General features: G+C 52.4%; 1 protein-coding gene across 1 annotated transcript; it reads left to right on the top strand.

Annotated features, from left to right (window-relative positions):
* The first annotated feature begins 13,852 nt into the window (after positions 1 to 13,852).
* Positions 13,853 to 66,810, top strand: RBM19 (RNA binding motif protein 19). The gene is made up of 25 exons (XM_038152633.1): positions 13,853 to 13,976; positions 14,634 to 14,816; positions 15,287 to 15,409; positions 15,601 to 15,639; positions 16,129 to 16,336; positions 17,290 to 17,543; positions 18,003 to 18,077; positions 18,320 to 18,398; positions 19,063 to 19,134; positions 20,137 to 20,337; positions 20,913 to 21,043; positions 21,410 to 21,531; positions 22,229 to 22,325; positions 22,762 to 22,872; positions 23,733 to 23,933; positions 24,413 to 24,530; positions 24,761 to 24,900; positions 25,897 to 25,957; positions 27,237 to 27,316; positions 27,724 to 27,779; positions 29,085 to 29,201; positions 47,741 to 47,846; positions 53,717 to 53,837; positions 59,161 to 59,274; positions 66,256 to 66,810. Exons 1-24 carry the CDS (start codon positions 13,941 to 13,943, stop codon positions 59,250 to 59,252), a joined length of 2,823 nt encoding a protein of 940 aa, XP_038008561.1. The 5' UTR covers positions 13,853 to 13,940; the 3' UTR covers positions 59,253 to 59,274; positions 66,256 to 66,810.
* The last annotated feature ends 2,424 nt before the right edge of the window (positions 66,811 to 69,234 follow it).

Here is a 69,234-nt window from a genome sequence, read left to right as displayed (position 1 = left end):
CGGTGGGAGGATGGAGCTAAGGCAGGAGCTTCCCGGTGTCCTGCAGGAGGCTAAAAGTTAGTTTTTTCCTCCTGGTGCCAATCAGGATCTGTGCCAGGGAGTGAAAATTTCAGCCATCCCGGCTGTAGGTGGGTTTTCCTAGGGTCCTGCCTGGCTGGGAACACGGGGGGCTCCGTTTGGCCCGTGCTGTTCCTACACACTGGATTCAAAGCTGGGGGAGGCTCTGGGAACTAATGAGAACTCGCTGCTGTGGGATGCCAGGGAAGCCAGCAATATCAGGCTCTGGAAACCCTCAGGAGGCAGAGAGCTGTCTGTCAGGGGATGTTAAACACCGGGGCTTGGAGGTAACTGGGGATGAGATGTCCCTGGATCAGCAGCAGCTGAGGCTGGAATAACTCTGTGCATGTGTTGCTTCTTTGCCCGAGTGCCTGATGCTGGCTGGTGTGAGGAGGATGCTGAGCTCTCTGGGTGTTCACCTCTTCCTGCCAGTTTTTGTGGGCTTTGTGTTTTTTGGGAATCTGTTTCACTTCCATATGCTGAGGTAAAACATTAGAGCTCTGAAAATTCCTCAAACTGCAGGCAGTTCCTTCCCTGTGCTCCAGCACGGGGAGGAGGGACAAACACCCTGCTTTCCTGCGAAATGGGGAGGTTTGGAAGTGTATGGCTCTTTGGAGTGCTTGTCCTGTGCAGGAAAAGGTTCATCCCTGGTTGGGACTGGGATTTTCTTATTCCCCTTGAGTGTGGTTTGGCTCCTGGCTCCCAGCACCCTCCTGCCACTGTCCTGGTCCCCCTGAGTGACAGGGACCTGCCTCCCCTGGGATGCTGAGGGAGCAGCCAGCAATTCCTGCTGTGCCCATCCCTCCAGATGCAGAGAATTCCAGCAGCAATCAAGGAATAAAAAGGCCTGGGGGGGTTTGGTACCTGGAGGTCACTGGGTTCTTGCTCATTGCCAGCAGGTCCCTCCCCTGCTCTGTGTGTGTGAGTTTGGTGGCACAAAGCCCCTGGTTTGAGTCATATTTTGGGGTGGGACCTTCTTGGTTCACCCAGCTCTGGGTGGGAGCAGGACTTGGAGTGCAGCTGGTGTTTTATGTTTGATGGGGGACTGCAGCTGTAGGTACTTCAGTGCTGAATTAATCAAGTAGATTTTGTAGCGCTGGAGGGAAGGGGATATGGAGTGAGTTGTGGTTCTCCTTGCCCTCGTGAACCCCTGCTGGGGGGCAGGTTGTCCCCACAGAGGCTTTTGAGAGCTCCTCTCTGGGCAGCTGAGTTGATGGGCAGTTAATGATTTGAGAAGGATGGAAAGGTTTAACTCTACCCTGCCTCAGCCACCATTTTTCTGGTTGGGTGGGCAGGAGGCTTAAAATGCCACTTTGGCTGGCAGAGAGATGGGGGCCAGAGGAAGGGCAAGGAAAAAAGCTTTTACTTCCAAAAATAACTCTGGAACAAAACTAAGAGGGTGGAGGGCAAGCAGGGAAACAGAGAAGTGTCTTCTCCAGAGACCAGCCCTGGAGTTCTCATCCTCTGAGTAGGAAAGCTTGGCTGTATTAAAGACAGTCCCCAGCTGCTGAGCTAAAACAGGCACATGTGAGAGCAGCAGGGGATGGTGGCACAGGGCACAGTGCTGCCCTTCCTCCACTGGATGTTCCAAGCTGAGCATCCTCCCAATAAACCCTTCTTTTCCAGCTGGTCAGGGCTGGGACACGCTGGGACATGGCCATGGCACTTGTCCTTGCCTTGCCTCTGGTGATGCTGCAGCTGCTTCCCACCCACAGCACTGATGTGACCTTGGCACAGGGCAGGAGAGGGCACTGAGGGGCTCTTGTGTCCCTTATCCATGGATGTGGTCACATCTTGTGGTCACATCCATGGATGTGGTGCCCTATCCATGGATGTGTTGCTCCGTGCCCACGGGTGTCTGTCCTGGAGATGAGGGATGGCACTCCCAAGGCTGGGAGGGCTGCGGTGTTCACCAGGCTCTGCCTGCAGGGAGGGGAGCTCAGCAGAGAGGGAGGAAGGGGCAGGCTCTGCTGGGCTCAGATCTGAGCAGAGCTGAGGACGCCTGAGGGCTGGGACACATCTCCAGCCCCTCACAGAGCAGATTTGATTTGGACAGGAGGAGATGCCTGTGGTGGCTGTGGGGAGCTCTGGCTGGAAGTGTTGCAGGTGGGACAGGAGGAACCTGCTGCTTTATTGGCTTTTTTGGTTTTTTGTCTCACCCCACTTGATCTAAACACCTCAGGAACCCAGGACTCCTTGAAGAACCTGTTCCCTCCAGCTTGGCACTGATCCTGCCAGACCCCTCCTGTCAGAGGGAGCAATCCCTGACCCATGAGAGCCAGGAGCTGGCAGCTTTTGAGCACCAGGTCACTAAGGAAAATGGAAAAAATTCCTGTGCCAAAATGGCAAAAAATCAGAGTAACACCCCAAAGAGGATCTCCTGGCCAAGAGCAGCATCCCTGCAGGGCACAGGGGCTGTTCCTGCTCCCTGGATCCTGCTCCATGAGTGTCCTTGCCTGTATGTCCCAGTGCCTGATGCTGCAAACGCCTCATCCCTGTGTGCCGAGCCCTCCCACCAAAACTGGGATTTCCAAAGGAAGATGCAGGGGCTATTTCTCAGAACAAGTGTTGGCTGGGTATTGAATTGTCACTGGTGGCCAGGAAATGCTGCTATTCCTTCCCTTCCCAGAGCTGGGAGATGATAAACACTGGGGTCTGCCTCCATTCAGCTGTGATCCATCAAGGAGGGGGGGCCTGGCCCCAGACAGGGGGTGAGGAGAGGTCAGTGATTGTGTAAACAGGCACTTTAGAGTTCACCCCGAGCTGGTATTACTGTAATTCATTAGAGGTGTCAGCCTGCTTTGTAGTTCCTTGCTTGGAGAGCTCCTTGCCTGGCAGCTTCCAGCATCCAGCCCTGCCAGCAGAAAAATAAACCTTTGCAGGAGGCAAAGTTGCAGTTGCAGCACCACCTTCAAGTTAAAAAAAAATAAAATAAATAAAACAAAACCCAAAAAAACTTTCAAAGTGAGGTTTGGTGGCTCTGCTGATTTCCTGGCCAGGCTTTGCTGCAGGCACAGAGGCTCCTCCTGCAGTGGGGAATCTGGGCTTGGAGAAGGCTCTTTGCTCCTGCCAAACACATGGAAGTGAGGTGCAACGTGGTGCCTGAGCACCACTGCTGGAAGGAAGGGATTTGTTTAGGGAAAACAGCATGAGGGCACACAGAACACACTGGGCTCTCCCACAGCCAGCATTTGCTTCCAGGAATTCCAAACCCTTTCTAGGCAGGAGCTCAGGAACCACAGGAGCTTCTCCCTGTGGGCTGATCCACCCGTGTGGAGCATCCTTGGAGCAAACCTCACCAAATCAACATCTCTGTTCTGCCCAGGGCAGGGTGGGGAGCCTCCTCTGCAGCCCTCAGATGGACACTGGGCTCGGCAGGGAGCTTGGTGCCACTGTCAGCATCTGGGGACGGAGCAGGGCTGTGCAGGGAGCCTGCCAAGCCTAGGAGGAGGAGGAGGGGGGCTGCTCTTCCCACTGCTGGAACAGCTTGTTCTGCTGCTGCAACGCTTCACCCAACACAAAAGGACACTCACATCCCCCCTGCCAGCAGTGAGGAAGCCCAGCACGGGATATAAACTGCCAGAGGTGTCCAGGGAGAGGCTCATGGGGAGGCTACAGACCCTGGGGAAGATGGAGCACTGTGGGGGAAGCCCCACCAGCTCAGGTGGGTGCTCTGGTATGGGGGCATGAAGACAAAGGGGAAGAGAGGGAGAAATGTGATGTTCCACTCTGCCCAGAGGGCAATAACAGCTCCCCTTCCAACCAAAATGTCTCTGCAGGTGTGCTTGGCACAGCAGAGGAGGGGACTCTGCAGATGCAGGCGATGGCTGGCTGCTCCTGCCTGGACCCTGGCAGGGTGTCCAGGGTGCAGCGCCCTCCCCAAGAGGAGGGCACCCACCCTCCTCCTCAGCTGGGTGCTGACAGGAGATGAGCTGAAGACTGGGAGTCCTCTGTGGGTCCTGCTGGGCTCTCCAGCTTGGAGGGTGTTGCTGTGTGGATCCTGGTCAAGTCCAAGGTCTCCTCCCAGTGCTGGTGCAGAGATCTGAGAGGAACAGGCAAAAAAAAATGCAGAGAATTCAGCTCTGTTTGCAAACATGGGGCCTGGCAAATCCCTCTGCAGAACTGGACTTCATCATCATGCTCCAGGTGACACAGCAGCCCTAGATTTGCACATTTTCAGGCACTAATGAAGGTTTCTCCTCTCCTGGGGCACCTGCTGCTAAGTTCTGTTTGCTCTCACCAAACCCATGCTAAGGGAGATGCAATGTGGTACCTGACCCTGCTGGTTGGGACAAAGAAAACAGAGCCCCCAAAACTGCTGAAGTTCCAGAATTGGCTGGGTTGAAGGCTGGATTTGATGATCTTGGAGGCCTTTTCCCATCTTAATGATTCCATAAGTCCAAACAATTTATTATTAAGCCAGGTGACAATTTCTATTTCTCCCTTATCTGCCTCCTAAATGCCACAATCTGCTCCAGTCTCATCTCTCCACTCACCAGACTCACTGGTGTGGTATCAGAGTGCTGCATTCCCAAATAAATCCAACCTCTCCCACCCCACTGCCAGGGACTGTGCGTGAAACATTCTGAGATGGACCCATTCCTGACTCCTTGGGACTGGAACCAGAAAAGTGGCAGCTCCCAGCTCTGTACTTGCTAATAAACCACCTGGCCTTGCTTGCTTTAATTGTGTGTGTGCTGCTCCCAGGGAAGGTCACTGAGGAGAGAGGGTGCCCTAGATTCCCCCACGTGGCATCTCCCAGGATCATTGTTCTGAGCAGAGATCCCAGCACCAGGGCCTTTGACTCCCAGCCAAGGCAGGCAGGTGCTTCCAATATTCCCCTGCTCAGCCTCTCCGCGAGGGAAAAGCATTTGTGAGATTCCTCTGGAGGAGGGGGGAGTTCAGCTGGGGTGCGTGACACGTCCTTGGTGGGGGCTGCCCTGTGGCCTTGTGTCACAGCTGTCCCTGTCACATCGGGCCCTCCCCGTGCTGCTGGCACTGAGTGTGGCCCTCCCAAGGTGTCAGTGGTGGCCTGTCACCCTGTGCTGCCTCAGAGCAGTACCCAGTGCTGTCCCCTCCCCTGCCACAGCTGTCTGTCCCTCCCTGCCGCCTCTCCAAAACTTCCCTCCATCCGTGCCTGGGGGTGGGATGGGATGGGATGGGATGGGATGGGATGGGATGGGATGGGATGGATCAGCTGCATCCTTGTGCTCAGGGTTGATTTCACAGATTGGGAAGCCCTTGGCCACTTCCAGAAGCCCCACAAAGTGAGGGTCCTTGGGTTGCCCTTAGTGCTGGAGCACAAATAGTCTGGATGTGGCAAGGGGAGGCTGTGGTGGCACCCTGGCTGTGTCACCAGGCTTTTCCCTGTGCCTCAGTTTCCTTCTCTGCACCTTGGTGCAGGATGTGGGGGCTGTAGTGGGGGCTGTGGATCTTGGTTTGTGGGGCATACTTTGGCAGGTGAACCCTTTGAGCTGGGGCTTGTATAACGTGACTGTGTCTGTGGGGACGTGGCAGTGCCGATCACACCATCCCTCCTGCCTCATTGACACTTTTCTGCTCCTCATTTTTCTGGCAAATCTTTCCAAGGAGTCTTCAGGTTCGCTTGAGAAGACCCGGAACGTCCTCAGCCCCATATTGTGTGGGTCTGGCACAGGGGCACCCTATTCATTCCCTGCCTGCTGCCTATCCTGGTCTGGAATGGGTGACCTGCAGCTGGGAGGGCTCAGCCTGGGGAGAAGGAGGCTCAGGAGGAGGTTCCTGCTCTCCACAACTCCTGGAGCAGAGGCTGGAGCCAGTTGGAGGTTGTCTTTTCTCCCAGGTAACAACTGACAGAGAGGAAACAGCCTTGAGTTGCACTGGAGGAGATTTAGTTTGGATATTAAGGAAAATTGCTTCCTGAGAAGAGTTGTCAAGCACTGGCTCAGGGCAGTGGTGGAGTCCCAAAGCTGGAGGATTTACAAGACGGGTGAATGTGGCACTGAAGGATATGGTTGGACCTGATAATGGTGCAGAGTTTTTCCAATCTAAATGACCCCATGAGCTCAGCCACCCCCTCTCGCCCTGGCAGCTTCTCCAGGTGCCCTCAGCTGGTGGTGGGGGCACCACTGCAGTCATGGGGGATCCCAACCCTGCACTGCTCCCTGCTTCCCTGTCGCAAGTCCCAGCTAGATGGTGACAGGGGGCATGACAGAGCCCCCCTTTTGAGCTGCGCTGAATCCCAGCTACCAGTGGGGGCACAGCGCGGAAACAAAAGGGCAGCAGCACGGGGCCTGGGGTGGAACTGGGGTGACTTTATTTGATGGTAAAACTCCCCCTTCCCGAGGTCCCAGGACCCCGAACGGAGGGCAGACACTAGCTTATAAAGGGGGGGAGGTCTCAGGGGAGGATACAATCTTTAACTACTCAGGAGAACTGGGGGTGGAATACAGGGAGTGGAATACAATATTTAAATGAATGAAAAATAATTTCAAGGGAGGAGAACAGCTTCAGTGAACTGATGGGTTTGAAAGAATACAAAACTGACAGGCAAGTTTCTAGGGGGAAGGCAGGTTTGGGGAGAGATTGACATTTAATGGAAGGAGGAGTAAAGAAGGTTCTGGGGAAAGGGTAGGGACAAAAGGGGCTAACAGCTGGAAAGGGGAGGGGGTTTGAAACTTGGCAGGGAATAGCTAGGTAACAAACAGAAAAACCAACACTTAACTAAACTAAATAACAATGAGGGAGCAAGTCTAGTTTTAGAAACATAAAATACAAAATGGGAAACCTGTGCCACTCTAAAGGCAGAGAAAGGACAGCATAAGGGAATTACAGAATTGCAAATCAAACAATAAGCATACTAATAAAACTAAAGAAAACACACTGCAACACTTCCCCTTTCCTCTGTGCCACCTCCATCAGCTCTTAAACCCCAAACTCTCCATCCACCCCAAAGGAAAGGCTCATCCCTGCCAGATTCCCAGCCTGGTGCACAAGCATTTTCATGTCTTTATTTTCCCAGGGTTTGCTGATAAATCCTGTCTCCGTGGCTCCGGCCGTGATGGACTCATTATCAGGCACCGCACTGCGAGGAAGCGACCTGTGACCCCGCCCGGGGACAGGGGTGACCCCGAGGGAGCCGCCCTTATCGTCCCTGTTTAAAAGCTTCCCTTTTTACCATGACAGAGGAGCCTCGGCTAAGCCTGAATAGCCATGGGGAGGAGGAAGGTGTGACCGGGCGGGACGAGGGGTGCAGGAAGCATCAGACATGGGGTGGCGTTATTCCTGCCAGGAATGGAGGGTGTTCCTGAGGTTGGGAAGGACCGAGTGTTGCAGTGGAGAAGGGCTGGGTGGAGCTGGGGGGGTTGAGTTTGACAAACGCCTTGCCCGAGTCCACCTGCTCCTCCAGACAGGCTTCCCACCGCTGTTATCAGAGGAAGATAAGAGCGGCTGCGGGGGAGGTGGCACGGGACATCCTTGGCACCGGGGCCCAGCCCGCACATGGGGGCTGTCCTGCAGCGCCACTCACACACCTGGCACGGAGCAGGGGCTGGGAGCTGTGTCCCCGCTGTCCCCGCAGCCCGGCTGTCTGTCAGGAGGGGCCGATTTGTCTGCTCTTTTCCTCCCAGCTATTTTTAGAGCAAATGACCTTTCCATCCATCTTTTTGGAGGTGATAAAAGTCTCAGGGCATCACTGCCCCTCTTTTCCTTCAGCTGCCTCTCCGGGGAGGAGCTGCAGGGTTTGGAGGGTGCCAGCTTGTGGGAGGAGGGATGATGGAGTGTTGTAGTTGAGATGGTCACAATACAAAGCAACACACTCCATTTTCAGAAGGCTTCAAACCTGTTTTTATTCTAGCATGCATGCTTTTTATACATTCTTACAAAACTCCTAAGTTTACACTTTACTCATTGGTCAGGAAAGACAAAGTCCTTATTGGAATAGACAGTTGCAGGTTTCTCTTATTTATCCTTCTTTTTTTTTTTTTTTTTTGGTTTCTATGTCAATGAACATGGTAGAAAATTCTTTCAGGGGTAAACATGGATCCTCTTCTCAAACTTCTCTCTGCTCACAGAAGTTGCTGTAAAACCTCTTCCACCATGGAGAGCCAAGGAAGAGCTGAATCCCATTTCTTGTTGCAGAGCCTGCTCAGGACAGAGCCCTGGGGCTGATGGAACAGCCCTGCTCCCCTCACCCTGCCTTCATCCCTCTGATGGGCTGGGGGCTCTGCCTGTGTGGGTCCCTGAGCGACCCCCCAGCTCTCCAGCAGGGATTAGCTGGGATGGGTTTTTGCCAAGTCCCGGCTGTCACTGTGTTCCCACCTTTGATCAGGAGTCGGCATTCCTGGAGTGCTCCATCTCCCACATGTTGTGCTGATCAAAGGCAGCTGTTGCCTGGACCCTCCCCTGAGCCCATTTGCACACACACACACCCAAAAATACAGAAATAAAGGAAACTCAAGGCGGTGGAAGGGGTGATGGATGAAGGAGAGACTGGGCAAGGGCAGCAGCAGGAAAATCCCTCTCCCTGGGCTGCTCATGGAGGGCCCATCCACACCCCTCAGCAAGGCTGGTGGGGAGTCTGTCGAGGTCTGAAGGGAACTGCTGCTTGGGGCAGCTTGGAAAATGAGCTGGTCCTTATCTGTCAGCTGGATAAAAACTATGCTGGGTGGGTGACAGCAGCAGCCTGGGCCAGCCTCAGCTGTGGCAGAGCACAGGCAGTATCTCCCCCAGCTTTAGGGGTCAGGAGAGAGCCTGGATTGACCTTTGCTGTAATCCCACCCCAATCCTGGCAGTTTGTGTGTGCTCAGTGCCAAATCCAGCCCATCCCCTCTGGAGAACCATGGAAGGCTCTGCTGGGAGACATGTGATGAGTAGAGTGATGCCAGGAGGGATTTGACCTCGTGGATCATCTCCTTCAGCTCTGCCAGCCACCACCATCCACTGCTGCAGAGGGAGAGGAGGAAGGCCTGAGACCTGCTCTGGTGGTGGCTCCTCTCCCAGGCAGGTGTGGTCCCATTAGCTGTTCTGGCAGATGAATTAATTATTGCTCATGGACAGGGTTTAACCTCTGCTCCCCAGCTGCTGTAATGCAAAGCACTTGGGTTATCTGGATTTTCAAGTCCTTTGTGAAGCCTCCTCCATGGCAAGTCGAGCTGGCATCAGCAGCTTGTTTGTGCTTGATGTGACGGGGAAAATCCCCCCTGCCCTTCCTCATCTTCATCCTCTCCCCCACCTGCTGATACTCAGCATTGCAGTTTGGCTGGAAGGCTTTGAAAAGACACAATGTCCACCAAAAAACTGCAGGTAAAAAGAGGGCAGAGAGCAGGAGCATGGACACACTTCCAGCCTGTCCCCTTAGCTGCAGGTTCAGGTGTGCTTGGAAGGTTCAGGTGTGCTTGGAAGCCAAATTGTGCTGCCCACACTGACACTGCAGCAGTCACACCCCCAGGCAAGGACAGGATCCTTGCAGCATCCTGTCCCTCTAGCAGAGGGTCCAGCAGGCCAGGCTGGGCAGAGTCCCAGGGATAAAGCCCTTCAGAAGGGCAACTTCTCCTCCTTCTCCTCCTCCTTCTCCTCCTCCTTCTCCTCCTACCTTGGCTCCATCCCATTGTGCAGCACACAGTAGGGACAAGTGTCCTGGGCACTGCCTTTCCAAACACCAGCTCTATCTTTAAAAGCAGCTTTTTATTTCCTTCAGGACTGTCAGGACAATCTGCTCATACAAGGAGGTTCTGGCCATCTCCCCTCCCAAAATTTAATGTCTCCAGCAGCAAAACCGAGGAGGTTCAGGCAGCATTTCCTAGGGTGCTGTTATTTAAATAATGTTACTCACTGAAGCAGGGCCAGCACACCAAAAGCAGGCTGCGAGTGTTGCTGGGTCCCATTCATCCCTGTCCTTGCTGCTGTCTGTGGGTGAATTTAGTCACTAGAAGGTCCTCAGCCAGGTGAAAGCCCTCTGCAGTAACCCCCCCGAGGCTGAATTCCGCTCATTTCCCACATCTAAAAGAAAAGAGAAGGACTCAAGGTCTGGGTGCCAAGGAAACCGAGCGCTTCCCATGCTTTCTGCCATGGAGGGGTGTGGGTACACTGAGAACCCCCCACAGCCCCCAGAGCTGCTCAGCAGCCTCCTGTGAGCACCAGAGAGGCTGCCTGGTGTGGGGGAGTCTCTCACAGCCAAGGTGACCCCGGCTCAGAGGGATTTTTACCTTCGCTGTTCACCTCCAGAAGTGTCCGGCAGTGTCCGAGGTGCTCCTGATCTGACAGGCATGAAGGGCACCCCGGGGCTGTGCTCGTCCTTCTCACAGGGCTGGCAGTGCCAGGGCCAGCCAGGGCAGGACTCCACAGCACACGGGCTGCTCTGGCTCAGGGTCACAGCTCTGCTGCCTGCACGGCATGAGTGGCACCTGGAGAAGTCAGGGGGAACCTCCAGTGCCCCTTTGGGCAAAGAGCAAAAGAAGCACCCCTCCAAACACCACAGCAGCCTTTGCATCTGACCTCTGCCTTCTCCCACCCAGGGGCTGACAGGCTCTGCAGCAGCTTCTTTATTTTCTTTCTCTCCTCCTCGGTAGCACTTTTTCCCCCAGAGCCCTCACACCCCAGAGCACAATGTCCCTTTGTCCCTCTGCCCACACCTGCCTCTCCCCACAGAGAGATGGCCCTGGCACCGTGGTGCCCTGCTTTGCAAAATTCAGTTCCTTGGCTGCAGGCAGCCCACAAGAGCCCCTACAGCCAGCTGACCCCTGCTCTCTGGAGGGGGAATCTGTCAAGGCCCTGTCCAACAGCTTCCCTGGCTGGAGCTCACCGAGGCACCCCTCCTGTCCTCCTCTGGGGCTGGTGGTGCCCCAGGTGCCCCTCTGTGCCCAGCGTGGATCTGCAGGGTGAGGGAGAAGGGACAGTTGTCACCTGGACCCTGCCACCAGCATGTGGGCACCCTAGCATGAAGTGGGGGGACAGCAGACAAACGTGGGGCTCTCTCTGGACAGCATATGGCTGGGGGGGATGTGTCACCTTTTCTGGGCCTGTCACCTGCCAGTCACCCTCTGCCTCTTGCTGCTCTCAGCCACTTCAGGGAACAAAGCCTGGGCTGAGCCCTTTTCCCTCCCTGCCCCACCCAGCTCCCACCTGCCACCTGCATCCACCCCAGCACTGCTGTGGGGACAAGTGACACACAGTGACGCTGGGACATAGTGTCTCTTGCTGCCACCATCAAAGACAATCATTTATATGGGGAAAAACATCCCAAATAATTGATTTTGACTCTTCCCCTGCCTCTGTTCTAGAGCATGTGCTGGGTGACCTGTCCCTAGTGAGCCATCCACACTGGCTCTACAGTGCCTGCTCTGTTCCCTGCCCATGCTCTGTGCCAGCAGCAGAAGGGTTAAGGATGATTTTCAGAGCAGCCATTCAAGCAGTGGGAACTTTCCAAAATGTCCTTTGAGCTTTCTCAGGACAGGGCCTCAGTTTCCCTCATTTCCAGGGCTGGGATCTCAGGATGGAACTGAGCCTGCCTTGGGGAAGGACCTTCCATGGTGCAGCACAACCACCTGCTGAAGGGGCAACTCTCTAATCTCTCTGATCCCCATAAAATCCCCAGTACTCCAGAAAAAGGATGTTCCCAGTCTTACATTTGCGAACTTAAAATCTTCACCCACCTTGGGGAGCAGAACCCACAAAGGAAACAAACATGAAGTCGGTGTGTGTAAATCTTGTGCTTCTTTATGGAAGCTTTGCATGTACAGGGGAGGGATAAAATCAGTCGTTTTTGATTAAATGAGACCAGGATTGGCCACATTCCTGCATGGCCACTGGAATCAAGAGTCAGTTGGGTACCTGGCCCGGTCTCAGTTAAGCACTGCTCCCCCAAACTCCCTGAGAGAAGAGAGAAATCTCTTTCTGATCCCAGGCATCCTTAGGGGGTCACACCTGGGCCAACTGAGCACTGGGGCCAGGCTCCCATGCAGGCAAAATCACCCCTGACTGCAGAAAAGGCAACCAAGAGGCTGCAGGTGCAGCTGTGGTGGGAGGTGGGGACCCGCCCAGAGCAGAGGGGTGGACACGGGCAGGATGCATCCCTGCCCAGCTGCTCAGGAGGCAGGAACAGGCAAGGGCAGCCCTGTCTGGGCAGCGTGGGCACTGCTGCCAGCTGCACGCAGCAGGTGAGGAGGACACGGGCAGGGAGACGGGGACAAGTGTCTCGGAGAGGACAGGAGTGACAAGGGCACGGTCTGGATGCGTTAGTGATGGCGCGAGGGTCCTGTCAGTGCCAGCCTTCATGGCAAGTGACAGCCCTGACAGCCTGGCCAAGGACGAGCAGGAGCAGAGGGCGAGGGGACAGGGAACTGGGTCCTTGTGCTGTGACACCGCACGGAGAGCCCCGTGAGGGGACAAAGGAGCAGCTTCCCTGGGAGCCCCCAGGCAGGGCTGTGGGGTGACAGGGGTTGTGCTGTGCACTCTGAGCAGGGCACTGACAGCATTCCCACTGCCTCCTGCTCCCCCTGCCCTGAGCCTGGCCTTTGGCTCTGCTCTGCCTGCTGGAAAATGCACTTCCCTTGCTGCTCACCCGAGGAGAGCTGGGGCTGCACCTCAGTCCTGCCAGGACACTGGGGTGTGGCTGGGCTGCGGTTCCCGACCCCAGAGCGTTCCTGCCCTGTCTCCCTGCTGCCCTCAGCCTTTGGGACGGGCTCAGCCAGCTGGAGCAGCCTCCAAGGGCCACCAGGAGAGGGTGTGAAGGGGGTGGAATTGCTCCAGTTATCCCTGGGGTAACTCCAGACCGTGGGGGTGGGTGAGGGCTGGTGCTGGAGCTCAGAGCTGTCCCGAGCATCTTCCTCTGGGAATAAGGGTGTGTAGTTGGATTTCCAGCTGGTGTAGGACAGGCAGAGCTGGGCTGAGGGCTCTGAGCAGGAGGAAATGTTTGGAGAACAACAGTTCTGCTTCCCCCTGATGTGCTCAGCCTCCAGCAATGGATCAGGGAAACATAAAATACCCTGAGTTGGAAGGGACCCACAAGGATTACGGAGGTCCTCTGGGGGGAAGAACCTTTTCCTTATACCCAACCTGATTTTCCCCTGGCACAACTGCAGCTGTTCCCTCGGGAACAGCTGAGATTGGAGCTGCCCCTCATGAGGAAGCTGTAGGTGCTCAGGTAGGAAAGGATCTGCAGTGTTTAGTAACCCCCCAGGGATTTTTTTATTCCGGGACTTTTGCTCTCTTTGATCCTTTTGAGCTCTCACAGCACAGCATCCTCTGGCTGTGTGGTTATTTAGCTGTTCCTTGGAGGGAATCCACTTTTATTCACAGAGTGGTTTGGATTTGAAGGGACCTTAAAGCTCATCTCACTCCATCCCCTGCCATGGCAGGGACACCTTCCGCTATCCCAGGTTGCTCCAAGCTCCGTCCAACCTGGCACCTTGAATACATCCAGAGATCCACAGTTTCCCTGGACTAGACCATCTGTCCCCCTTCCGCATGACTTTTAGGCGTGACATCTAGGCTCTCTGCGCCATCCCCCCGAGCAAACTCGACGTCTCCGGAGGGCCTTTGGCTCAGCGGCCGCCCGGAGCCGGGAGCGGCGGGCGCGGAGCTCCCTCCTGCGGCCCCGCCGAGCAGCGCGGACGGGCCGGGAGGCTGCAGCCCGCTCTGCGGGGAAACCCGGGAGCGATCACCCCCTCCTCATCCTGCCCCTGCCTCCCTCCCCGCCAGTCCCTGCCGCCGGTGCCCGGTGGATGCTGCCGCGGCCCCAGCCCTGCAGGCCCCGTTGCTAGGGGGCCGTTGCTACGGACCAACATCCGGGTCCTGGCGCGCGCATGCGCTGTGCCCCCCAGGCCACGTGATCCAGCGAACATGGCGGTGCCCATGCGGCGGCGTGCGGCGTTCTGAGCGTTCCTTTCCTGGCGTCTGTCGCGGCCATGTCGCGGCTTATCGTGAAGAATCTCCCAAATGGGGTGAGGCTCTGTGCGGTGCCGGGGGTGCAAGGGGCGCTCTGGGCCTAGGAGGGGTCTGAGGGCGCTGCGGGGGAAGCGGGATGCGAGGCAGGGAGAGGCACCGGGAGGGGAGCGTGTAGTGGGGATGGGGGAGAGTGGGGAGACCCGCCGGGGAAAAGGTTTGAAGTGGTGGGAGGATGAGGTTTTGGAGGGGGAGCGGCAAGATGTCCCAGGGGAAGGGGCTATGAGGGGCTAAGGGGTCGCGGTCAGTGCTGGGATGGGGGACACGGGGACACTTCGGGGGCAGGATGGTGGGAGAGCTCCTGGAGGAGTCAGGAAGGTGCAGGAAGCAGCATGAGGGGCATGGGCTGGCAGTGGCAGCCCCTCAGGGTGGGCAGTGGATCTCGTTGTGATCACTATGCCCCCTCGCTGTCCGGGGTTGGGTGCCAGTGCCCTCGGTGCTGCTCTGCTCGCTAGGATCCCGCCCTCTTCCCCATCCCCACGAGTGCATTCGGGGGGAACATGAACGGGTTTGGTGGGTGAAGCGGGGATTTGGTTCACATTGTGCTTCCTGCAGCCTTCCAGAAGCCCTTTGAGACAGAATATGTTGGGTTGGACTTGTCCTCAGAGCCTCCCTGGGGCTGATTTCCCTTCCTGCTGCCCTCCCTCCTTTCCCAGATGAAGGAGGAGCGCTTCAGGAAGCTCTTTGCTGCCTTCGGCACGCTTACTGACTGCTGCCTCAAGTACACCAAGGATGGAAGGTTCCGGAAATTCGGCTTCATTGGCTACAAGTCTGAGCTTGAAGCTCAGACAGCCCTGAACCACTTCAACAAAAGCTTCATAGACACTTCCAGAGTCACAGTGAGCTGATCCCAGAAATATCTCCCTGAGACTCCTAAGGAATGGGATCTGGGGAGGGTAGTTCTTCCTTGGGAGGGTGGGCAGGCCCTGGCACAGGGTGCCCAGAGCAGCTGGGGCCGCCCCTGGATCCCTGGCAGTGCCCAAGGCCTGGCTGGATGGGGGTGGGAGCAGCCTGGATCCCTGGCAGTGCCCAAGGCCTGGCTGGATGGGGGTGGGAGCAGCCTGGGACAGTGGGAGGCATCCCTGCCCATGGCAGGGGGTGGCACTTTGAGGCCCCTTGCCATCCAAGCCACCCTGGGATTGTGTGCCTGTCCGCTCCTGCCTCTCTCATAGTTACTGAATGTGTGCTCTGTGCTTTTAAAAGTTGTTCCTGCCCCCTCCCTCCACCCCACCAGGGTTACAGGAATTCCTGAGTGAGGTTACCCCGCAGTTACAGCCCTGTGTTTCATCACAGACCTGACTCATTCCAGGTGGAGTTGTGCAAGTCTTTTGGCGACCCTACAAAACCCAGAGCCTGGAGCAAGCACTCTCAGAAGGCCCCTGCCCCAGAAAAGCAGACCAAGGAGCCCTTGGCAAGCGCAGGCACAAAGAAAGTGAGTCCTGCCTGATTCCTGCTGTGTGCCAACGAAGGGTGGCCTGGCCTGTGGGGAAGGGGACAGAGCAGCTGGGACACCAGATGCTGGAGTCCTGGTGTTTTCTGCCTCAGGGTCTCTGTTCCCTGTGTTGTTGGGTTTCCTGGAATTGCCTGTGTTTCTAATAAACCTTTCTGGGCTTTTTTCCCAAGGATAAAAAGACGAAAGATCCAGTGGATACCTTAAAGGAGGTGAGTTGAGGTTGGATTGCTGTCCCTGTGTTCTTGCTGAATATTTCCTTTCTGTTCTACTTCCCATGCTGCTGATTCAGGCTGGGACAGCCCATTTCTAGTGTAAAAATCATTTTACCATCCCCAACATGGGGTTTTAATGGTCAGCTCCTCCTGTGAGCACACACTGCACCCCGGTCTGCTCTGTTTCAGCAGTTCTGGGGTTTAACCGTAGCTGGGTTGTGTCACATTTAACTTACCAGATTTTTCTCTTTTTATTGTTTTGTTTTCCTCTCTAAAGTACTTTCTGAACACCAATTATAAAGAAGAGTAGGAATGAGACACCTTGAGAAGACTTTAAGCACCTTGTCAGTGTAAATTGAGCTCCCCTTAAAGGATTTCTGGTTTTACATTGCTGGAAATTAGATATCTTGGATTTCAGATTCACTATGAGTCTCTCTTCACAGCTTGTCTTTTTTTTCTTTTTTTTTTTTTTTTCCTTTCCCACAGCTGAAGGAAGATAAAACATTCCAGGAGTTCTTGGTGGTTCACCAGAAGAGGTCCCAGGTGGCCACTTGGGCCAATGACACTTTGGCAGAGGAGCCTAAGAAGGGAAAACCAGCAGCAGCAGCAGATTACCTGAACTTTGATTCAGACGAGTCTGAGGAGCTGAGTGAGGCTGGGGATGAGCCCTCTGAAGAGGAGGAGGCGGTTAAAGGTACCCGAGGGAGCTGTCACCCTCTGCTTGTGTCAGTCACAGTGACTCCTGTCACTGGACCCTGTCACCAGGAGGGTGGGCTCTCACCTTTCCGTGTGCTGGGAATGCCTGGTTGTTTCCCCAGATTTGGGGAACTGTGGCAAATGCAGTGTCTGATGTGTGGGGGGAGCCGTTTGTGCTTTCCCTGTGTCATTAGGGAGGAGGACCAGGGCAAACATCTGCAGCTTTCCTTGAAGTGCTTTCCTTCTTGCAGCCCCTTTCATCTCCAGGATTTCCAGGGCTGGATGTGGTTTCTGTTGCTTTAGGAACCTGCGGGTGGCTGGAAACTTGTCTGGTGTGCCTCTGATGGATGTTTCTGGAAATTCGGGCCTGCCAGGGCTGGGGGAAGGGTCAGGGTTCAGTACCTTGGCTCCTGAGAGCAAATCTGGAGTAGCGGGTTCTTTCTGAAGACTCACAGCCTGGCGTGTGTAGTTTAGGATCCAGTCTCCTTGCAGCAGGGATGGATGTGGGTTTGGAGCTTTTCTCCCTCTCTGGGATGTCCTTAGGCTAGGCTGTTCTGGTGCAGTGAGTGGTGTTTTCCCTGCCAGTCCTCATCTCTCCTTGGGTAATTCAAATGCAGGTGTGCTTGTGTCTTGTAAAACTCCACACTTGAAACCCTTCTCTGAGGCCTGCTTGTGGTATTTAGTTAGAATTGTGACAGAATACTTCATCCTGGAGTACCTCAAACCTCTTTTTAGTATGTTTTATATGTGAACTGTTGCTTTGAAATCCAGGCTGTCAGTATGGAAGTGCCAAGGTGAAATTGCTCTGCTGTTCTCAAGCCTTTCCAGTTAAAAAGTAGAGGATGAGGAGGTGATGCTCATGATTGTGTCAGTTCTCAGCTTCTTCCTGGCCTGGGCGGAGAGCAGCAGCATTTGTGTGAAAATACTTCTCTGCTCTCTCCTCTCTGCCAGGAAAGAAAGAAGGGAAGAAGGCAGCTACCAGCAAAGACCTCTCAGATATGGATTACCTGAAATCTAAAGTGGTGAAGGATTCTTCCTCCTCATCCAGTACAGAGGAAGAAACAGAGACTGAGGAGGAGGAGGAACGTGAGACTGAGGATTCAGGCATTGCAGAAACCCACCCAGAGAAAAGGGGGAAGCCAAAAGCCCAACAAACAGAGCAAAAAACACCAGTGGGGAAGAAGAAAAAAGGATCCACACTAGAGGTAGAGCTGAATTAGATTTGTCTTCTTTGAAGCAGCTGCTCTATGGATAGCAGGTGTCTGTCAGTCCCTGCAGAATGAGCTGACAGCCTGGGAAGGCTGCAGGGCCCACTGAGTACCAGCTTTCTTGGCCTTCTTGGTGTGACCCATTTACAAATTTCATTGAATCTCCTCAGGGCTCACTAAGTTCCCAAAGATGGGTGTTCCAGGTAAGTGCTGCCAGTGCCCTTCTCAGAGGCATTTTTCCAGGAAATGCTGTCCTGGAAACAGCAGAACTCAGTTTTTCATGGCAGTGCACCTTCAGCTGGCACCTCCTGCCCCAGGCTGCTGCAGCTGTAGGAATCTCCTGATATTCCCTCCCACTCTTCAGCCTCCTGTTTGTTGGCCAAGCCCAGCTGGTTGTGCTGTGATTTTTGTTCTTTTGTTCAGGTTTTCTCCCTTTTTTTCCCCTTCTCTGTGCAGAGCCAGGCCAGCTCAGGGGAAGCCAGCACTCCATTCACAGTGAAACTTCGTGGGGCCCCCTCCAACATCACTGAGGCAAGTTTGGTTTCCCAGCTGGGGAGGGAGGGAGGCTCAGGGGTGTCTCAGAATGTACCTCTGCAAGATGTTGGCAAAAACTTTTCACTTCTCACTCCTTTGAGGGCTTTGTGGGTGATCAGGGCAACCTCTGAACTGTCTTTGTGCAGAGATCTGGGTGTTTTATATATAAAAACCTAAGCCTGCAACTTGCTGCTTCCTGTATCTGAGAATTAGTCGAACAATTCTGATTCTTCCCACAGCAAAAAATTCGGGAATTTTTCTTCCCTCTGAAGCCAGTGGCAATCCGGATGGGAAAAAAGGCCCAGGGGAAGAATTCAGGTAAGAGCTGTGTGTGGAATTGGGGTGGGATCTGTGAGTTAGGGGAGCTCTTGATCACCCCTCTGCTCTTTTAGTCTGCGGTTCCACATCCCTGGCTCGTGGCCTGGTTCTTGGAGACCTTTCTGTGACTTTGCAGCTCTCCTGCCCTACTTGCTGGCCACAGGATGCCACGGGCAGAGTAATGTTGGCTGTGCTCCCTTAGGAGTAGCAGCAGGAACTTTTTTTTATTGAGCTGCATCCAGAACTTTATTCCAAACAACCCAAACCATGCCAAGGAAAAGCCTGTTCCTCCGGGATAGCTGCAGCAGCCCAGGGCACTGTGCTGATTTGTGTGAGCAGGTCCTTGGGGCTTTGCTGTGTGCTCTTTTCCTTTAATAGTCCAACAACAGATGTACCTTTTATTTGCTCTCAGAGGCACCTGTGAAAGCCTCCTCCAGCTGCTAAGTAAAGTTTTTGTGATTTGTATATAGAGAATAAGCTTTGAAAAGGCAGCCTTCCAGTCTGACATCATCATCTCCAGGCTGGATTGAAACTTTCCATGGGAGCTGAATGCTCTATCTATAGGAATCTATATTAAAGCAAGCCCAATTCACCCTTAATTACCCAATTAGTGGCTGTGTGTGTTCCCCACATGATGCTCAGCTGAACCTTCCCTTCCTCCAAGGTTACATCTTTGTTGACTTGAAGAGTGAAGCAGAAATGCAAAGGGCCTTGAAGCGGAAAAAAGAATTCCTGGGTAAGGGCTGTTTGTTCCTCCTCATTCCAGCCTGGGAGCTCAGCTGCTCGAGTACTCCCTGCACAAGTAGCTCCTGTGATTGGAGTTTTTCCCAGGAAGATGGGGGGGGTTGTTCCTTGGGATAAACCAGGTGCTGTGACAGGAGTGGGGTTTTGGGGCCCTCATGTTTTGCCGTGTACTTGAGGCGGTTCTTGTTGGGATAAAAATAACACTGCTGGAGTCCAGCTTTGTACAGACAGTGCTGCAAGGCTGGCTTGGAGCTCTGGACTTGGCCTAACCCTTGGAGTAACTCCTGAAATTCTGTTTGCAAGTACTGTGTAGGTTGGCACAGACAGGCTGGGGCTCTCTGAAAGGAAGGGGGGCTGGTGTTGATACCCTGATTTTTATGAAGACTGACTCTTACAGCCCCCTCCTCCCCCTTATTTTTGAATTCTGATCAGAGCCTGTAATTGTAGGGCTGTAATTGTTTCTAACCCTGGGCTCTTTGTGATGCCTTAAGTTTCAGCTTTCACATTATCCAGATTGCTGGATATACTGCATTAGTGCAGAATAGTACTCTGAATTCAGTATAAATTAGTACTCTGAACTTCATATCAAGTGTTAGCAAGTTCTCCTCATAGTTTAGTCAGACAAAAACAATCCTTTTCCAGTTCAGGCACAAAAAGTGTAAACAGCAGCAAATTAGGAAGAGCAATCTGGGAGGATAGGACTTCATAACCGGAAGCTGTAATTGGACAATTCCCCAATATGTAAATGGACCAAAACTTATAAAAGTGTGAAACCTCGTGACTCGTGGTCAGTCTTGGGTGGCTCCTCGGCCAGGCTCTTGTACTGCCCTGGGTGTATCTGTTGAAGGCCTTTTTAATAAACACTGGCTTCATTCCTTTAACACTGCCTAGCCTCTGTCGTAGGCAGCCTCCCAAGGCATCACTTGCACGTGGGTGTTGTTTGCTCGTAGCCTGGGGAAGCATCCAGGGTCCCTCTGTGTTCTCTGGGGGTCAGGTGGACGCTGTGTGGAGGTTTCCCGGTGCAGGAACACCCCAAAAGAAACGGTTCCAGCAAAACCTGAGCACCAGCCCTGGCAAAGGACACTGAGGGAGGATGAGGAGGAAGAGGACTTGTCTGAATCAGGGAGACTCTTTGTCAGGAATCTGCCTTTCACCAGCACTGAGGAGGACTTGGAGAAGATCTTTTCCAAGTACGGTGAGTGTTTGCCACGGGACTGGAGCTTGCAGGGCAACATCATTCCTTTGTCCAGAGGTTTTCCTGCTGGGTGGGGATGGACAAAGCTCTGTGTCCCTCATCTCTCAGACATGGCCCAGCTCCTGTCATCTTTATTTTCTGGTGTGGTAATTTGAGCCTGTTTGGCAGGAGACTTCCTGCAGGTTAGAGGTGAACCCTTCAGATTCACTTGACATCCCAAACTTGGGGTGTAAGTTTGAAGTTACCCTCTTCTACCTCCAAATTAAACATATTTAAGGTTCTCTTGGCATCCTGGGGCAGAGAGGGTGAGGTTGTGGAGGTGTTTATCCCTACTGAAGGTGAAGGCAGCTGCTCAGAGCTTGCCTGGTATGCCTCACCTGTCAGAGCCCATGAGCTGCCACACCTGGACTTGGGGAGCTTGTGCTGGGCCCTCCTTGTCCCTCTGCAGCTCCTGGCCCAGGCTGGTGGCTCACCACACATCCAGAGCTGCTCCCCTCATCCCTGATTATGTCTGGGAGGTGCCAGTTCAGAGCTGTGCAGGGACATCTCTGACCACCAAGCCTTGCCTCCTGCAGGACCCCTCTCAGAGATCCACTTTCCCATTGAGAAACTCACCAAGAAACCCAAAGGATTTGCTTTCATCACCTACATGATCCCCGAGCATGCTGTGAAGGCCCTGGCAGAGCTAGATGGGCAGGTGTTCCAGGTACAGCTCTGATGCTTTTCCTCTGCTCTGGACTGCAGCTGGTGGGAATGGTTGGTGGGAATGTGGCTGAGAGTTTGCTTCTGGGCTTTGTTAAAAAGGTTGAGGCTTTCCTGCAGGTTCTTTTGGTAGAGTAGCTTGGTTTGAACAACTTTGCAGACACCAAAAGCCTGGTAGAGGTGGGGAAGGAGCTCTGAGTCTGTCTCACGCTGTGTGGCCACTTTGACTTGCAGTTGTGGCTCCTTTGGGAAGGAAAATTCCCTCCTCCCACCAAGGCTGTCTGACTGGGAAAGGTGCCAGGAAATTTCTTCCATGTGGACACCTGTGGATTATTCCAAAGCTGCTGGACCTCTCCTTCCTGTCTTGCAGGGTAGAATGATGCATCTTTTACCCTCCACGATCAAGAAGGAAAAAGTGGAAGATGGAGATGCAGAAGAATCTTCCTCCTACAAAAAGAGCAAAGAGGCAAAGGACAAAGCCAACAGTGCCAGGTACGACACAAGCTGCCAGATTCCCAGGAATGCATGTGGCATCTTCACAGGGGCTGCAGAGATTCCCAGAGTTGATGAAGCACTTGCTGTGCAGCTCTGTTTCTTTTCTCTCTTGCCTCCCCAACTCCTCTGCCCAAGTAGCTGCAGTAGCTCAGTGAGCAGCAGAAACTGAGAGGTTTGAATGGCTTTGGTATGAGTTACTTCTCTAATAAGAGTTACTCTGATTCTCTAATTTTTCAGGGGATGTTTTCAGATCAGTTGAGCCTTTCTCCTTTGCTTGGCCACCTGTAATTCTAAAGCTTGTAGCAGCTTTTTCTTGCTATGTGACAAATCAGTTTGAAAGAAGTGGCTGATACTTTGTCTTGAAGGGAAAAGGGTGCAAAGAGAATTGCAAGCAAGGGGTTTGCATGGTTTAGGAAACCAGTTGGAAAGGTGTGTTCCCCTGAGCCAGTACCTGAACTTCAGCTGCAGAGCTGTGACCAGTCAGGTCTGGGGAGGCAGAGCTCAGCTGCCTGCACTGCTTCCTGTTTGCTCTCCAGTCACATCTCCCTCATCCTGTCCCTTCTCTAGGGATCTTCCACCCTTCTTTCCCTCTCTCTTCACCCTGCCTGCTCATGGTGGTGCTCAGAGCTGCTTTTCCCAGGATTATTGGCTGGAGGGGCCCATGACTGACCCTGGCTGTGTTTTCTCTTGCCAGCTCCCACAACTGGAATGCACTGTTCGTGGGGACGAACGCTGTGGCTGATGCCATGGCCCAGAAGTACAACGCTGCCAAAAGCCAAGTGCTGGATGCTGTGAGTTGGGTTGTGATGGATCAGCTGGGGTGGGACATCACTTTCCTGCCTGTTTCTTTGTGACCAGGGCCTTCCTGGTCTTGTACAGGAAAAGCCTCCGTGCATCCATGGGCACCACACAGGCTGAGGCCTCTGGTGCTGTAGCAGCTCTGTGGGGTCTGAGCCTATTGATCCCTTGGTCCCCAGCCTTCCTTCCCACTCTGCTTTCCTGTGGCTGAATTTTGCATTTCTACATAACTAGCAGTTGGTGGGAATTTACACCCTAAAGCTCAGATCCTTCCTGGAAATTTCATTTTACTTTGGGACATGTTTGAATTCCAACAGCACAATTTGCAGGAGCTGCAGAGGAGCTGGAACATTTTACCCTCCTGCTGCCTGCCACATTCCCTTTGCATGTGCTTCTGAGAGCAGCAGGTGACTGAATTCTTGCCTGCAGGAGAGCAAAGACAGCGTGGCAGTGAGAGTGGCTCTAGGAGAAACGGAGCTGGTCCAGGAAATCCGACGGTTCCTCATGGAAAACGGAGTCAGCCTGGATTCCTTCAGCCAGGTGAGAGGCTCAGCTGGAGGCATCCGCCTCTTCTAGTCCTGGTGTTCTCAGCTCTCTTGGAAATTGGTAATTAAATGCTCAGCATCTTGCAGAATTGAACCCTCCCTGATGAGTTAGGAAATTATTGTATTTGCAGGGATCCCTGTGGCAAGAAGGAATGATGAATCTGACTCCGTGTTCTCAGAAGGCTAATTTATTATTTTATGATACTATATTATATTAAAGAATACTAAACTAACTAACTAAAGAATACAGCAAGGATACTTACAGAAGGCTAAAAGGATAATAATGAAAACTCATTACTCCTTCCAGAGCCCCGACACAGCTTGGCCCTGATTGGCCAATAAGTCAAAATAACTCATACCAAAAACCAGTGAAACAATCACCTGTGGGTAAACAGTCTCCAGACATATTCCACATGTAAGCATAACACAGAAGAAGGAAATGAGATAAGAATTTGTTTTCCTTTTTCTCTGAGGCTTCTCAGCTTCCCAGGAGAAAAATCCTGGGCAAAGGGATGTTTTCAGAAAACATGAATGTGACAGGAAATGTATCCATTTGAAAATGCAGCAGCTCTTGGGATGGGTGAAATCCATGATATGATGGCATTAGGATGGTGGGCAGCTTGCTGTAGGCAGGGAAGGAGCCCTGTGGAGCTACAGCTGACACCTCCATCCATGAGATGTGGATTTTCCAGGGAGTGTTTCCTAAATGCCTGTCAGTCCTTTTGGATCTGGGAGGGGAGTGACACAGAGAGAGGGGGAGAGCACAGCCTGTTGGATCCAAAGTCTCCAGTTAGAAAATTGCTGGATTTGCTCTCTTCCATACCATATTCTTTCTTTCCCTGCTGGCTGTGTCAGGCTGCTGGTGAGAGGAGCAAGACAGTGATCCTGGTGAAGAACCTGCCGGCCGGCACGAGCTCCCTGGAGCTGCAGGAGCTCTTTGGCCGACACGGCGACCTGGGCCGGGTGCTGCTGCCAGAGGGAGGTATCACAGCCATCGTGGAGTTCCTGGAGCCCACAGAGGCCAAGCAAGCCTTCACCAGGCTGGCCTACTCCAAGGTGGGGGCACTGCCTGGGGAGGGGGATCTTGGTGAGTTGGGAAGCTGCAGGAGGGCTCTGAGCCTGAGGGGCACGGGGAGAGTGGGAAGGGTGTTAGCCCAGAGGCACTGATGTTCCAAGCTGTGTCCTTTGGACTTAGGGAGGTGCCTGATACAGCAGAGCAGGGCTCAGGCTGCAGAGGATGCTGGAGAAGGGGGCTGTGACACAGCTGAAGGGTTTCTTTTCCCTTGCACGATCCACAAGTGACCCATGGCAGGCTGTGGTCCTGTAAGACTGGATCCTTACCTGGCAGAGAGTTTAGGCTCTGGTCCTGAAAGGCTGGATCCTTTTGTGACAGAGTTTAGCCACTTGCAAAGGTTACTCAGTTTCTCCACTGCTGTTTTTCATTACAGAGCAAGGTGAAAATAAAGTTTAGAGCAGAGTTTTTTCTTCAGGCCTTGCCCTTCACTCCTCATTTCTCTCCTGTCTTCTCTTCACAGTTTCATTCTGTGCCCTTGTATCTGGAGTGGGCTCCAATGGGGGTTTTCCTCAGCCCAGCCCCTCAGAAAAAAAAAGCTGGGGTTCCAGGAAAGGAGGATGAAGCAGGGCTGGCACCAGGTAAGAACTCTGGCTGACTTGCTGGGGGTCTCTGTGTTTTTCTGCTGCTGTGTCAAGCCCCAGGATATGTTTTGTCTGGGTGACTTCCCACTGTGAGGGCTGATCTTCCCTCCCTAAATTTACCATCTTTCTCACCATCCCAGGGGCTCCCCCACAGTTTGAGTGGGGAACTCCCCCAAAATTTGGCTGCTTTGCATCTTACAGTGTTGGGTTTATTCTTCTTGGTTCAGGTGAAGCTGTAAAAGACTCAGAGGAAGCAGCAGCACTGGAAGAAGAGGAGGAGGAAGAAGAAGAAGAAGAAAATATCCCTGGTTGTACCTTGTTCATCAAAAACCTGAACTTTGCCACCACAGAAGACACACTGCAGGAGGTGAGCAATAAGGACAGTCTTTAAAGGATTTCAGCTGCAGCCAGTGTGATCTAGTGGGAGATAAGAGAGCACTGGGTTCTACTGGGACTGGGAACATCACTCCAGGTGTCAGTTAAGACAAATGCATCTGGAACTGTTTTGGTGGAGTTTAATTCCACCTAGGGACAGGTGGAGGCAGTAGGAAGTCTTCTAAGATTCCTGATTTGCCATGTTTTCTGTAATGCTCCTCCTTGGGACAGGCACTGCTGCAGCTCTGCCACTGCTTGGTGTGTGAGAGGCAGTGAATAAATAAACAAATGGTGATTTCTGAATGTGCTTTTCCTCTCAGCTTCTGTGACCGTGTGCTGCCTTGTGCTGCCTCACCTCAATAAGCACTTGGGAGAGAGCGTGCCATTCCTGAAGTTATGTGGGGTGATAATACCAAAATAAAGAAAAGCAGCTGGAATTTCCATCTCTGGCACTTCTTGTATCTGTGTAAAATGCCACATGCCATGGCCCAAGCATCCTGGACCTGTGAGTCTGTGCAGAGACTCTGCTCCAGCTGTGAACAAATAAATACCCAGAGGAGGGCTGGGACTTGTCCCCTCTTCTTTTTCTGGCTTTACAAGGGAGTCAATAAATAGTTTGCTACCCTCTAGCCCCCCATATTTGGGAAGAGCTGTGTTCTAGGGACATCACAGGCAGCACCCACCCTTGAGGCCTCTACCTGGCTGAGGGCACCTTGTAATCCAGAGTATTCCTCCAGAGCCAACTCAGATCTCTGCAGTTTCTAAGGGTTGGTGGAGGATTTCTGGGAATCCCTGTCTTGATAGCTTTCAAACTCTTTGTGTGTGTATGTACATTTGTACAGAAATAATTCCATGGGGAAAGGCTCAGCTGCACTGCTGGCAGGTGTGTGCTGGGGCACGTGGGCCCGTGTGGAAGAGGGCCACGTTGGCAGTTGAGTTGCAAGCCTGTGACAAAGGGAACTGAATCACGTGTCCACATTCCTTGCAGATGTTTTCCAAAGTGGGAGCCCTGAAGAGCTGCACAATATCCAAGAAGAAAGACAAAGCAGGTACTCTAGTTGTTGCTGTTCAATTCCTTCCCTCAGCTGAGCTGAGGGCTCAGGTGTGGCATTGCTTCAGCACTCATCTGGCTGAGCATTTGTGTTCCTGCTGGCAAAATCCTCAGTGCTTCCAGAAGTGTTCCCGTGGAAATGGCTGCAAGCAGCAGCCAAACCTTCCCCCAGGGTTCGGCCTAGAAGGTTAAACTCCATTGTGGGATTTGTGGAGATGTGGCCTTCTCTTGAGATCTTGAGATGGGAGAAGCCAAACTCCTTCAGGATCACAGAAGAGAGTGGGATGCAGGCTGATGGGAGCCAGTGCCCCCTGATGATTAAACCCTGCAAATGGCCAGATCCTCAAGGATGCCTGGCTGAGAGCTGTGCTGAGTGGGCTGGGTTTGCCTTCTCCCTGCCAGCCCTGAGCCCCCCAGGCTGCAGGGACGAGTGGCTGTGCCTGTTGTTGGCTGCTCTCGCTTCCTGAGGAGTTGGATTAAGGCAGGCATGGGCTGGAGGGGCTGGGGCTTCTCTCTGGGAGCTGCGCAGCTTTGTGGCATTTCCCCTTGACAGAGCTTCCTTGTCATGTGATATTTAAAAACTCAGATCTGCTGGGAGATAAAGAAATAAAGTGAATTCTTCAGTTCTGCTGGTGGGCCTAAGCAGGCAGCACCAAGCGTGGGCTGGTCTTGTAGCATCTGATCCTTGCTGGCACTGGGGGTCATCTCTACATTCTGCCACTGCTGAGGCTCTGAAATTGAAAATGGAGTGTTGTTTTCTCCCCTCGTTATTAATTGTAATTAATTAATAGCCATAATTATGGCTGCTGTGTTAGGCAGCATGTTCCTCAGGGCTGTGGTGGGACTGCAGACCTTTGCTGTGCCGGGAGGGGAAGGATGGCTCTCCTTTGTTGTGGAAGTAGCAGCTGCCCTCTCCAGCTTATGGGATGTCTGCATCCACAGCAGGGTCTCTTCCCCTGATTGTGACCAGCAGTTGCTTTGCAGTGTTTTGTTTGAGGAAGTTGCACTGAGATGATGCAAAGCAAACCACTGGTTTTGTGTGCAAAAACTGTTATCTCCTGTTCACATCAGCACCAAAACCAGCTGGTCCAGAGCAGAGCCTTGCTCCAAAAACTCAACCAGGGGTGCTCATGAGGTCAACCACGGACAGGCTGGCCCTTTTCATGGGATGTTAAGCTTTTGTCCCCCTAATTTTGGTAATCAGTGCTTGCTCCTGGTTTGTTTTTATATCTTATATTGCCACTGCTTTCTTACCGAGTCCCTTTCCCTCCTGACAGGCACTTTGCTTTCCATGGGCTTTGGATTTGTGGAGTACAAGAAGCCAGAGAGCGCCCAGAAAGCCCTGCGCCAGCTCCAGGTGAGCCTGAGCCTGCCACTCTGGAATCCTCTCCACAGACTCGCTTCAACCTGGCACTTCCAAATGTAGCTGAGGATGTCAGGGCTGTGGGTTGCACTGGACAGGGGGAGAAGCCTCTAAAATGGGCCAGGCTTTTGAGGGAAGAGGGTTTGGAAAAGGAAAGACTGGTGGAAAAGTGTGTTTCTTGATGCTGATCCAAAGTGGAAATTCAGAAAATGTGCCAGCATTGAATTTTCATGAGTTTTCCTGTCAGGTGCCCTTTGCAGGGGGCAGAGACCCAGATACCCCCTCAGAGAACAAATACTGATTAATGTTAATTTGGTGCTGCTTTGACTTCTAATTCCTCTATATATTTTCTATTAATTATATCCTTTTTTTTCCTGCTGTTTCTTTGTTTGCGCTCCCAGGGCTGCACTGTGGATGGCCACAAGCTGGAAGTGAAGCTGTCAGAGAGAGCTGTCAGGTAAGGCTCAGCTCTCCCCTCAGTAACACTTCAGCTGCAGAAATCCTTGGGAGCTTCTTCCCTTCTTCCCCAGCACCTGCATCCTGAGGGATGTGGCCAGGAGTGCTCCAGCTGTTGAACACATCAGCCTTTGCTCTGCTTTACTGACTCAGTTTTGCTTGAAAGGAAAAAAAAAAAGGAAAATGAGCTGAAGTGGGACCCCAAAAATGAGCCCAAAGTGAGAACCAGGCAGAGTTTTCTTCCCTGCTCAAGGAAAAATCCTCTGCTTTGGTGGCAGTTCAGGCAGCACTGTGAGTTCCCAGGGGTGTAAAAAGTTCTTGGACAGAAATCTTTTTTGGGTAATGAAGTCTTTTACCTGTTCATCTGAGAAGAACAGGAGCTTAAGAATAATATTCTGATCAAATCAAGACAAAACCAAGTTTCTCGCTTGATATAAAAATTTGGATTTAGCTCCTTTGGTCTGGGCAATCAGGCACAGAGGAGGTGGTTACTTGTGGGTGAATTTACTTAGAATTAGCCTCAGCTTTTAGGGATCCCTTCCTAGTTCTTACTCAGCACAGAATATTCTAGCTGTAAAGCTGCAAATTAATCCAGGTACTTGAATGTTGGCACCTAAACACTGTCCTTCAAACACTCTGGAAACCCTACTGGAAGTGATATCTGTGAAATGTCAAAATTTGTTTGAAAGTCTGGTTCCTGGGGACCACAAGCAGTCTGACAGCTCCTATGTCTGCACTTGGTATTTCAATTCTTTCATAAAACCATTTTTATCCAGTTTGATTTTGAAAATCCCTTCAGCAGGTATCCAGGCCACAATGGGAAGTGCTTTGCTTTATGGAATAAGCTGCTGCCTTTTGTGTTAGGTAAATTCTGACCTTGTCCAAATGCAATACGATTCCAGAGGAAAAAAAAATTTAATTCTTTGTTACAAAATTGCATGTACTGATTTATAAGCCAGGAAGAAAAATAATCAAAATTAGCTTACATTAAGCTAATTTTTAAAAATGTATTCAATAATGCATGCTCCTGACAATTAAAGGGCAAGATTTGGTGACAGATGTAGCAAATGTGAGATGAGGACCTCAACTGGAGCAAGATGGGCTATTTCACTTTCAGATGTCGGATTTTAGGGTGTTTGGAATTTGGTCCATCTTACTGTCCTGTGTGGCATTGCCACTGGCACAACCCAGGATGCCAATGTGAGCTGGTGCCTCAATTTTCCACATTCCAAATCCTGAGGGAGCCACAGTTCAAAGGGACTCTGCTGCTCCCTGGTCTTTACCTGCCCTTCCTGTTACCTTCCAGGCCTGCTGTGAAATCAGCCCGGAAGAAACAGACTGCCAAGAAGCAGAAAACTTCCAAGATCCTGGTCAGAAACATCCCCTTCCAGGCCACTGTCAGGGAAATCAGGGAGCTCTTCAGGTAGGAAAGGGCTTTGTTGTGTCTGCCGGTCACTCTGGGGTGGAGCTGCTGGGATTTTCATACGGGGTCTTTCTCACATTGTAAATACTGTGAATTTTTTTGCTGTCTTTGTGGAAGAAAACAGGGATTTTGGGATTACCTCTGTGTTCTCTGTGTCCTCAGCCTTTTGTTCTGTGATTTAAGCTTTGTTCCATCCTGAAAAATAGGCAAAACTTTGTAAAAGGAAAGCTGTCTTTGCTGCTCCCAGGACAAGAATGTTTTGCTCACTGCCCCAGGCAGAGGTTCCTGCTCTGCTGAGGGCTTGCAGGAATTGCTGATTTTTCTGCCACAGGGTGCTGTGTTGGGAGGTGGCCTCTGTGGGCCTGTCCTGGCAGAAGTTGGGTGCTTTTGTCACATTTCTGGGGCATGTCTTTCCAAAGGGGAGATTTGAGGTATTGCTTAACCCTTTAAAACCTGCTCAGGCCACGCAGTGCAAAGCCCCTGGAAGTGATTTGTTTGTGTTTCCCTGTGTTGATGGAATTGCACCTCGTCTGTTTGTGTGAAGATGTGCTTCCTGTGTGGCTGGGAGGCTGCTCCCTTGCAGGCTGTGAGGAAAGCTCTGTGTTCCAGCACCCATTTGGGATGAATTCCAGGGATTTCACTAGAGGCAACGCATGACTTGGCTTTTGGACAGGGGTGTGATGATGGTCACAACAACAAGATGCCTCTAGAAGAGCAAAAGGTTTTTCTTGTGCTGTGCAACTGCTGCTTTTGCTGCAATTCTGCCCTGCAGGATTCAGGCAGAGTGCCTGGGCTGCTAGTGCCCATGCTGAGTTTCCTCAGCACACGGAGCTCTGCTAATTTAAACCCCAACACTCTGAGCTACAGATGTGACCCTCGTAAAGCTCGAGCCAGCAAAGCTGGGACTAAGGTGAAGTTCAAGGCGCCGGGAGGGTTTGTACATCACAAGCACATAGCCTGTGGGGGGTTTTTGGTGTGGCGTTTTTCCCTCCTGTCTTGTCTAGCACCTCCACACTGTGGAGAGGAGGGACAGGGGAATATCTGATTGATATTGCAGCTTCCAGCTGGTGACAGCGCTCCTGGAGCATCCCTTTCATTCAGCTGGGATGTTCAGAGCTGGAGTTTATCCTCAAAATAAAAACCAGCAGCTTGGGGGGGACACATTCCTTTCACTCCTGCCGTCCCTCCTGTCCTCTGTAACAGCCCTGACCAGGCACAACAGAGCAGTGCCCAGCACCTCACCCTCCTGGATTGCTTTGTTTGTGCCCTTCAATCAGCTGCCTTTGCTCTGGAGCTTTGGGCTTGCTCTGCATTTAGAAACCTGCCTTAGTTTGGCTTTTGTTAGGGATTTACTGGCCATGGCAAACAGTCCTTTGGCAGTGGAAGGGCTGGCAAGGCTGCAGGGGGCACTCTTAGCCTGCCCAGGAAAGCCAGCCTGGGGACAGCAAGGGACAGGCAGCGTGGGGACCACCAGGCCACTCAGCCAGGCTGATCACCACACGGGGTGACAGGCCCAGGCCCCAGGTTTTACAGGATGAGCATCTTCCCTATTGTTTCCCCTGCTCCAGAGCCACCTTCCAGCCCTGCAGCAGGGGAAAATTCAAGAAATGTGAAATTAAAAATAAATAAATATTCATTTCAAAAGAAACAAATATTAATTTATAAATAAATATTAAATTAGGAATAAGTATTCATTTATATGTGTTTAGGAATAAGTATTCATTTATATGTGTGTATTTATTTTATGTACACACACATTATATACATCCACACAGAATCTATATATACGTATTACCTCAGAAAAATACATAGATTATGCCAATATTGTTCAAAAATATCTATAACACGTTATATTTGTGTAGATATATTTATTTTTTCCCCAAAAACAAATATTTCCATGTTTTGAGCTTTGTCAAGGAACTCAGTCCCGCTTCTCAAATGGCCCCACGGAACAGCAAACCAAGGCAGCTGGGTGTTCTGGAGAGGGGATTTTTCAAGCTGCTGTACCTGCCCAGCTCTGGCAGCTCAGGGATCCCTGGATCATCCCTGCCCTGACTGGTTTTACACTTTTGGATCTTGTTTTTTATGGATCCCTCACTGAAATTTTCAGCCTTGCCCTGCACCATTGCCTGTGTTCCTACAGCAGCCTGGAGGAACCTCTTCATTCTGGAATTTGGGGATACCAGATTGTGTTTCCTGGATTGGAGAAAGGTGGTGCTTAATTAAGATGTTTGAGGGGAGTCAGGAATGCTCTGATCAACAGCTCAGGTTCTCTGCCTCCAAAATAATCCTCTTTTAGCTGTTCCACAGGCCTCAGGTGCTGCCCTGCTCCCACCCCAGCCCCCGTGGCTTTGCTGGGTGTGACACTGGTTCAGAGCAGGTCCTGCCACATTCTCCTGAAGGTTCTGGCCTCTCTTGCACCCTCCAGGGTTTTTGGTTTGGTTTTTTTGTTGTTTTTTTTTTTAAGATAGGTGTTAACTTCTTCAGAGGCAGAAATGCTGTTCAATTATAGGCACCGCTTTTGGGCAAGGTGTGAAGATTTAGCTTTTGTGGGTGTGTTTTTTTCACCCATTTTTGTTCTTGATTAGATCCTACTCTTCTCTTTACTACCTGGAAAAATAACAAAAGGTAAATGGTGCTTAGTTCTTTGCAAAGAGCCACAGTTAGGGGAGGAGAGACAAAGGGATTGCTATCCCATGAAGGCTGCTAATTTTTCCTACCAAATTGTGGGGCTTTTATGGCAAGACTTTTTTTTTTTTTTTCAAAAGGAACTCTAGACGTGGCAAGATGAATTGGAGATCTGTGAAAGGCCACATTGTCACAGATTGGAGCTCTGGCAATTTCTGAAAATTGGGCTCCTTTAAGAATCTATCACATGAGATCCACGCAGCCTTCACTGGGAGTTCCGATGAACTCTTTGTTTCAGAGCAGCCCCTTCCATCCTCCTTCCCTCTGGCTGAAACAGCTCCATGCAGATTGAAAATCAGGCTGTTTTGCAAATGCTTTATAATGTTTTGAGGAGATGGGGGTTTCATTTTCCTCAAAAAGGGAATGATAAGATTTAGAAAAACACTTCTGAAAGGATTCCTGCCCAATCCAAGACAAGCTGGGGGATGGACTCAGTCCCGGGTGTGCTTGGAGTTTGGCAGAGCTGCTGCTCGTCCCACCAGAGGATGGAGTTCTTGGAGCTGTGTGTTTGGGGGATGAAGTTGTTTCTTCTTTTCTTTGCAGGATGTATCTGAGAACTTAACATTTTGGTTTTATCTTTGATTTCTCTGGAATTTGCAGCAATTGTTAGTTCCAGCCCTGCCCTGCTAGTTAGCTGAGGGAAATCAGGAGTCAGTGTGGAAGGTGGTTTATCATCCCTCTGGCCATCCCCTGCTTTGCACCTGTAGGAACTGCAGTCAAACACGCTGCACAAAGCTGTTAAATCACAAAATTATCATCAGCTGGGAGGCTGGACTTCAGTTTGCCTAAAGAAGCAGTGAGCAGAAAAGCAATTGGAAGGTGTTGCAGGGCAAAGAACAGGTTATCAGGTGCTCTTATCTCCACAGCCTGCCTTTCCTACTGAGAAAGTAACATTGCTTCTTGCAAGGACCTTTGGGGTGGGTGTCTCTTTTAATTTTAACTCCTTTGCTGACTATTTTCTTTATCTTGACAAAGACGTGGCACTTACTGCATCTGGCAAAGCAAGTGTCTGGGCCTGATGAGGAGGAAAAAGAACTATTCCTTCTGAGGGAGGGGAAAAGTGAAGTGGGACAAGACTTGGGAATCAGCCCCTTCTGGGAGAAGAAAAAAATCTCTGCAGGGAGATGCAGTGGATAAACTGACAGAGAGATTTCTTTTTTTTTTTTTTTTAAGGCAATCTTTATGAAGTTAATTTTATAAGATGATGCCTTTCACTTCTTCTGACCTATTATAATAAAGTGTAGTTACCAGAATGGGCTTTTCATTTCCCATTATAAAGGATACGGTGGGATAATGAATCCGTCTGCCAGACATGCTTGCTGTTCACACCTTTCTCCCAGTAATGGAGTCTACATGACTGGAGACAATTTCTCCTTCCCCTGTTGAAGATGTGGAAAATCTGTGCTGGTGAAAGACACAAGAGGAGAAAAAAAATTGAGGAAAAACATGTGAGTTTGTTAAGCAAGTGCTGGGCAGAGTTAATTAGAGCATTCCATGCAAACAGAATGTCCAGTGCTGCCAGGATTGCTGGGTTTCACTTTTCAGACCTCAAATGTTGTGCTAGAAATGGCTCAAAACTGATAGCTGCTGCTTCTTAGCTGCTTGGATTTTGTTCCCATGGTGTCCCCCTGCAGGCAGCGGCCCGAGGGCTTGGGGACAGCTGCAGAAGTCACTGGGGGCATCTCCCTGGGCTGTGAAGGACTGCTGGGGTAGCACAGGGGCTGCAGGTGGTTTGGGAGAAACCAGGAGGAGATATCTGAGGCAGGACAGAGCTGCTGATGTGGTAGGGTGGCAGAAGGAACAGGCAGAGCAAGGGAATGAATCCCTGAACTCCCCTGCACTGCTGACACCTCTGCTTGTCCCAGGGTGCTCTGTTTGCAAGAAAGGAGTGTCCAGAAATGAGTCTTGGAGAAGCAGAAACCCCTGGGGAAGCAGCTGGGCACCCTGCAGCCAGTCACCAGGGCTTGGGTCCCACCTCGCTGGCCTCCCCTGAGGACTGGAAGGACTGTGGAATTGCACCTTGCCTGGAGGCACAGGCTCAGCTGGAAAGCTGCCACACACAGCCTGGGAGCAGGGAGCAGAAGGTGTTTCAGATGTGTAGTGACAGCTGGAAGGTACCTCTGAGTTTGATGTGGTGGTGAGTGGGTCACCACATCATGTTCTCCAGGAAACAGGTGGGACCATGGGCTCTCCAAAGCCCTCCCCAGGCCCCTGCTCCAGGCCAACACGTGCCAGGGGTCATCACGTGGTGCTTGGCATCCTAGCACACGTGCGGCTGTGCTCTGGTGTTTCCAGCATAGGACTGGATTCCCGAGCCTTGTTTTGGCCTGTCATTGGGGATGACAACATTTTAGGGCTGCCTTCCCAAGGTGCAGCCCACGCTGGGAGCTCTGGGCCAGGAGCTTCAGGGAGCTGGGTCAGGGCTGCTCCTGAGGGTGCTGGCACAGAGGATGCCGTGCCTGTGTTCACATTCCAGCTCCTCATTGGAATGTAGGGGCTGTGCTAGGCTGCTTAGTGTCTGAGGAGCAGCCTGGCTGCCTCTGTGGGCTGCAGGGTGCTCCTCTGAATTGAGGTTTTTCCTCCTCTGTCCCTCTCACCCCTGGGCTGTGGGCTCCCACCCTCGCTGCAAGGATTTCACCTTTGCATGTGTGGAGCTTGGTTTTGGGTGAAAGGAAGCTGCCTGGTTGATGGCTCCCTCTGTCCTGGCCGAAGGGCTCAGCCCCACTGTTGGCTGTCAGTGTGTCTTAGCCTCACCAGGGGATCACAGGACATGTGAGGCTGTTGGAGTGAGTCCAGAGGAGGCCCCAGAGTTGATGGAGGGGCTGGAGCCAGGCTGAGAAATGCAGGAGAGAAGGTTCTAGTGAGACCTCAGAGCCCCTTCCAGTGCCTAAAAGGCTCCAGGAGAGCTGGAGAGGGACCTGGGACAAGGGATGGGGTGACAGAACACAGGGAATGGCTTCCCGCTGCCAGAGGGCAGGGCTGGATGGGATATTGGGAAAGAATTCCCCCCATGAGAGTGGGGAACCCCTGGCACAGGCTGCCCCCCTGAACCACCCCATGCCCTCTGCTCTTCCACCTCTGGATTGTGTGCCCTGGATCTCCTGCACAGCTGCTGCCAGGTGCATCCTTGTGGCCTTTTACCCATCCTGATGTTCCCATGCCCCAGCTGTAGTGCCAGGGCGTGCTGCACAGGAAAATACAGCGTGGAGGAGCTTTTTGGGAAGCACCTTGCAGGAATGTGCCCCAGCCTCATGAGCTGCAGGCAGGAATACAGGGATCTGCTGGGCTGCTTTATTTCTCTTTTTCAAACAGCATAAATTAAACTCATTTTATTTTTCCCCCCCTTTCTTCAAGTCTTCACCTTGTGTGCTGGAAACCCAAACACAGCAGAATTGGGTTGATATTCAGAGCCCAGAAATGGAAGTGGCCACTTTAATTTGGCCACTCTCCAAAGTGAGCCGTGGGGTGGGGGAGAGGGAAATGGGTTTGCAGTGCTGTTTTTCAGTTTGAATCATAAAGGTGTTTAACATAGATAAGGAAATGTTTAACTCTGTGTTATCTTAGCAAAGTTGCTTTAAAAGGTGGCTCTTCCCAAGAGCAGAAGGAAGATTTTCTTTTTCAGCACATCCCTTTCCTGGGTTTGAATATTCATTACATACTTGATTTTTATATTTCTTTTTTCCCCATTTTCTGCTCTCCACATACTCCAGGTCCCTTTTCTGCTCACCCAAAACCTGGATTTGTCCTGTGCAAATGAAGGGAATTTCTGGGCTGCTTCCTCCTTACTCCTGCCACCTCTCTCCAGGGCATCCAGCCAAGCTTCCTGAGGGAACTTTAATTAGTTTTCCACACAAATTCCTCAGCTCAGCAGCGTGGAGGGGCTCAGGGAGGTGGAGTGAGCTGGGAATGGGGCTACTTTTGGAATGTCTTGTTCAAATGCCACTCTGTGGTTCTGCTTTGGGGTTTTTGCCATTTTTTCAATGCAAAAAAAATTCAGATGTGGGCAGGTGGTTCTCCATAGGGAGAAAACTAAAGCCTGCTTGTGCCATCTCCTGGAAATAACTCAGGGTTCTTAGTGTTACAAGGTGTCTTTTTGTCTGAATTAAGAAGAGTATGTGTGTGTCTAAGTAAGGAAAAACATGGGATTTCTCTCTTTTTTTTGCCTTATATTGTGGCCAGTTCTTGTTCATTCTCAGAGTTGGCCCTTTGGGGGCTGGCAGCCTGGGGCCCTGCACAATCTATAATCTTGAAATTACACTGGACTAACTTTTGAGCTTGTGTCTCAGCCTTTCATCAAGGTACAGTCAAGATGATTATCTCCTTGCTCTTAAAATTCCTCTGTCTGTTGGATTTGTTAACTCCAGTTCTTTCCTGGTGATGTTGATCCATCCAGCCCCCCTGCCTTTCACCTGTGTGGTTATTTTTCAGTCTCACTTCACGAGAAGGTCCTGAACAAGCCTCTAATGAATCACAGCTTTCTCCTCACGATCACATCGTGTCCTTTATTTGCATCTCTGTTTGCATCATTATTTTTTTAACCTCATGCCTGCTGCAGCCCTTCTCCCTCTCCCAATCTGGGAGATTTTCAGCCTTGGGATGTGATTGCAATTAAAGCCCTTCCATCCAGAGTCTCTCACCTCCCCTGAGGCAGTGCCTGTGCCCAAGGCCTTTGAACTGTGCTGGCTTCTGCAGCTGCTGGCACCGGCGGCATTTCTGTCTGCACGTTGTTTTTCCTGAAGAAATCAAGTTAAGGCAGATGAGGATGACCATCTGTCTTCTCACCTCTCCTTCCTCCTCTCCCAGCAGTGTCCTGAGCACTTCCAGGCATCTGGCAGAGGACAGGAGATCTTAAATTTGCTGCAATTAAGTCCAGGGGGAAGCTGCTGAGCCTCGGCCTCTCAGGAACGTGCTGTTGTGGGACTGACCCTTGCCAGGCAGCCAGGGATTCACATCAGCTGCCTGTGAAGAAGGGATGGTTTTTCTGCCCACATTCCCATTTATTAAGTACCAGGGAAACTGGAAAACTTCTTTTTGTTCTGCTGCCTATCAGTGGGCTGTGCACATCAGGCTGTCCCCTCCTGGGCGGGCTCTGGGCCTTGCCCAGGGATGTTTGAAGGACAGCCTTGGGTCTCCTGCAGCCCCTCTTTTTTTTTTTCTTTTTGACATCTCTTTGTGAAACCTCGCTGGGAAAAGCAGCAATATTGACTTTTCCAAGCCCGGGAGTGCCAATCTCAGCATCTCAACAGGCTGGGGCTGCTCACAAGCAGCACCGCTGAGATTTGTGCCAAAATCCACGCTGCAAATCCCATTTCAGGTGCGCTCCATGGCCCTTCTCTACTTCTCTTTAACCCAGCTCTTGCTCTTCCCACTCTTTGATGCCATGCCAGCAGCTGAGGGGTTAAAAGAGTCTGGGGGGCGAGGGGGGTGGGGACGAGGTGTTTCAGCTGCTCATTACTCACTGCCAGCTTCCCCCAAAATCATATTAATTTCACGCTGTCACGCAGGACTGTGCTGTCTCTGCCGGCAGCAGCCAGGAGGGTGACGGGGCTGGGGGGAGCGTGGCTGCCCCTCATCCCCACCATGGCTGCCTTTTGGGGAGCTCACTGGCGCCTCTTTCCTCGCCCGGGTTCCCAGCCAGGTGGGGCTGGGGCCGCTCACCTTGCGGGGGGATGTGGGGAGCGCCGCGCGCTGCCTCCCGATGATCATTTTCCACCCTGCTGCTTGTGCAAAAACCCCATGAAATTGGGTCTGCTGCAGCAGGGAGGTCTGGAGGAGGGAGGGAGGGGAGCTGCCAGCCTGCCCTGCCCTACCCGTGCTCAGCAGAGATGCTGCTTAAAAGTTGCTTTTTAACCACTTGCCTCCCTTTTTTAATGCCAGCGAGCACAGCCCACCTCTGCCTGTAGAGATGGAGCTGCCTTTGCCTCCTGTCTGATTTCTCCCCCTTTTCTGCTGTTCGCTCAGTGCATCCACCAGAGCTCTCACCTCTGCAGGGACTTACTGCCATCAGCTGGGCCTCTGACAGCTCCCACACAAGCTCAGCTTTGCTGAACCCATCCTGGCTGAAGCTCGCTCTCCATGGCAGACATTCTGCTCTGTCCCCTGCCATTTGGATTGTTCTTACCTTTTTTCCAGGTGTGTGCTTGCATTTTTTTTGGTGGGTTGTGGCTGGAAGGATGATCCCTTCCCCTTTTCTCTCACTGTCGCCATGCTTCTTGGAGCTCTTGGCAGGGGGGTTGGGCTAGATGATCTCCAACCCAAACCATCCAGGGATCCTGTGGAATCCCTGTCCCCTTCATCCTGCACTGTCTGAGACAGGTGGAGAGCAGTGAGCTTTCCATGAAATGGAGTGGAAACATCATCACTGAATCCCTTGGTGGCTCAGGCAGTGCTTGCACCAATCACTCTCTGTCTTTTGGGATGCTTCCAGGTGACCTGTAAAGACAAATCCCAGTGTACAAAGTGGCCTCTGAGCTTTGCTATGGTCACAGCAGGTTGGCAAGGGGTGACCCGAAGTCCCGGAGCAGGAGGAAAGCCACCATTGTAGCTTGGGCAGCAGCCACACCTCCAGTTTGGGCACAGAATGGGTAAATTGGACTGTCAGCAGTGAAAAGCCACCTCTGCTGACAGGGCTTTTCCAGCACGAGCAGAAAATGGGATGGAGCTTGGTGCCTCTCAGCCTGCCTCACCAAGGAGCTGTTCCGTACCTGCTTTTAATATTTTGCCTTGTTCTGACCCCCGGCAGGTGTCACATGTGGCCAGCCTGGCTCTGGGGACAATCCTGAGCTCAGGAGAGCTCAGCAGCCTGGTTGTTTTTGAGTCTCCAACACAGCTCCCCCGTTCCCGCTGCGCTTGTGTGGATTTGATCTCCCCTCTGTTTCTCTGTTCGCCTGATGAAAATAATTAATCAGGTTATTTTTCTAAGTCATCCTGCAGCTTTACAGGGACAAGACTTAAATAAGGATTCTCTTTAAAGCAGAGCTGTGCTAAAATAGCTGTGTGCCTATAAATATCTCATTGCTTCTATATTTATTCTCCAGCTCAGCACAGGAGGCTCTACAGCTGAATATAAGATATTTCTTTTATTTTTTGGATTGTTGATGCAGCTGGTATCTTAACAGCAAGGCTGCCTTCTCCAAAGGATGCCCTGGGTACACCTTTGGGTTCCTTCTGTGTTTCCTAGTTGTACAAATTTCCTCTTGTCTTTGAAAGGAGCTGACTCATAAGAATCCTCCAGGAGCAGAGATTTGCACCAGACCCTCCTGTGAGCACTATTTTTAGCATAACTTATTTTTTTGGACCCGAGCTGCACTCTGATCAGGATTTTCAAAAGAGCCCAGGAGAGATAAATCCCCAAATCTCTGCGCTGTGGGAGCTGCAGGTTCCTTTGAAATCCTGACCCTCTGGTGATTAGGGCAGTGACTTGGTGGCTCCTAAGCCCTGGTCCTGCAAGGTGCTGCGTGCTGGGAGAATTGTGGCTTAGGAGCGTGAGCTCTGAGAAAGGCTTTGCAGGCATTGGAGGCTCTTGTTGAAGGCTGTGCAAGGATTGAGATTTCCTGAGGGTTGGGATATAGGGGTCTATAGGTGACTGCTGCGTTTGTACATCTCAGGGACAGCTGCCAGGGGAGCAGGGTTTGGTCCTAGTGTGCTCCAGAGAGGTGATGTGGGGGGAGATGTCCTGATAGAACTGGTCCTTTCTCCACCAGGATTGAATATTTTTTGTCTCCCCCAGAAAAAAGAAAAAAAAAGTAATTACTATTAGGAGTAACTAGTATTACTAGTAGGATTAAGAAGGAAGATGTTGGATAGGTGAAATGAGGGGAATTGAGAGTGGCTGGCCCATGACAGCAGAGGGGACAAGAGCCCTGCCGTGACCAGAACCAGCTCAGAGCTCTGTAAGATTGCCCAAGAGAAGAGAAACAACAACAAAACCTAATTAATATTAAAGTGGGATTTTCCACCTCCATCCTGGTTTGGGGTGACCTCTTCCATCACACATCCACCTGTTATCTTTAAATCCTCTGAGTCACTCTTTTGGGATGGCTTTGAACTCCCAAACTCATCTTAGTGTTCAAGTTCAGCAGTGCTGCTTGAACCCAGGGCTTCCTAAAGCTTGTGGTGTTCCCTGTGCCAGCTCTGCACCTTCCCCTGGCTCTTAGGAACTGGAAATTGTAGGCATTGAGGTGTGAAATTTCAGGAGAAATCTGTTCCTGCTTTCATCAGACAGTGAGTCACCGTTGTCTTTAAAGCATGGAAATAAATGTGGAGAATAGGCAGGTGTGTTCTCCAGGAGGTGTCAGTGAGTCCTGGCTGCTTCTCCTTGATGTCACCAAGTCTAAAGTAGATTTATGGCAAGAAGTGGATTTAAAAAATACTTCCCACCCCAGTGGTGCAGGCTTGTCCATCAGCAAGGAGCAGGAGACAAAGCAAGGTACGTGCAATACCCGTGGGCAGGCACAGGTGGGAAGGGACACCCTGGGATATTCCTTTGCAGTCAGACCAGAAGAAAGAGGGGAATAAATCAGGAGATGCCCACGTCCATCCCTCCATCCTAAAGGTGTGTGAGGCTGCTGGGTGAGGCTCTGCACATCCCAGCTCCTGCTGCAGGGGCTCCGGTGCTCTCATTCCTTTCTTCCCACTAAAATTCCAGCATGGGAGCCGGCTCTGGAGGGCAGAATGCCTGTGATGGTCACACCAGAGCAGCTGGACCTAGCTGCCCCCAGCAGCTGGAAAATCAGCCTGGATTGGGAGGAGCAGGGTGCTGAGGAGCTGCAAAGGGAGGCTGCAGGGACATGATGCTGCTGCCACCAGCACAGCAAATCCAGGCAAGGGAAAGGCCCCTTTTCCTACCAGTCTTTAAAGCCAGTCTCTCCCGATGTTAAAACCTCCCAAAGTCGGATTAAACGCAGCAAAATTAAGAAACCAAACCTGGTTGCAGCACCTGCTTAGAAATTACTTACGTGGAGGGATATTAAAATTTGAAGACTTGCTGCTGTGCTGCTGATGGAGGATTTAAAAAAATAATAATTACTGTTGGGTGTTTTTTTTTTTTTCTTTCTGCTTGGTTTTCAGGATTGGTTTCTGTTTAGTGTGCGGCCTAATTGCGTAATTACACGATAGACTGGAGTAGAATTTAGTGTGTGTAATACCAGTTATAAAGAAGAGCCCTAATTATGTAGATCTTCTCAGGTAAATAATACATCAGGGGCATGGAGTGGCCTAATTACTGTTCTGAAAACCTGCCTAATGACTAATTTACTTGGAATTTCAGAACGCTTTTGATAAGGTCCCTCATAAGCAACTGTTAAGGAAAATAAATCGAGAAGGGATAAAATGTTTAGCTGTGTTTTTAAACAAGCCAGTTAAACCAGCATCTTGAGGAGAAGGAAAATCCCCTGGCTGCCTCCTGCTCTGGGGCCAAAGCTGCTGTGTTCCTGATCCTCCTTTGCCATGAGCTCCAAGGGAGGTTGCTGCCACTTTTCACTAAAAATGGGATTTGTGGGTCAATTCCCAGCTCCTTGGAAGATGCACATCCATGTCCACATAGTCCCTGGCACTTGAAGTAGTTGTGGTGTTGGGCTTCTAAATAATTCTTGGAGATCTGTGCCAAAATTGGATAAATTGAGGAAGAACTAAACTTGGAGCTTTCCACAGGCACCAAGGGAGTGAGGGCAATCCAAAAGCTGGAGCAGCTTCCCCAGGACTGTTTTCTAGTGGATCTCATGGACTTCCTCCTGAGGAGGGAAGCCCAGAGCTGGGAGCAGCAGCAGTGTTATTCCAGGGAGTGTGTGAGATGCTGCAGGGAGGGGAGCCTGGCTTTGGCCCTGCCCCAGGAGGCTCTGGGAGCAAGGACAGGTTTGCCCAGAAAACCGGGCTCAGGAAGGGATCCACGGATCAGCTGAGCCTGGACAGGCAGCAGCACAAGGAAAAAGAGGAACCATATAAAGCAAAACCCAGTTGTGCTGCAGCAGCAGATCAAGGGGCCTCCAAACAAAGACGATGCTCCTGGGCAGAGAGAGGAAGCCGGAAAAACCGATGATCCATGGTGAAGAGCAAGATGCCGACGTGGCTGTCCCACGTCCTGCTGGCTTTTCACACGGATTTTGCAGGAGCTTTGATTATCCAGCAGGACATGAATGAAGGATCGGTTTTACACTGGGGACCTGCTTCCTGGTGTGGGCCAGGGGGACACTGCTCCCCTGCTCTGCTGCCAAATCCCTCCACCAGAGCTGGAGGGAGCTACAGTTTGACTGGGCTCCGGGATCCAGAGGTTTCCCTCCCACCTTGTCTTCCTGTGCCTTCATTTGCTGATTTCCAGAGGTGAAGGAGACATTATTGATGCTGCTGCTGATAATGGTAATAGGGGAGATGGGTGCCAGATAATTCCTGAACTCTCTAACAGGATTTAAGCTAACAAGACAGGAAGGCTTTTTTCTCCCCTCCTTCCCTTTCCCTTCCTCCTTTTCAGATATTTCCTGTGCTGGGGATAACAACACCAAGGAGTGTTAAATTGGCTCTGAATGTCCACCCCTCGCTGTCCACATTCTTGTAACGATTTCATTAGCTTGAATTATCCACGTTATTTTCTTGTAATGGGATTAGCCATCCTGGAGTCAGCTGAAGTCCTGGAGTGGGAGGCAGGAGGGCCCTTCTGCTGTGTATTCCATTAACTCCCTCATGCAGGGGGTGGAACTGGCCATGGCTCAGCCCAGGGGCAAAACCATTTGCCAGGGTCCTGCCTTCTTCAAGGAGGAAGAAAGAAAAAAAGGACCATTACTGTATTTTTTTCCTCCCCCTTTTAATCAGCAAATGCAGAGGCAGAAAGTGGCAGGGCCGTGGTTTTCTGGAGGGGGAAGGTCCTGTTTGGGGGCAAGCGGGGAAGAAGAATAAAATGAAGAGGAGCATTGCAAAGGGATTGAGTGAATTCCATGTGGCTGCAGCCTGCTGCTGGGGCTGAGGCTGTGCGGGGAGGGGAGGGAAGGGAAGGACTTGTGTCTGTTTTGGACTTGTCATCCCTGCCCAGAGCCATTTGGGATGAGCGGTCACGCTGCCTGCCTCATCCGCCTGAGCTCCGGCCTGGGGCCGCCGCTAGTTACCAGGGGGGAGTGGGGCAGGGCTTGGGATAGGAAGGCAGCAAGAGGAGAGGAGGAGGAGATGGTGGCAGTAGATGGCAACCCAGGAGAAGGTTGGCAGCCTTGATAAAGGTTTTCATAATCGGTTTTTCAGCGTGGTTTTGCTGTTTTGTTTTTCTTGAAGGAATATAAACCAGAGAGGGAGATTTAAGACTGCTCTGTGCAGTGGGACCTCTGTACACATCTGCAGAAGACTCAGGGTGATTTTTCTGGTTGTTATCCAAGATGTTCAGCATTTTTGGCAGTGGACAGATTCATGGTGTCTGTTGTGCTTTCCCCCTCAGAACATGGCAAGCCAAGAGTCCTTGACCAGCTTGTGGCTTGGGTGCACCGAGATCAAGTGAGATGAACACATCTCTCTGTTTGATGAACACATCAGGGATGGACACGTCTGGCCTGTCCCAAGAATTCTGCAGTTTAAATGCTGCTCTTTGAGACAGAGAATGGGTTGAAATGGAGGGAACACTTCCCAGCTGGAGAGATGTTTATAATTTCTTTGGAAGAAACTGTACCCTCTGTGGGTGGGGAGGACCTGGGACAGGGCACCCAGAGAAGCTGGAGCTGCCCCGGGATCCCTGGAAGTGACCAAGGCCAGGCTGGGATGGTGGAAGGAGGTGGAACAGGATGGGCTTTAAGGTTTCTTCCAACCAAATCACTCTGATTCCACATTTACACTGATCTGCAGGTACCTGTCCTATGAATGAGCGGCATTCACGGCTGCCTGAAGCTGTGGGGTTTTCTGGAGAGCGGGGAGGAAGGAAGGGGAGGGAAGAGGTTTTCTGGAGCCTACCTGTATGCCCATTCTCCTCTGTCCTACGGCCTCTGGGCTGTGTTGGTGAAGGATGTGCAGGCTCCTTCTGGTGACCAGGCAAAGCCAAGTGAGCCATGGGTTGTCTCCTGAGCTGGAATGTGTTGGTTAATAGCAATATAATGTCCTATAATTAGCAGGCAAAGGACTTGCCTCCCAGCTGGCCGGTGCCAGAAGGATATAATTACAACCCCAAGGAGTGATGTTCCTCTGACCTGTAGCCAGCTCGCAGTGAGGAGGAGAAATCTCCTTTTCCTCCCTGTGTTCAGCCAGAGAAGCAGGATGGCAGCTGGAAGAGCTGCCAAAGCAGCAGGAGAGCAGCTGACAGCCAGCAGTGCCGTGGAGAAATGCTGCTTCGCTTGTGGGTGGGAGGCAGGGCATGTCCCCGCTGGCATCACTGAGATGCACCCTGTGTTTCTGCTGAGTTTGGAAGGGGTGGCTTGTCAAAGGAGAGCTCGTGGCTGTCTCTGTTCTGCAGCCCTGTGGATTGTGGCTCAGCCAGGGCCAGCACAGGCTTTTTCTGGTTTCCCAGCAAATCTGGATGGGCACAAAACAAAGGTTCTCATTTAGGAAACAGGAGTTGCAGTGTTTGTGGAGGCTGTCATCCCTCCCAGCCAACAGCAGGAAAACGTGCCAAGCCTGGGAGAGCGAGGTGTGAGGCCAGATCTGCCAGCCTGGCTGGGAGGGCCTGCAGGGACAGGGGAGCCCAGGTAGAGCCGCATCCCCCGCAGCTCTGCCCTCCCCTCCTGGTCCTGATTCCACTTGGGATTTCGGAGAGTAGCTGTTGGACACTATTGTTCGTGATCTGTGGCAGGGAAGCCTGGAGCAGCTGTGTGCATGGCAGGTCACATGGGGCTCTGCCGTCCTGCTGCCTCTGCAGCAAAACTCTTTGCTTTTCACCCCGCAAACCTCTCTGTATTAATCACGAGCAGCTCCATGGGGGTTTCACAAGAGATTTTGGATTGCTGCTCACCTTGGCCACACTGAAATCCCATCCCAGCGTCCTGTCAGAAATCCAGCTCCAGGCCAGGCACAGGGGGCTGGTGGGCTGTTCAGGACTGAGGTTTACGTCTTGTGCAAAGTTAAGCCAGGCTGATTGCAAACAAATCAGTGTCTCAAGCCTGAAAGGGCTTTGCTCCCACAACCACCAGCCCTGGTGCAGGGGGTCAGGAGCACTTGGAGAAGGCATGGATGGGTGGGTGAGCATAAATCCAGAAACTGCTCTGGTTTCACACTCACTGATGCTGGAAGCCTCCCTGTAAACCATCCTGCTTGAGAGAAGGAGCCTGGCCTGGTGCTGTGCTGCGTGCTGGCAGCAGGATTGCTGATCTCTGCCCACTTGGAGAGGAGAGAGGCACCAGCACCCAGAGAAACCCTCACCCTGCACTGCCTGTGGGTTTTCTCACTCCATCTGTGCCCATCAGAGCTCTGTTCTGGAAGGGAGAGGAGCTGGCAGTGCCACCACATCTCACTTGCTGTGACTCCACAGCCATCCCAGCCTCTGGGAGCACATCTTCAAACAGCTCCACATCTTATGGAAAAGCTGCTTTCTCCCCTCCCTTGCTGTTATGCTCTGGTGTCACCTGGGTGATGTGCTCCATGCTTTTCCTCCTCCGATCCCATCCCCATGCCTTTGCCATGGCACAATCCATGCCTGGCCATCCTGGATGAGCTGGAGTGGGAGAATCCTGTCAGCGCCTGGCTTCCCTCTGGCTTCCCTGGGCAGGGAGCCTGGCACTGCAGGGGGTAATTGGGTTTCCTTCTGCCTCTGCCTGTCTCTCCCCCCAAATCCAGGAGAAATAATTGGAAAGGAGAGGTGTGAGTCTGTGCCTGGCACCAGAGAGGAGAACATTAAAGGCCGGAGCTCTGCCTTCATTCGCAGCTCCCGCCGGTAATTGCTGTGTTGTGGTTTGTAATTAGCGCCACAGTGGGGGGCATGTTGTTCCCCTGCATGGCCCCACTGGGGTCAGCCCTGCCCCCTCAGCTTCCCTCACCCCTCCACCTCTCCTGTTGCCTGCATCCATCCCTCTGAAGCCCCTGCTGGCTCCCAGGGAAAGCTCCTGGCCAGCCCTGCTCTGGACCTGGAGCAGGTCTCCATTCCCTCTACCCCTCCATGTGTGGGTGGCTTGGGCTGCTCTGAGCTGCAGAGGAAGGAGGAGCCAGTTTCTCCCGGCTGATGTGGGTCAGCACGGCTTCCCTGGCACCTGAATGCAGAGCCATCCTGCTCCTGTGGGTGCTCCCGGGCCACCCTGAGTGCTGGGTCTTGGTGTCAAAAGGACACGCGTTGGTGCTCCAGGGCACAGACTGAGTGTTGTCTGAGCCCGCCCTGAGCAAATACTCTGCTCCTGTTCCTTCAGCAAATATTCTGCTGCCCCCAGGCAATGTCCTTGATATTTTTCATGGACAGAGAGAGGGACTGGAGCATGCCCATGGCTCCTGCCTCCCATTTTTCCTAGCTAGATCGGCATCTCCATGGCTCAGGAGCTCTCTCCTTGCCTCTCCCTTCACCCAACTGCAGCATTTGAGGTGCCACTGGGATCCTGGGAGTCCCTGTCACCCCCACCCCGTTGCAGGAGGACCTCTGGAACCCGCAGGATCCGAGCGCTTCCAGCAGCTGAGGCTGCTCTCTCTCCTGTGCTGGGGTTTGTTTGTTTGTTTGCATGGCTCCAGCTCGGAGGGGGCAGGAGGGAGAGGGAGGGAAAGCACCGAGCAGGAGGCGTGCGGATTCATTTTGAAGCTTCATAATGGTGCATTTACACACCATGTTGCCTAAGGAAATTGGGTGGATGAATGCCTGGTCATGCTGCCAGTGCAGCAGGTTAACTCCCAGGATTTAGCTTATATCATTTCACGAGAGCGTTTATGGCCTTTACTGTGTTTATTCCCAGGTGCTCTTTGGCACTGCCGTATCCCAGGCTCCTTTTGTGTACGCACGCCTGTGTGGAGATTTTCAAATAAAATAACACATCTCTTCAGACCTGGGCCACATTAAATATTTATTGCCTGCAGTTTGTGCATATGTGTTTGATAAATGGGTGCGAGGGGAGGGGAGGAGAAGAGGAAGAGGGAGCTTGGCAGAAGGGAAAGCATTGGCTTTGTCCTGGAATTTCTCCAGGGATGGCACCGGAGAGGATTGTCCAGCACGTGCTGCCTTTGGGGCTAAAAAACCTTTTTGGAGTTTTTGGACAAAGTGGGATGGCTGAATGCTTTGGTGTTCAAGCCCCAGGTTCCTTCTGTGGGGCAGGAACCCCCTTATCTCCCCATTTTTGGCTTTCCATTGACACTGCAAAACTTGTCTGAAATGCTGTTGGATACGGAGGAGGTTGTGGTCTGCTGGATTCGCCTGTTTCCCTTTTACATCCAGAAAGCTTAGATAAAACCAGTTTATTCCAGCACAGAAGCTGCAGGATGGCAGAGGCTGAAGGGTTAGAGCGAGGAAATCCAATAATAAAAAATGCCCAAGATGCCTGGAGTTTGAGGGATGACACCTCTGGGGATGGAGGAGCTATTCTGGACACAGAATAATTCCCTGTGGGGCCATGCTCTGTGTCCTGCCTGTATCCTGTGCATACCAGCCCCTCTTTAAAGGTGCAAATAATCTGTTTTGGAGCAGCCCTGGTAACCTGGAGATGCTTTGCCCACCCTGGGCAGGGAATGGCATTCTGGCTGGATCTCCTGAGGGAAGGAGGAGCAAAGCAGTTGCATTAAAGAAGTTTTTTTGTATTGCTAAGTTTTATATGCAGAATTATCCTTAAAATCTAAGCTGAGTTTTTTCGCTGGTTGTGTTTGCTGTGGAAATGGGGCTTGCAGGGCAGCGAGAGTGTGGGTCTGCAGCTGGCACTGCCAGGGTTTGGGGGGAAGGGGGGACTCTTGCCTTCATTTCATGCCGTCCTTGCTTTTCCTTGCATTCCCAGCACCTTTGGAGAGCTCAAGACTGTCCGGCTGCCCAAGAAAATGGCAGGAACGGGATCCCACCGGGGCTTTGGCTTTGTGGATTTCGTCACCAAGCAGGATGCCAAGGTGAGTTGTGCCCTTCTGGCACTGCCCCAGGTGGGGAGGGCAGAGTGGAGGCTCTGTCCCGCTGAGGCTTAGCCCAGGTTTGGGCTGGTAACATTCCCCAGGAAAGCTGCACTCCGGCTGAAACCCCCATGTGGGCAGCAATAAAACCCACAACCCAAACCCTAAAGGGGATAATTTTGGTGCGACTGATAAAATAACTCAAAATTCTTGTAATACAGAAGGACAGGAGCTTATTTTTCACATTTGCCAGCAGCAAGGTGAGACAGGATAGTTTTGACCCAACAATAACACATCAGGAAACCTCTGCACATGTCCCACTTCCACCACCACCTTGATTTTAGGGGAGTTTTGGATATTGTGGCTGTTCCCTGATTTGTAACCTGTGCAAGGCTTGTGTTCACCAGTTCTTCTGTGTGTTTTGAGAGCCCCCTGTGAGCAGCCTTACCCTGCTACTTTTCCAGGGACTGTGCCAGAGGATCAGTAGTCATGAATTGGCCTAGTTAATTTATTTTTTGAAAGCTTTGCTGTAAGTTCTGTGCTTTTAGCAGAAACAAGGGGATTGCAGCCTGTCTGATGGTATCCTGCTCCTGTGCTTTGCCCGAGGTTCTGGAGCAGGGTGGAATTCATCCTGCTGCTGATTCCTGGTGGTTTGGGCAGGGTCTGGAAGGGAGTGGCTGTAAGCACAACCCACGGGATGTCATTGCTGGAGGGAAGGGACCACATGAGCCCCCAAAACTCCAGATGTTCCAGACTGTGAGCAGAGATGAAGGAGGGGGGAGCCAGCCAGAGCCTGTGTTTATGTTTTTAGACAGCATTCATTGATCCAGGATCACAAGGGACTATTAGATCATCCCCTCCAGCCTGACCTCCTGTATAACACAGTACCTGGAGTTTCTTTGTTAGTCCTGTATTGATCCTAGCTCAAACTTCCCTCTGCTCAGCTTCCCTCCTCCCCTTGGGGGTCAGCTGGGGGTGCAGGGATCCCCCCAGGAGCCTGGTTCCTCTCCCTGCACCTCGAGCTGTGCCTGTGGCTCTGCTCAAAGCAGCTTTACTTTCACCTCTGCTTCACTCCACAGTCACTCAGGCTTTGTTCCTGGGGTTTGAATTAATCTTTTTCCCAAGGAAACTTCAGGCTTCGTATGGAAAGGTACATAGAACCTGACTGGTTCTTTACTGCTGCTCTCCGGGGGAAACAGGCACAGGCTCAGTGTTTGCTTCCCATCCCTTTTCATCCCCTCAGGGGCTGATTTCAGCTGCACTGGACAAATGGGAATCTTAGTGATAGGCAGCCCATCTATAGTGAGGGGAGAGAGCCAGGCAGGCTCTGGCCCAGGGCACAGCTTCCAAAGCTCGTGGAGGGGAGCATGCAGGGAGAGAGCTGCCCTGTGGAACAGCTCTCAGCGGGGTTTTCTTCTTTCCCCGCAAAGCAGCTCTTCTTCCTTCTTCATATTTTTTTTCCACCCTCATCTCTTTGAGGGATTTAATTGTCTCACAAGTGGCACATCAAGTACACTCCATTGGCCGTCTGGAAGAGGATGCACAGTGTATTGATGAATAGGATCCTGAATATTGTAAACACGCTCATAATTGGCTTAGAGTTTATTGCTGAGTGAAATGAGAGAGAAGGGGAGTGGGCCTGGAGACCTCTGAGCTGAATAGCTCTGACTGTCAGTGACGCTTTTGCTCAGAGTGGTAATCTGGAAATTGCTTCTAAGCATCTTATAAAACATGATGGGTTTGTAATAGAATAGTTAGGCTGCCTTTGTTGGGCATTTAAAGCCTGTGACCTCCCCTGTTTGTCTTTTTCTCTGAACAAGCACGGCTGCTGTGGGAGCGCACATGGAGATTTTCCACAGCCAGCCTGGAGATGGGGGCTCCTCCCAACTCCCTGATGCTGTGCCTGCAGATCTGCCCCATCAGGCTTGGCTTGATCTCCTCAGCCTCCCCTGCAACTCTGATGCCCTGGCAATACCAAATTAACTCCGGTTAAGGAAGCACTAAACGTTTCCTGACATTCCCTGTGCAGAATTGTTGCGGAATTGTTTTTATTTTTGAACTATTAACTGGGAAGCCGAGTTTCCACTTTTCTCCCCATTGATATAAAAATACATCTGGTCTCCAAATAGAAATTGCCCATTTGGGAGAGACAGCCAATGCTTTCCAAATGCACACACACGGAAGGAAAAATCCTTGTGTGCAGCTGGCATTGCGGAGAGCATCCTCAGATGGGACCAGCTCTTGCATGGGAGGGATATTTATCAATCTCCTAATGTTGTTGACCCTTTGTCCCTCTAATGATTCCTGCCTGGAGGCTCTTTGGCTTGAGTATTTAATAGGGCAACGGGGAATCTGGAGGCAGAGCAGCACTGTCCTCCAAATGAGCGCAGCAGTCAGGGCTGGCACTGTCACACCCGTGGGTGACAGACACTGCGGTCCTGTCTCTGCTCCCAGCCCTCCCAGCACAGCAGGCTCTGCTCCAGAGCTCTGCCTGCCTCATTCCAGCAGCCTGGCCTTCCTGGGGGTTTATCAGCCACCTCTTCACTTGGAAATTCTCTTTCTGAATCCCACAGACGTTTTCAAGCTGCTGTTCCAGCCTCTCCCTTTCCTCTGCCCGCTTTTTCCCACCATTCTGAGCTGTGATGTTAAGCTTGAACCAAACTTTGCAAAAATCGCTCAGAAATGGCATTTTTAATCACGCTCACATCCTGTTCACGAGGAGAAGCCCACAGTGTTTTCATGCAACCTCTAAAGCTTCTGGAAAGCAAATGAGGCCTGGGAAAAGGTTTGCCAGGGATCTGCAGGCTTTGGCAGAGAGTGTGTTACCAAATGCAGGAGAATCAGATGTGGGCATTTCCAAAGGAGCTTTTTGTGGCAAAGGCTTTCCTTAAAGGTGTAGGAAGATATGGAGGCCTGGGAATTAGAGGGCTTTTGTGGTGAATCTCTCTCTTGGATGAGCAGACACCACACCTGCCTTTATCCCTCATTTGGATACAACTCCACAAACCTCTGGCCCTTCTTTGTTCCTCCAGAGAGGTGTCCTGGGAAGGCAGAGGCTCACATAGAGGAGCTGCACCCCAAAAATAGCTCCTGCTTTCTGTGAAAGCCAGCCTGCTTCTCCTCATTTCATACTTGTCACCTAATTGAAATATATTTTTTCCCTACCTATCTCTTCATTTGGAATAGCAGCAGTGGCACATTTCTTCCTCTCCCTGGAAGATTTCCAGCAGTGTGGATGTATGGGGATGGCATTTCTCCCCTTCATCCCTTTGTCTTTTAAATCATCAGCGCTTTCTTTTTTTTTTTTTTTCCCTGAAAAAGTCTCAATTCCTCCCAGAGCAATGAACAGCTAGTTTTGTCTTTTAGCTCGTTTCCAAAGAAGTGACATCTCTGTGTTTGTCACCTGAAATGTGCAGCTTCCCTTCTGCATTCCCAGCTCCTGGAGCCCAGCTGGGAGACAGGGAGCAGAGATCCCAGGCCATGCTGGAACTTTCCTTCATCATGGGTGCAAACCAGCTCATTTTGGGGATGTGTTTGGCCAGGAACGGCCAATGTCACCAGGCTGGTGCCAGATGTGTCTCACCCAGCAGGTTTCCTGCACATGACACAACTTGATGGCAGCCTCCATGACCTTTCCCAGGGCTGCCAGCAAAACTAGAGGATGGCAATCCCATGAGGAAGAGGAGGAGGTGGGGGCAGAGAAGTGGCTCAGAGGAGCAGAGCCCACCAAGTGCCATTGTCATCATGGTCTGCCCTCCTCCATGACCTGTGGAGCACAGATGGGCTGTGTGCTGTCACCCAACGCTCCTCTTCCTTGTGCTGTGGGAAGGAGGAATCCAAAAATAGGAACTAACAAAGGAAATGCAGTGTTTAGAGCCGTGGGTTGTGTGCCAGGCTGTGGAAAAGGCTCCTGGTGCCAACGTCAACAGCCCTCACAACTCCCTCCCACCACCTCCCCCCCCTGTGTTTGTTTAAGCCAACACATTGCTCTGCTAATTGGGAGATAGGCCTTGAAAACACAGCAGCAGCAAATAAAGACAGCTGGAGCCTGCAGCTCTTCCAGGAGGAATGTGTCCCTGGAAAAGGGGGCACTCTGCCCTGCCAGGATCACCCTGGGGGTACCGGGATAGTGGGAATTTCACCGATGCCATGGTGGAGCTGGTGCTCCTTTGTGGTCTTCAGGGCAGCCAGGACAAGGGTGAGAGACGCAGAAATCTTGACTCCGTGTTTCAGAAGGCTGGTTTATTATATCATGATATATATTATATTAAAAAACTACACTAAAACTATACTAAAAGAACAGAGAGAAAGATGCATCAGAAGGCGAGACAGGAATAGAAAGGAATGAATAACAAAGGCTTGTGACTCCCAGAGAGTCTGACCCAGCTGCCTCCTTGATTGGTTATTAAGCAGAAACATTCAACATGGACCAATCAAGGAAGCACCTGTTGCATTCCACACTAGCAGATAAGAATTGTTTACATCTTGAAGCTGTGGCCCCTCAGCTTCTCAGGAGAAGAAAATCCTGACAAAAGGATTTTCATGAAATATCATGGCTACACTCCTTATCACTGTTTTATAGCCCATGAGGGTTATATGAGTGAAAGGAAAGATAGGAAAGCTCAGGTTACTGGGTGCTGGTTACTGAAAATGGGGTTTTTTTAACGGGTTTCATAACCCAGCAGCTTAAGGAGGGTCCTAAAGAGCAGCTGTGGGCAGCAAAGCAGGACAAGCCCCTTTGCCCAGAGATGTGGCATTTGGGGACAGCTGCAGTGGTTCAAAGCTGCTTTTAGCAGGTGGCTCAGAGGAGAGAGATGGGGTTCTACAGGACTGCTTGGGAGCTGGTTTGGGGCTTCCAGATGGGAGCACAGGGTCCTGCTGGACAGGAGGATGTGTCTCTGATCCTACAGTTGCCATTTTTCTTCCAGGGACAGAGTTGGCAGAGCTCAAAGCCTGAGCTAATCCCAGCCTCAGCTGGGGTTTTTGAAAAAGCATTTGGGGCGTTTTTCTCCGTCTGTGCCCAGCCTTTACTGTGGAGCACTTTGTGGGCCCCTGAGGATAAAAATATTTGGCCAGTGTGTTTGTGTATTTGCATTGTGGGCCCAAGCCTGCTCAGTCCTGAATTTCCTTGAAATTCTGTGGGAAATAAAAACAAAATCAAACTTCCCTGGACTGAGTCAGTGTTTTCTGGGTGTCTCTGCTGGTTGGCTATGTACAGAGAAAGCCATCTGAGCTCTGGGCTGGCTGGCACGTTTGTATTCAACATCAGCAAGAGATTCCAGCTGTATGGTGTTACCAAATGGGATTTAACACCAGGAAACCTCTGGATTTCTGCATTAGAGCAAACCACCACAGGCAGAAAGAGCAGAGGACTTCTGTGCTGGCTTCTGCTCTGCCACATTTGCTGCCACCGTGGCGAAGTCACCAAATGGTCGGCAGGAGAAAGGCAGTTTTCCATCTTGCTTCCAGAGCAGAGAGGAACTTCTCTCTCACAGCTGAGCTGTGCTTTCCTGTGTTCCAGCAGAGAGCAGGGTGCTAGGGAGTCACAGGGTCCCACCCAGTGCTGACCCAGAGCTGCAGAGGCTGCAGCATTCCCACCCTGTGCTGGGTTCCAGCCTGCCCCCCACGAGCAGCAGCCAGCAGCAGTGGTGATGGGAATGTGCTTTGCTGCAAGTGAGAGAAGATAAATGACTGAGTACAGAGCCTCTGATGGAGATGGATCCTGCCCCATCAGAGCAAAGCACTCCCAGTACCATGTTCTCTAGTGGCCTTTCTGCTCTAGGGCAGAGGAAGCGACATTTTTGCCTTCCTTCCCGTGAGCCCGTTCTTATTTTCTCCTTTAATTTCTTTTTTTTTTTCTTTGCATTCTGCAGAAAGCCTTCCAGGCCCTGTGCCACAGCACTCACCTGTACGGCCGCAGGCTAGTGCTGGAGTGGGCAGACACGGAAGAGACCCTGGAGGCCCTGCGCCGCAAAACCGCCCAGCACTTCCACGGTAACCCCTCCTGCTGCCCCTGCCCCTGCTCCAGGCCAGGCCTTTGTCTGACAGCTCTGCCTGTGAGCTGTTAACTCTGTGTGTGCCCCGGCAGCACGGTGCCACCTGCCAGCCACAGCGCCTTTCCTCTCTCCCCTGGCTGCTCCCGAGGCGGGGACAGGCTCTGTGTATGCCGCACATGGATTTAAAACTGTGTGCTGATGGGTTGGGATACAGAAGGGGCTGCTTGGCTCAGGCTGCTGGGAGTGACAGCTCCACAGATGACAGCACTGCAGGCTCCTATTGACAGCCATCGACAGGCACAAATGCATTGCTTGGCAAATATTTATGTAGCAAGGGCTCCCCTGGGCTGCAGGGCTAAGCTGGAGATCAATGCTCCTCCTCCTGCATCCCTTCCCTGCTTCTCCTCTCCATCACCACATGCCCGTGGCCTGGGGGTTTGGCAGCTGTGGGGCTGCACATCCCTGGTGAGGGAAGAGCAGCACATCTCGGTTATTCCATGATCCTGACTGATCCAGTGATCCCCATGTCCCTGAAATCGTGCAGGGCTGCTCATTCCAGGCTGGGGAAGCTGCAGTTTGGTGGTGGCAGGGCTGAGGGTGGATGTGCCCACCCAGAACCCAGCACTGGAGTGGGAACACGTCGTGCACGTGAGATGTTTCAAGCACCCAGTTTTATCTTTATCTTTCTCTCTTTTCACTCTGCTCAGTATAGGGGGAAATAAAGAGTCTTGGCTTTAGGATCCTTGCAGAGTCTCAGCAGATGTGGCTGTGAGCTCTGCCACATCCCCAAAGCTCTGCTTATTCCTGATTTTTGCCAGCCTTTGCTCCAGCCTCCTTGTCTGGGCTCTTCCTCACCGAGCTGGGGCCCTGGGGAGGGCAGCAGGAAGAGCATTTTCACATGCCAGCAGGAATGCAGCCCTGGAGCTGAAGTGGCTCTGGGCTCTCAGCTCAGAAACAGGAGCAAGGCTACCATTCCCCGTCTTTAGGGATGGGAAAGAGGATGGCAGCACAATCCCTGCTGTGCTCCAGCCTGTCTCAGGAACATCAGTGACTCCAGGCCTGGCCAAACTGCCAGTGGCTAATGCTGTGGCAGAGCGGGGTGTGCCAGGAGGGGATCTGTGCCAGGAAAGCCAGGCTGGGGCACACCCGTGGGCACCAGGGTCTGGCTGATGCCTGGGACCAGGTCTCGGCCTCTCTGTGCCACACTGGAGGGTCACAGGTGGGATTTTATTCCCTTGGGAAGTGCCTGCCCCTGATTTCAAGGCACTGTGGGGTGCCCAGTGGCTCTGAGGTGAGGAGGGAGCTGCACCCTGTCCCTTTTGTGGGTGTGCAGAGGGTGATAGTGATAAAGAGGGGAAAAAGGCTGGCACCACTGTGCCTGCAGCCCCCTGGAAGGGGATGCTCCTTCAGCTTTCCTCCCTGGCATGGCTAGAGGCTGCTTTTCCCACATGGAGCAGGGATGGAGAGGATGCAGAGCGCACACAGCACCCAACAGCCAGGCTGACACCATGCATCTCTTTTCACTGGTGGTACAGCCCAGAAACCAGGATTTTTCCTACTGATCCCCATTTCCCCAAGTCTCCTCCTCTCCCTCAGGGCACAGGAGCTGCTTAGACATCCCTGTGCTGTTCATCAATGTCCCATGAGTTGTCCTCTGCCAGCACAGTGTGGGTGAACTGTGAGGGTCTTCCCACAGCTGCAGTGGCCAGGTCCCCATCCCGAGCTGGGAATGGGAAAGAAAAGATCCTTTCAGCTCTTCAAGCCTCAGGAAACAATCAGGACTGAGGTCTGTGATGTCCCCAGCTCTAATGTCAGCCTCATCATCTTTGTCTTAGTATTTCAAGGTCCTGACCTGGGCTGTGACAGACGTGTCCTACCACTCTGCTCTCTGCTACAATTACACACCTTATTTCTAGAGACCATTTAGAGAGATTGGGCTTCCAGTTCCAGGTCTCTGCTGTTATTTGTGAAGGAGAGGTCTGGTCTGCCAGATCTTTTCTCCATGCAGGCATTTGTCATGGCAATCAAGCCACTTCTGAGCCAACTTTTCAATAGGTCTGATAGATGCAATAAAATGGAATAGGCTTCCTTCCCATTTTGTGTACTTTTCAGATCATTCTTTATGGCTTGTTCTGAGGCTTTGTAATGTTCCAGGAGAAAGCGAGGAGCCCAGGAGTGGTCACTGGCTGCCTCGGGTGGTTTCAGTAGTTCTGCCAGGAGTGAAGCCACAGCCAAGCCCTGAGGTCTGGCACCTCAGCCCTGCCCTCCATCCTGGCTCCCAGCACAGTCTGGGAGGGGTTTAAGGCTTTTTGCTCATTTCTGAGAGTATCTGCTCTTCATCCTGGGGCAGGAGGCTCTTACATTAGAGAGGAAAAAAAAAAAAAGACACTCTGAGTTTTGTTTGAACTCACTTTTAATTTGGGAGACCTGCTGCTGCAAGGTGGCTGGAGGGCCTGAGGGCCTGGCCAGGGACAGGCTGTATGGATAAAATGAGTGACCCTTAACGTGGGAAGGAGCAGCCAGGGACAGCTTGGCCAACAGTTGTCTCTGTAACCTCTAGTGCAGCCCACAACCTGGAGCAGGGCTGTGACAAATGCCACAGCAGAGCAGGGACAGGTGACAAACGCTGCCAGCAGCAGCATCTCGGCCTGGCTGGGACAGGGGGGTCCTCCCTTTGGAAAACAAGGATCACTGATGCTTTGGAAACCAGCAGGGTGGCTGTCCTGGCTCTGGGACCAAGAGATCCCACGGCCCAGCAGCTGAATTTGCCAGCCCTGGGGCAAGGGGCAGCCGTGGATGCGTGCCCTGTGCGGGGGGAACGCTCCAGACTCGCCCCTGCATCCCAAATGGCAGAGCCACTGCTTCCAAAGGGCTGGCAACAGCTCCAAGCCTCTTTCCTCCTCTAGCTCCAGCCTGGGGGGAGCTTGGCGAGCACTGCCCATCCCCTGGGCATGCTCTGCTCTCTCCCGGGAGCCCGGGAGCCGTGCAGGGAAGGCTCTGGCTCCCAATCCCACTAAATGACAACTCCTCGTGCTCCTCAGCCCGCGCCGCCGCTCTCCTGCCAGGCCTAACGTGGGCAGCCAGCTGTGCCGGGCCGCTTTCCTGCTCCTTCCCATCGATCAGAGAATTAAATTGACAGATGGGGAATTTTGCCACGCCAGGAGGAAGCAATGACCTGTGGGGGGGTTGCGGTGGGGAGGGTGGATGAGGGAGGTGTGTGAGGAGGGGGTTCAGCTGGGAGGGCTGTGGGTGGCTGTAAAACAGCCGAGCCCTGCTGCGGCTCGTCCCTGGTTATTTACAGCTGTGGCTGGAAGCACGGGGTTGCCAGGGAAGGCATGGTCCTGATCCTGCCGGCGGGGTGGGAAAGTCTTCCTGCCTCCATCCCCTTTGCCAGATCGCTCCTCCTTTGGCCACGGACCCCCGGGTTTCCTTTTCCCTCACCTCCCAACCACTGGGCTCCCTTTTTTCTCCTTTGTCCTTTCCTATTTTTTTTTTAATTTTTTTTTTTTTTTTGAGAGAGAGAGCATCTGTAACTAATGCAAACACATGCCAGAGCCGGAGAGTAAAACCCTGCAGGATTAGCGTGGCATCCACAACCCTGCCACGTTCTAATCCCGTGGTAATCCCCCTCCCGGCCCACCCCCACCGGCTTTGCCCATTGTTTAAAGGAAGCAAATGGGATCGTTAGCGGGCAAACCTTAACCAGCTTGGAGCAGCAGAACGGAAGGAAGTCGAACCAATTCGCTTCCCCACCCTCCTGAGTTTTTATTTTCCCCTTGTTAGACAAGAGGGGGATGCTGCTGGTGCTCCCCGTGGCCGAGCTGGTGAATCTGGGGGATACAGTGGGGGGATTTCTCTGCCAGAGCCTTGCCCGTGCCATGGCTGGTGCTGCTCTGCTGAGGGATGTTCCCTGTGCACCCAGTATCCCATATCCAGCTTTTCCTCTGCTGTGCAGCCTCAGCATTGTGGGATCTCCATGAGGCTCTGGTTGGGAAGGGGTGGCAGGTACAGGACACACTCCTACAGTGGATTTGGGAGATGAGACCACGTTTGATGCCATTCCAAAGCAGGAGAACTGGGAGCAGAGTAGAGAGGGAGAACTGCTGAGCTGGCACCTTCCTCCAGGGTGGGTTATCCCTGGTGCCTTTGGGTGATTGAACTGGGAAGAGCTGCTGGAGGGTCTTGGGGTGGTACCTTGTGGCCCCCATGGCTCCCCTGAGCTCGGTGGGGTGGGTGCTGGAAGGGCAGTGGGATCCATCGGCACCCTCGTCCTCCTCCTGTCCCCACAGCCCCCAGGGAGAAGGGAGGCAGGTTCTGACTCTCTGTCAAGGAATTAATTGAAAAATAAAATCATTAGATGGGAACTCCAGAAATGCAAAATTGTTGGGAGTTGGGGGGAGGCGGGGGGGGGGGGGGGAATGTGAGCTTTTGTCAGGTTAATTTCTTCTGTATTGATGTTTTGTGACATTTACTTGTTGTTTATCTCCCGCAGCAGCTGTAATACTAAAAGAAAATGCACAGCTTGTTCCATTTATTTATTTTACACCTTTTCTTTAGTCCTATGGTATGTTTGTTTGTTTGAGAAACCCAGCGAGGCTTTTGATGTCTGAAAGCAGGATTTAAACAGCTGTTCTCCATGTGCTGCAAGCGAGCTGGGGAGCCAGGGGTAAAGAGGGGGCTGTGCCACAGCTCCTGCCGGGAGGGCAGCGCCTGCCCAGCATAAAGGAGGATGTCAGCCTCAGATCAGGCACCAAATGGCTTTGTCACCTCAGAGACGGGCTTGGGACGTTCCCTCGGGTGCTGGCAGCCCTCCAGGGTTCCCCCCTGTGCTGCACGCATTGGGAGGGATGTGTGCAGTGCCAGGGCAGCGCTGTGGGGCAGGAGGGGCAGAGCAGGGACATGGTCCCACCCAGCTGAGGGATGTGCACTGGGCTGCTGGCATGGGGTGGTCTCAGCCATGGTGTTGGGGGGGCTGTGTCCTGCCAAGAGCCCTGCTGGGCTCCTGCTGAGGCTTGCAGCCACTTTTCCACAGGGAGGTTGTGAATTCCACAGTGATTTGGGGTCTGCAGGAAGGGTTGGCATCACCATCACCTGTTTGAGTGCTGTTTGCTCCCAGCCTGTGAACTAAAGCATGGGTGGGAGGTATTGGAATCCCAGCTCCTTCCAGGACCTGCCTGGGGAGGAGAAGTAGATGATATTGATGACCTTCACCTGGAAGGGTATCCTGCTCCCTCCAGCCCCCTCAGCCCCTCCCAAGGCGGGTCCAGGTTGTAATTTTTGCTGTTCTTTTCCCCCCTTTGCTCCCATCCCGGCCTGGACAGACTCCCCGAAGAAGAAAAAACGATCGGAGCTTTTGAATGAAATCATGGAGCACCTGGAAGAGGAGGACAATAACAAGGATGAGGACATCTAACAGCTGCCTGGGGTCTGGTGAGGTGGGTACTGGGGCAGGGTGGGCACAGCTGGCCCTAAAAGTCACAGTGTCCTGGCTTGCTGTGGGGTTGGTAGCACCAGGGGCAGGAGAAGGTGGAATTCCAAAGGCTCAGCAACCTCCAGGCAGAAATCCCACCCTTTGCCTCTCCCCTCTGTGACCCCACAGGCTCCTGGCTGTGGTCCCAGGGGTTACAGCCCAGCTTTGGCTCTGTTTGAGCCCAGTGTTGAAGTGAGTGTGTGCCCTGGGTGTGTTCTGTGTGCTCCCCTGGCTGTTGGCATCCCCCCAGGGGAAGGCAGCAGGATTTCTGCTGCAGCAGGAATCGCTGTCACGGTGTGAATTGTCCCTCCCTGTGGCTGGGGGAGAGCAGATGGGCTGCCAAAAAAATCAAAATCCCTGTTTGGACACCAACCTGCAGCAGCCACCATGTCACAGATAGTTTGGCAAAGGCCTTTTCCCTGCCGACACCAAAATCTCCACAACTTCTCTCCCTCCAAAAGTGCCACACCCCGAGTGAGTCCTGGCTGCCATCACTCCTCCTTGGTGTGTCTTGGGGCAGCATCTCGAGGCTGGAAAATATGGGATGGCAGGATGGAACCTGGATGAAATGGCCCCCTGAGGTCAAACCCTGCAGTCCCGTCAGCCCCTCTGATCCTTTCCAGACCCCTGAGCTCACCTCGTGTGGGCTCAGGAGAGGTGAGATGGTCTCGTGGTGTCCTTTGTGTGTGTGTGCAGCCACAGTGGAAACCCTGAGTATCTGATGGGAGCCTGTTCACAGCCTCTGAGCTGGGTTAAACCAGCATTGCCTGCTCCATGCAGGGCCACTGCAGGAGTGCCAGGGCTTTGGAGTGCCATCTGCCCGGCTCTGATGTGGGCTGCCCCCAGGTGTGTGTGCTGTGCCCATCTGGGCAGCAGGCAGCCCGAGGGCCAGGGCACACAGCGCTGCTCAGAGCCCAGCCCTGTGCTTACAGACATGTCCTGTCCCAGCTTTTCTGCAGAATTCCCACAAACAGAGCTCAGCACTGAGGCGCAGTCCCAGGGACCAGAGCTGTGACATTCCTTGCTGGTCCCCTCAACTGCTGCAGCTCCAGACCCTGCTGCTGCCACTGAGAGGCTTCCCAAACCCAATAGCAGCCACTCCTGGCAGTGCTGGCTCAGGGGACAGACCAGAATTCAGGAATAGCCCTTAGGGATGTCTCAGGGCTGTGGTGTGAAACCCTCATCCTGTACAGCAGGTGGGGAAACTAAGGCACAGGTGTGGAAGCAGTGCTGTCAGAGGGGGTGGCAGTGTCACCTGAAGTGGTGACAAGCTTGGTTCCCCTTTTATTGCTTGGCATTGATGAGTGGCATTCCTGTCCCTGTTCCCCACTGCCGTCACCACCTGCCCCAGCACCGGCACAGCTCTGCACCAGGGGGCCACTGCAGGGAAACCTCAGCCTTAGCTAAGTTAGATTTCAGTTCAGGAGGGATGTTGGACCATCCTGGCTGGGCAGGACCGGCCCAAGTCCAACACAGAGGACGGAGAAGCTGGACAGGCTCCCCTCCAGGCACATGCATCACCCAGCACGTGATTTCAGCAAAGCTCTGCAGCATTGCAGGTTGGGCTTGGATTTTCCTGTGGGGTTTTTTTCTTGTTTTTTTTTTTTTCTTTTTTTTCCCTCCTCTTTCCCTTCATTGTCTTTTGTGACAGGGCAGGTTTCTTGCTGAGTGTCTCTGAGGTCTGCAGCAGCGACGAAAAGGATTAGCACAAGCAGAGCATGTAGGCTTTAGAGAACAGAGCAGAGTTTGGTTTCAACATCTAATTCAATTTGTTCTGCCGAGATTGAAATATGAAATGGTTGCCAGTCAAACGTTCAAAGGGGGAGGAGGGAGGAAAGAAGAGAGGGAGCCTTCTCAAATTTAAATTTTAATGAAAATTAATTTAACCCTTTGATATGTTTTAAAACATGTTATTTCCCAGGCAGAGAACAGGCTGGAAAACATTCATGAGGGGTTTTTCTTTTTTCCCTGTACCTTCAAACATAATGAAGATTTTCTTTTTCCCTTAATGATACTTATCTTGTGGAGCTGTTTGACATTGGTTAATTTTTCAGGCAATTTGGTATCAAGGAAATCTGTTTGATGTGAGCGGGGGGGGGCTGTGTATATGTACACAGATATATATGTGCCTGGACATTAATTATGGAAGTGCTGATCACAGCTCTGGAGAACAGCCGGAGTTAATTCCTGCTCCACTTCTTTGTTGCATACTGAGAATCCCACACATTGCACCCCTAAAATTACTGCAGGAATTTTCTAAAAATGAGCCTACACCTGAATTAAAATGATCATTAAGTAGGTCTGCAGAAATTCAGCATTCCCCACTGGCTGTTTTCTTTTTTCCCCCTGATCTGAAGCAATCCTAATGATAAAATAATGCAAACTCTGTTACCTGTCCATGGAGCTAAAGCAGGGAACAGCCTCCCCCTGGTCCTTAACCTCAGCAGTGCTGCTGCAATGCTCCTGTTTGCTCTGGGAGGGGGAACAGTTTCTGTTCCACTCTTCAGGAAGGTTTTGTCTGTACCAAAAGATTGCACACTGATGGTTGTAACTGGGCTGGGATGAGCTGTAGCCCTGTCCCTCTCGTTCTGCTGGCTCAGGGTCGGTGTCACCATGTGTGCCTGTCACCCCTCAGCTGCCCTGTGCTCCCTGGGCAGAGCTGGGCACAGGGAGGGTGTGATGCTCCTCTGGGTGGCCTTTTTGAGTGTGAGTGCTGTAGCCAGGCTGTGCTGGTGGCAGAGGAGATGAGCAGCTCCAAGCCAGAGTCATCCATCAGGCCTGGCTGTGCGGATGAGAGCTGGGGTACAGCCACCCCAGATGGGCTCTCTGGGCTGTGCTCAGCCTCTGCTCTCCCCTCAGAGAGCTCACACGAGTGCTTTACACTCAGTTCTGGCTGCTGGGATACAGTCCAGGGTCCCCGGGGGGTTGAAGCCCACTGCCTTGGCCAGTGGGTGTGTGTCAGGTTGTGACAGCTTCATCCAGGGTGAGACCCTGGCGGGCTGGACAGCAGCAGGAGCTGTGGTGGCTGCAGCTGCTCCCAGGCACGCTGCAGATCCCCCTCCCCAGGGCCAGCTCTGCAATTGGATTAGGATATTATTCAAATGCAGCTTTTTTTACTGAATGAGAGGGTTAAGGGGTTTTAATGTAGAAGCAGCTCTCCCTCATTGCTGCCTGTTGCCAGAGGCCTGTGTGAGCTTTCATCTCCTTACGGGGACAGCCAGCAAAGCAAGGCAAGGTACGGAGGATCCCCAGGGAGCCTCGGTCTGCTGGGCACTGCCAGCCCCTCTGCTGTGCCACAGTGCCCTGGGAGTGCCCAAAGTGACCCGTTCCCTTTGGAAAACTCCTGACCACCATCTGTGTTTTCCTCTCTGTGCCACAGGAGAGCTGGCAGGGACAGGCAGGTAGCATCTGTGAGTTCTTGGTGGTTTCTTTTCATCACCGCTGCACTGCTCCTACAGTAATTCAGGAATTCCAGCTCTTCCCATCCCTTCAGGCCCATCTTCCCTGCTCGTCCTCCCAGGTGTCTCCCATGGAATGAGGCCTGGGAAGCACTTAAAGGCCAAGCAGGCACAGTAAATGCCATTCACTCACCCTCTGCAGGGCTGCAGGAAGATGCTGCATCCCCCGTGTCCTGCCTGCTGCTTTCCAGCCCAGCTGCTGACTCCTGGAGCTCTGGAATCTCCAGAGGGAGGTTCAGGTTGGACTTCAGGAAGAATTTGCAAATGCAGATTGAGAGAGTTGACTTGGATGCTGGTTGGGAGCTTTGGGGAGCTTCTCCTTAATCCCAGAATCCCAGGAGAAGCTGAGTTGGAAGGGACCAATATTCCAGCACGTCTGGACTTTACCCTGGGTCACAGCACCACCAGTGTTTGGCACCACATTCCAGCTTCCACGACCACATTCCAGCATCCACCAGCACCTTCCTCAGCAGGAAATACAGCAGGAGGAGGAGGAGGAGGAGGAGGCAGGCTGCAGCTTCCCTGACTGAGGCACTCTGCCTCCTGTTTTCCCTAAATATATGCATTGGAGAGGAAGAGAAACCGCATGGCTTGAAAGCCCAGCCTTGACCAGCCATGAATAATAATCAGGCTCAGTAATTCACAGTAAATAGGGATCCAAACTGGCTAATCAGGGAGGCTCTCACCCCAAACTGGAGCTGGGAAGGGAGGCAGAGCAGAGCTGGGGCTGTGCAGGGTGTCACCTGGATCGGTGAGAAACAGGAAGCGATGGCAGCACAGGAGCAGGGAGGTGGGCAGGACCCTGGAGTCCCCTGGAGCTGCAGGAGCACAGTCCCCGCGTTCCACAGGCCATCATTAGTACCACGTCCTTAGGTTTGTCTCTGTTCCAGCCCCAGGACCACGGTGGGCTGCTGGGGATGAGTGTGGACCAGGGGGTACAGAGCCAGTGTCACCATGTGACCTCATCCCCAACTCAGGGTACAGCAAAGCTCCTGGGACAGAGGGGGAGGGCAGGAAGCGTTGTGGTGTGTGTCAGGAGAGGTGATCTGGGGGGAAAAAGGTTTTCCTAAGTGTTCCCTCAACTAAAATGTGGCGTTTTCTGGATCATTTTCTCCTGCAAGAGTGAGTGGGGCAGTAGTAGGAGCTGTGTTCAGCTGCAGTGAGGTGGGGCTGGGGGTCTTCATCTGCCAGGAACAGGCTCTGACAGGCAGGAAGCATTCCAAGGACACCCCCTGTGAGCTGGGAATGGCTCCCAAGTGCCCAGCACTGGACAGAGCAGTGACAGGCAGAGTCCTTTTCTGCTGCTTCCCAACAAATACCCTTCCAGCAGCATCTGAAGGCACTGTTAGGTCAAGTGAAGATAAAACCATGGAAAAACCCTTCAGCCCAGCCCCCCTGCAGACCTCAGCCCATGATTTGGGCTATTAAATATATGGAGTAGGAGCTGGGAGTGCAGCTGATGAGGAGCTGGAGGAAGGCTGCCCTGCAAGATGTTTTGCAGCTGCTGAATGACTTTGGAAATTGAGGAGGAGCCTCCAGCCACGTTCCCAGTCCCCTCAGCTCCTCTGTCTGGGACAGCACAGTGGCTGAGAGCATCACACTGCTGCTTGCCTGCTTTTCCAGCTCCCCCAGTGCTGCTGGCCTGCAGCAAGAATGGCTCTGCATTCACCTAAACCACAGCAGCTCTGTGCAGAGGTGATTTCCCTCCTGCCCTTTCCCTCCCTTTCCCATCTCTCCCCTCCCCGCACCAGTAAATGAAGAACACTCCCCAAATCCAGCACAATGGGAGGGATGGAGCCAACAAACCTCTTTTAGCTCCCTTTCCTCTGGGATGTGGCTCCTTCCAGCAGAAGGGAGTTTGGGGTGTGCAGTGCTCCTCCCTGGGCTGTGATGGGTGCTGTTTGATGCCTCAGAGCTGATGGCCAGGACCTCCCCATCCCTCCTTACAGCTTCAGTCATCCCTCACAGCCCAGAACTGGAGGTGGCGTTTAGCAGGGCTAACAAGGACAGCTTTGTAAGTCACGACAGATGGAGAGTAAAGCAGGCTCCTGCCTCTTCCACATGTGGTGACCCCAAATCTTTTTGGAAGTAAGAGTAGCACCTGTTGGCAGCCATCCCCCTGGTGCTGGTGGGGCTGAGAAACCCACGGCTTTTCTACTCCATCAGCTTAGAAACCAGACCACAAAAGGCAAAAATCCCTCCAGGAGAGATCTGGGGCTAGGCAGCCACCCCTCAGAGCCATCCTCTGCCCCCAGAACCTGGCAGCAAAGCCCAGGCTTAACCTCAGCCCCAGCAAGGCTGAGCCCACACTGGAGCTTCACACCTGGCTGGGACAGGGATCTCCCCTGGTGTTTTGGGCAAAGCATTAATTTTTGCATTTTGTGGTTTGTTTTTAAGCTGATGATGTAGAAAACTTTCCTATTTCTTTTCTCCCCCAGGCTCTGGGTGGGTGTTGTGGGGTGAGCTGCTGCCATGGGCTCAGCCTGAGATGGGCTCTTCAGCCCAGGGCTGGGAGTGTCCTGTGGATCTGAATGAGCCTGGGTGTTCCAGCAGAGCCAGCACAGGCAGACAGCCCAGGGGGTGCTGTGGTGTCCCCAGAGTCTCTGTGGCACCCAGTGGGGAGGCAGGAACAAGGAAGGAGATGCTTTAATTTCATTTTCAGCCCAACTCAGCGCAGTGTGTCAGCTCCAGGAAGCAGCAGGGTGGACTATCCCAGGAGCATTTCCAACCACGTGGTAGAAGAACTGGTGCAGAGCTGCAGAGGCATCAGCCCGGGGGGGCACAGCCCGTTCTGCCCCCCAGCAAGATAAAACAGGACGGGCACATCACCCCAGGCAGCTGCAGAGCAGAGCAGCAGCTCTCCCTGCTGAAAAGCAAAACCTGGGAAGTTTCTTCTGTTAATTTAAAAAATAAGAAGCCAAATCAGCCCCGTGTGTTTTCGAGCAGGGGTCTCAGGCCTGGGTGGCAGCAGGAGGGGGCCTCAGCAGGCAGGAGCCCTGGCCTTCGTTAGGATTCAGCCGTTGGAGCTCTCCTTTCCCTCTGATGCCTGAGTGTGATTGACACTTACAAATTACCCAGCCAAAAGTGTCGAGTCTTTGACCCCTGAGTAACATCTTTGGCAAGCCTGAGATTTGCCAGCATTTTGTCATCTAATTACTACAAATCCCTTGAAAATTCACTGGCTGGTGAATTTTTAATGCGGGACAATTTCAATGTGATGCATGGCCCAGATGGGCAGCGCGGGCTCCTTCCCTCCCCCCGCCCCTTCCCTGCCACCCATCTCCTGCTTCCCTCCTTCCTTCGCTCCCCTTCTCCCCCATCCCGTTCCTTATCTCCCTCCTGCCTCTGTGCATCCCCATCTGTGGAAGTGCCCCGGGATTTCAGCCCCTCCTGGGCTCTCCAGCCCAGCTCGGTGTGCTCCCTGTCCCCTTGCTGTCCTGCTGAGGGAGCTGCTCCATGGAATGGATTTTTTTTCCCCACCTTCTCAGGTCTCAGGCTGATGGACGGAGCAGGAGAAGCCTCCACGAGGAGCCCACTTGTTGCCAGTAGAGTCCACTCATCCTGTGAACCCAAGGGCTGATTTATGCCGTGTGTCCAGGTCCTGGAATTCCCAACCTTTGAAGCAGACTTGAATTTCGGAGAGGAAGGAAAGCCCTTGTTTGCTGGCAGCTCCTGAGCATCGCTTCGTATGTCCAGGCAGGGAGTGATTCCCTTCATCTCAGCCCAGCCTGAGGGAAGAGGAGCCTGGAGCAATGAACTTCCCTGCTGACCTGGGGACTCTGACAGAACCTGCTCTTAATATCTGAATTAAATAATTCCTGTACATTAAAAACCACATTCTGTACATTAAAAACCAAATTTTTAGTTTCCCATACTGCGCCACGTCTGAGTTTTGTTTGGCTTTGTTTCTTCTCCACAGCCAGGTAGTTTTTTGGGGCTGATAGGAGCAATAATTCCTGTACATTAAAAACCACATTCTGTATATTAAAAACTATATTTTTAGTTTCCCAAACCGAGCCACATCTGGGTTGTGGTTGGCTTTGTTTCTTCTCCCCAGTCAGGTAGTTTTTGGGGCTGATAGAGAGATAAGAGCATTTTTAGGGCCGATAGGGAGATAAGAGCAGTAATTCCTGTACATTAAAAACCATATTTTTAATTTCCCAAACTGAGCCACGTCTGAGTTTTGTTTGGCTTTGTTTCTTCTCCCCAGCCAGGTAGTTTTTGGGGCTGATAGGGAGATAAGAGCAGTTTAGGAGGGAGGCCTGGGCTTTGCTGTGCTGGGCTTTGTGCCTGTGTCATTTCTGTCCCTGCTCCCAGGCAGTCGCCTCCCGTCTCTCCCTTCCCAGCTTTCAAAGGAAAAGAGGCTTTGCTTTTCAACGAGGGTACTGCTTTACATATGTAGGCAGCTGATAAAGTATTTTCACTTCGCCCCTTTCCCCTCTGGGAATCGCTGTCTTATGGCAAAACTGTTTTGTCTGACAAGGGCTGCAACAGATTACACGTGTTGGCTGCAAACATGGGGCCTTTTTTTACCCCCTCCCCCCCCCTTTTTTTTTTCTTAAAAAAAAAAAAATCTCTATCTCTGCAGTGCCAGGAGGAGCTCTGCCTTTTGCCTCGAGCCCCCCTGAGCAGCCCGGTGTTGGGATCTGCTGGTGGCATCAGACCCCCCTAGGTGGTGCCTCTGGCCAGATTGGTTTTCTCACCGAGGTTAATTTGAGCCTGAATCCATGAAAATGTCACTGATTCCATCAGGGCTGAGCACATCAGATGGGCTGGCTCAGGGATTGGGGGGTGGGTATTTTAGGAGCCCTCGGCATCCAAAAATGCTGCAGCCACAGCATCCCTGGAGGTCAGGGGGACTCAGAGTAGTGCTGAGGGCCAGGCTCCCAGTGTCACATTGGGGACCACATTTCATCCTCTCAGCAGCTCAGGGACATTGAGCACACCCCTTCCCAACCAATGGGCCAAAGGGTTTCTCCCATCTCCAGCTGGGACAGGTCTATAATTTGCTTTTCAAGTCATCTGTTCAGGCATTGAAAACCTTAAAACCCTCAGGTGGCACGGGCAGGAGATGAGCAGAGCAGAGGAACCCCTGCTGAGAAACCCCCCGGCTCCATCTCCTGAGCTGCCCCCTCCAAAACCCATCCCTTGTCCTCCCGGCAGCACTGCACACAGAGGGAAGGGCTTGGAGAAGGTGGGATGAAGGGAACACCAGGCACTGCACACAGAGGGAAGGGCTTGGAGAAGGTGGGATGAAGGGAACACCAGGATCCAGGGATGGTTTGCTGCTCAGAAGCTGCACACCAGGGCTGAGACGTGCCCAGATTTCAGAGGGAGAAAAATAAGGACACTGCAGTGGCCTGGAATGGGCACCCAAACCTGGGGCTGCCAGAGGGGGGTTTGGAGGAGAGGAGCCCTGGGAGCTCATCACCAGCTCATCCAGGCTGTGCCTCGGCTGCTTTAAAGGGGAAACACAAAAACCCTAGCGATGGATTTGAAGGATTCAGACCTGGAGTCACCCCAGGGTGCCTGGAAGTATCCAGCAGTGCCAGCAGCTCTCCCTGTGCCACGACTGAGGGACACCTGCCTGCTCCCAGAGACCTCTGGGGACCCAGCACTGGGCAGAGTTAGGACACATTCCCCACGGGGAAGCCTGGAGCACTGGATCCACCCAGCCTGAGGGCATCCCACTGACATTTTTGTGGGACAAGCAGCCTCAGCAGCACAGTCTGGCTCTGGGCACCTCATGCTGGACATTTCCACACCCAAGGATACCCAGAAGTGATGTGAATCCTTACCTGTTCTTTTCCACATTTTCCCATTTTTTTCCCCCATTTTCACATCTTCACTCATGAAATCCCATGGAAGCAAGAGGTCTGGGCCCAGGGAACACTTTGCTTGCCCCGGGTTGTTTGTGGAGATAATTAACTGTGTGTTCTCAGCTGAAACCTGCCATGGCAGCCCGGGGCCTGTGCCATCCGTGGGGGATGGACTGGGACGACCACGGGTGGAAAACACAGGAGGAATCAGCTGCGAGCGAGCCTCCCTGGGCTGCCTTTTCTCTTGGTCTGTACCTGTCCCGCAGTCTGGGCCATTCGGTTCTGGGGACATCCTTTCACAGCTTCCCTGTGCCCCACAGGAGCCAGGGATGGGCACTGCATCCTCCCCTGCCCATGTGGGTGCAGCTCTGGTCCTTTTCCCATCTTTCCCCAAGGATTCCTGCCCCTCAGCCTCCCATGACTTCACCCCACTCCTGTTCTTGCAGAGCCAGGCCTGGTGCTGCTCCTGGGAGCACGGAGGGTCCATCAGCCCAGGGCCCTGCTGCTCAGGGGGTGACACTGCTGGCTGGGACAGGGCCCCCTGCACCCCAAAACCCCCCCAGGGTCTCCCCAAGGCTGGAGAGTTCCTGGCACTCCCTGAACCCCCTGCTCCCATCGTGCCTGGCTGAGGAAGAAGTAATTAGTGCC

Source organism: Motacilla alba, chromosome 15 (genome assembly GCF_015832195.1).
Source record: "Motacilla alba alba isolate MOTALB_02 chromosome 15, Motacilla_alba_V1.0_pri, whole genome shotgun sequence".
Taxonomy (NCBI): domain Eukaryota; kingdom Metazoa; phylum Chordata; class Aves; order Passeriformes; family Motacillidae; genus Motacilla; species Motacilla alba.
Note: the sequence above shows the minus strand (reverse complement) of the source record. Positions and strands in the feature narration are given on the sequence as shown.

Bases quoted from the DNA above. Each gene is read 5' to 3' on its own strand.
- RBM19 (XM_038152633.1), top strand. From the start codon at position 13,941: ATGTCGCGGCTTATCGTGAAGAATCTCCCAAATGGG. The intron at 15,640-16,128 runs GTGAGTTGAGGT...CCTTTCCCACAG, and splicing joins CAGTGGATACCTTAAAGGAG to CTGAAGGAAGATAAAACATT. The intron at 23,934-24,412 runs GTGGGGGCACTG...TTCTCTTCACAG, and splicing joins CCAGGCTGGCCTACTCCAAG to TTTCATTCTGTGCCCTTGTA.